Source organism: Aegilops tauschii, chromosome 1 (assembly GCF_002575655.3).
Source record: "Aegilops tauschii subsp. strangulata cultivar AL8/78 chromosome 1, Aet v6.0, whole genome shotgun sequence".
NCBI classification, from domain to species: domain Eukaryota; kingdom Viridiplantae; phylum Streptophyta; class Magnoliopsida; order Poales; family Poaceae; genus Aegilops; species Aegilops tauschii.
This window is the reverse complement of record NC_053035.3, coordinates 483,129,887-483,200,473: the sequence shown is the minus strand read 5'-3', so window position 1 is coordinate 483,200,473 and position 70,587 is coordinate 483,129,887. Positions and strand designations below refer to the sequence as shown.

Sequence of the window (70,587 nt, the reverse complement as noted above, 5' to 3'; positions counted from 1 at the left end):
GTTAATGGAAACACGGACGCTCCCTCCGTACCGAAGAGCACACCGCGGCCTTAGCAGCAGAAGTACAGAGTGGCCTTCTCAAGCGGAACCTTAATACGGCGGCCGAGCTCCCGGACACTGTCAAGAGAGTCCGGACTATTCTGCAGCAGGACAGCTCAGCTCATCAAGAGCTCGATTAGCAATTCGGCCTCCGCTCCAGTCCCGATCATGTGGCGGCATTTGTACCGCACGTACATAACTACGCACTCAAAATACCATGGGCACAGGCGGAGGCATAACCACTTTGTGTTCCATAATACGGCTCGACCGCTTCCGGACACAAATACTTTCACTATTTCCGTTTCCCCCTTTTTAGGTTTCTTTTCCACAGGCCTTCCTTGATGGCCCGATAGCAGGTCCCTTCGGAGGGACCCACACGCAGCTCTCCGTTGGTTGTGGCATGTTAAATAGCCTTTTTACTTATTGCACTATTTGTATGAATGCTCTTTGAAGTATTACCAAATTATAATGGAAACAGTTTGCGGCCCAAATTCTATGGCTCTAGCTTACTACCCTTTATTCTTTTCCCTTTTTGATAACTTTATCAAATTGCACCCGTATACTTTGGTACGTTTCAATTTGCCAGGGGCTTCATAGCGCCCCGCAATACGGCAGCAAAGTCCGAACACTTTTTACAGTATGGTTCGGCACCCCGAATTTAGCACTATATGCATTGGCTCCGAATCATGTCTTTGGTCAATAGTTGGGTTGCCCGGCTCCTGTGCTTGCTACCTTACGTTCCACTATATCGGCTAAGGTAGTAAAGGGAGAACTACTGCGATTGTGCCCTGGTTTACCCGGACGAGCACCTCAGTAGAGAAAGCCGAAAACTGACTGTCATGATGCAGCGAGAGCCGGTTAGCTCTTCGGAGGTTTCAAATCGTTAGAGATTTTTTCCGCATTATGCGAGGAATCGGTACTTACCCGATCAGGTGTTTACAGCATCCTAGTTCGGATACTAGGGGCTACGCCTAAATTTTTTATTGTCAAACTCCTATGGCTAAGTGAGGGTGTTCAAGCCGCATAGTCTGATTGCCTGGTTTGTTGCGCTAAACACCTCCTTCAAGGACCAAACAATTGGATCAAGAGTGTTTAGATTCCATCCCGAACACCCCCGTACTACCTACGTGGGGGCAGAAGCCGACGACTGGCCAACTCTTAGATTTCAAACTCTTAGATTTCATACAATACGGCCGCACAGGAGGTAAAAATCTTCTAAAACACGAACTTTATATTACATAACGACTTTGTTTTATCATACAAGGCAGAGACAACATGAATGTATTCATTCGAAAATAATGTCTTGCGCACATTGCGTCGCCACAATACGAGATCCCTCCAGGACGTCTTCAAAATACCGCTCGGGTGTGCGGTGCTCCTTGCCCTCCGGCGATCCCTCGGTCACAAGCTTGACGGCGTCCATCTTCGCCCACCACACCTTGACGCGGGCGAAGGCCATGCGCGCGCCCTCGATACAGACCGACCACTTGACGACGTCCAGCCGAGGACAGGCATCTACCAGCCGCTTCACGAGACCGAAGTAGCTGTCGGGTATAGCTTCGGCAGGCCACAGCCGGATTATAAAATCCTTCATGGCTAGCTCAGCCACCCTATGCAGCTCGACCAACTGTTTGAGCTGATCGCTAAAGGGCACTAGATGTTCTGGCGCAAGATATTGCGACCAGAACAGCTTCTCCGTTGAGCTCCCTTCTTTGGCTCGGAAGAACTCCGCAGCGTCGGACACACTGCGCGGCAGATCCCCAAACGCCCCTGGAGAACTCCGAATCCGGGTTAGTAAGAAATACTTCTTCTTCACATACTTTTTTTGCATACTAAACGCCTTACCCGCCGCGATCTTCTCGGCCTCCTGTATCTCCCGGAGGGCACCCTGGGCTTCAACCCGGGCCTCTTCCGCGCTTTGGCGAGCCTTGGCTAGTTCGGTCTCTCGAGCTGAAATATCGCACTCCAAGGTCTCGCATTTTTTCATAGCGTCTTGGAGCTCTTGCTGGACCTCGTTAAGCATGGCCTTGAGCTTCTTACGGGCGGCTTGTTCCTTGGCAGCCTTCTCCTCGGCTTCGGCCAGGGCCTTTTTAAGGACCTCGACCTCGGTCGCCGCTCCTACAAATACCATGACATTACGGTCATTACACACCATTTATTCTTTCTGAGTAAGCAGCTAGCCACAACATACCTTGCTTGTCCTCAAGCTGCCTTTTCACAAGGCCGAGCTCTTCTTCGGCCCGCTCAAGACTCTGCTTTAGTCCGGAGACCTCAGCGGCATGAGAGGTTGCGGCCAGCAACGACGCCTGCACATTCACACAAGACATATTTAGTTAGTTTCCTGCGAAAATGACTTGATCCTCTATCTGGCTTTTCTTTCCGAACACCGGACAGTGTCTCAGGGGCTACTGTCTATATGGGGATTTTCCTCTTTTGCGTCGCTTACCTCAAAGCCGGTCAGCAGACTGGTGCAGGCTTCGGTCAGTCCGCTCTTGACGGACTGAACCCTCTCGACCACCGTACCCATAAGGGCACGGTGTTCCTCACAATGGACGCGCCTCGTAGCGCTTCCAGCAGATTATCCGGTGCCTCTGGTTGGACAGAGGTCACCGGCGGGATAAGCACACCTCCTTCTCTCGAAGGAGGCTGCTCTCCGGATTCCGGATCTGTATAGGTCTCCGGAACCGTCTTCGGCTGGGGGCCGAACTGAACATGGCCCCCGTCGCCAGTCTCCATGGGGATCTGCCCCCCCCCCCCCCAATGTGTCCGGCGGTCGAGGTTTCGCCCTCTGGCGCCACCCTGACAGCCTCCTGAACCTCTCCCTGGCCTGGGAAGGTCCTTTGGGACAACACCTCGTCGTCGCCCTTGGCCTTGGGAGAGTGAGCGGTTGGCGGTGACTCGCTGGCCATCGCCTGGATCACGTGGACGAGCTTGATGGTTTTGTCCATCAGGCTTTGGATGCGCGTTTGCAGCGCTATCAGCTCGTCCAACGAAGACCAATTTGGGCCCTTCTTTATCCAGGAGTTGAGCCGCATTGGAGCTCCGGACTTGTACTCGGGAGCTGCGACCCAGGTGGCGTCGCGAGGCTCTGTGATATAGAACCACAGCTTCTGCCACTCCTTGACAGTCTCCACAAATTTTCCTTTGGGCCAGGTGACATTGGGCATCTTGCTCACCATGGCACCTCCGCACTCAACGTGCTGGCCATCCACCACCTTCGGCTTCACGTTGAACATCTTGAGCCATAGTCTGAAGTGGGGAGGAATGCGGAGGAAGGCCTCACACACGACAATGAATGCCGAGATGTTGAGGAAGGAGTTTGGGGCTAGATCATGGAAATCTAGCCCGTAATAGAACATGAGTCCGCGGATGAAAGGGTGGAGAGGAAACCCTAACCCGCGGACGAAATGGGGGATGAACACCACCCTCTCGTTGGGCTTCGGGGTGGGGACGATTTGCCCCTTGGCCGGAAGACGGTGGGCGATTTCCTTCGCCAGATACCCGGCCGCCCGAAGCTCAGTGATGTCCTTCTCCTTTACGGAGGAGGCCATCCACTTGCCTTGCCCTCCAGATCCGGACATGGTTGAGTGCTTGCTTGAGGTGGAAAAGATGAAGACTTGGGCGCTGGAGCTCGAGAATGGAAGGGCGGGGAGAGAGAAGGCGTGGATGAAGAAGGAGAATCCTTATCTCCTTATAAAGGCAGTGTATATCAAACGCCTCCCCACTCGCCTTAAAACTAGCCTATTCCCAAGGGCTGTGCGAACGGCACGGTTGGATTACCCACGCCCGTATTGATGAGAATCCCGCAATAAGGGACACGATCTCTGCTTCGACAAGACGTGCCAATGAAAACCGCGTCTCGAAACATGGAACGGCAGACGAAAGCGGTTCGACATAATGCCCGGGCAGATGTGATGTCACATTACAAAAAGTTGTCAGCGGATTGGACTCGTGAATATTATACTCTCTGCAGTTGTATGTGTGGTACTTGTGTTGCAGATCCGGACACTTTCGTCGCGTCCGAAGACTATCTTGGAGTATTCGAAAAGGGGAACGCGCCTTGCAATGCCGAAGACAATCTGCACGCCGGACACCTCGTCATTGAAGCCTGGTTCAGGGGCTACTGAGGGAATCCTGGACTAAGGGGTCCTCGGGCGTCCGGCCAATTGGACATGGGCCGGACTAATGGGCTGTGAAGATACAAGACCGAAGACTTTCTCCCGTGTCCGGATGGGACTCTCCTTGGCATGGAAGGCAAGCTTGGCGTCCGGATATGAAGATTCCTTTCCCTGTAACCGACTTTGTGTAACCCTAGTCCCCTCCAGTGTCTATATAAACCGAAGGGTCTAGTCCGGAAAGAGAGATACAATCATAGTCATACATGCTAGACTTTTAGGGTTTAGTCATTACGATCTCGTGGTAGATCAACTCTTGTAATACTCATATTCATCAAGATCAATCAAGCAGGAAGTAGGGTATTACCTCCATAGAGAGGGCCCGAACCTGGGTAAACATTGTGTCCCCTGTATCCTGTTACCATCAACCTCAGACGCACAGTTCGGGACCCCCTACCCGAGATCCGCCGGTTTTGACATCGACACTGAGTGTGACAAAGCTTTATATGATTTCTATGTGTCCCACGTAAGTGTGTTGTTGTATTTATAGTATTTTTATGCCATGTTCATTCTAGATTGAGCATTTTTTTCTTCATCTGACATATACTTGTGTGACCTAAAGACTATTTGTTATCACTTTTATAGATTCTTTTTGTTTCTTGCTACTAGCGTAAGTGCCTTCTAGTGTCAGTGCTTTTAGCCCAATCGTGTTACTCATTTTTTCTGTTAATTTCTATTTTCAGTGTTTATGTTAATGCTAATCAATATTCAGTGTTAACAAGTATCAGTTCATAGCAGTTTACACTTCCAAAGTTATTTATGTCCAGTCATTCAATCATAGCTATTTATGAACAGTGAGGAAGTGTCTAAACTATTAGATCAAAGTTTCTTAACAGTGTTCAGTTTTTCAGTTTCCAAAGTTTGTGGAAATAGTCATATATTCTCTCAACTGCAGTAATCCTCAACCTTGTATATTTTCAACTAGTTTTACCTAAATGGAATTGCTAGCCTAGTAGTGTGTTTTTGTCCCCTAAATGGAATTCCTAGCCTAGTGATCTTGAGCGTGTTTTTGTCCCCTGTATTATGTTCCTTTTCTGCAAATTCAGAAACCTATGATCTGAGCATCTAGTTTTTAGTATATAGTGGTCCTGTGATTATAGACTAGTTGTACATGTGACCATATCCTAGTTGTTCCTAGGATTTGTGCCGGTTCTTTCTTTTGTGTGCTTATATTTTTTTTCCATCTGTTCTTTCTTCCAGATTTCTTCAGGCGGGAGAGAGACGATAGGAGGTGGTGAATGCACAGGAGGGGGGTGAGGGATGTTTTCCTTGTGTTTTTCCTACTTCTCCAGCCATGTTGTTGACGTTTGTGTCCCAGATCTTGGAGGAATCGCCCTCTCTGGTGGCGCTTCTCCATGTTCGTCCTCCTATATGTGGCTGTACTTGTGCCAGTGCATTTTGCCAGTGTATTTAACTTTGTTTAGTGGATTTTACATTGTAAGACTGATAAAATTACAGTGTATTTATTAGTGGTTTTATAGTGTTTTTATATGTGGATTTACGCTGTAATTCGTCTATAGGTTTACAGTGTAATTCCGGCTGGTTTTACAGTGTAGTTCTTTGTCGATGTTGCAACTTTGATATGATTTACACTGTAAATCTTAGTTCAATTTCGGTGTACTTTTAGGTTATTTTACACTGTAATTCTTAGTGGATTACAGTGCATTTTTAAAGTGGATTTTACTCTATAATTCATTAGTGTATCTGTTAGTGTAATTTTAGTACTTTCTCAGTGGAATTCGTACTGTTATTTAAGCAGTATTTGCAGTGTAATTCCTTTTGTGTATTTCATGCGGAATTGTTAGTGTATTTTTGGTGGATTAACAGTGTAAATCCACTGAAGATTTACAGTGTACTTTTGGTGGATTTTACACTGTTTTTTGCAAGTTTCATCACTAGTGGAATTTCAGTGTTTTTTTAGTGGAATTACTATGCATTTTTAGTGGTTTCTGCACTGCCATTTTCAGTGGTATTGTTAGTGTATTTTTAGCCCTTTGTATAGTTAATTCACAGCAACAACGACTGTAATTATTCGGCTGTGTGGTTAGATGTCATCAGTTTTGGTCCTTGTGCGGGTTGGAAAAGTTTAGGGTGTGGACTCGTTTAAAGCCTGCTGCGCAGTCCTGTTTTACAAACGATTTGTGGGATGGAAAGAGCACGGGACAGGGGACACTTATCATCCTTTAGTTGGCTGAAAAATATGGATGAAAGCGAATTGGATTTCATCTGGATGTAGAATAGACAGTCCCAGGAACGGAGGGAGTATATCACAAAAGTATGGCACACGTACGTGCCGGCTTCTCCCATCCCCGATGGCCGTTTCAAAAAATCGTACGTGACGGCTAGGCGAGGCACGTCGATGGCCGTGATTTCCCACAAATATACTACTAGTACTTGTAATATGCACTGTGGCATATCCTAAAAAAAACAGGGTAGATTATGAAACTACCGGTTATGTAGAGACCTTATCAAACTCTGATTAATTTGTTATAATGATTGTGACCGATTTGTAAGTTATAAGTATATCCCTAGCTAGTAGGAAAGCAGCCGCACACTAATTGGAAAGAGCACGGCAAACACATCGTCGAGTGCTAGCCCTCAAGATCGGAAGAAGCATGTCGTTCGCCGGTGTATCCGTCGTTGCTGACGGCCAGCTGCTTAAGCCATCGTCCACGGCGCCGGCCATCTACTCCGGCAAGGCCAGCAGCGGCAGCTGGTGGTATCACCTGCTCGTGGTCGAAGGTTTCTCACGCGTCAAAAGATACGCCCACGGGAAAGCACATCATGGGTCGTTCCTTCTGTGCTGGAGGCTATCGATGGGCTCTCAAGTTGTGTCCCAATGGTGATCGCATGGAGACTGCTGGTTTTATCTCTGTTTTTCTTGTCCTTCACGAGGATGTTGCGCTGCCCCTAAATGCGCATTGGCAGTTTAGCTTCGTCGATCAGGTTGACCGGCACGAGCTTGCATGCATCCGCGCAACCAACATAGGTGATTTCTCTAAAAGTGGTCATGGCTGGGGTCACTATCGTTTCATCAAAAGAGAGGACCTCGAAAAGTCGGAGCATCTCAAGAATGATTGTTTCACCATCCGGTGCGACTTTATCATCACCCAAGCCGTTGATACTTTCATCGAGGTGCCGTCATCCAACATATGCGACCATCTGAACCATCTTTTAGTGACGAAGCTCGGTGCCGATGTGAAGTTCGAGGTTGGCAGCGAGACGTTCGACGCGCACCGGTGCGTGCTCGCGGCCCGTTCTGCCGTCTTCAGGGCTGAACTCTTCGGCCCCATGAAGGAGGGAACCACGGCTGATGCCATACAAATACAAGATATTGAACCCAATGTATTCAAGGCTTTGCTAGGTTTCATCTACACTGACTCAATGCCGAAGATGGATATGGGAGGAGTAGCAGGAGAAGCCGGAGCTGATGTTCTGTGGATGGAACAATTGCTTGTGGCGGCAGACAAGTATGATCTCCAACGACTAAAGTCGATGTGTGAAGACAGGCTGTTGAAACACATAAATTTGAGCTCGGTGTCGGCCATCCTTGGTGTAGCTGCGCAACACCATTGCCACGAACTGAAAGAGGCCTGCCTGGAGTTACTCAAACTCCAGTCGGCTGACGGCTTACGAGATGTCATGGCGACCAGTGACTGGCAGCACATATCTACGACCGATCCCTCCGTTCTGAACGAGCTGATTACCAAGCTTGCCTTGAAAGCTAATCCGTAGTAACGGGCTTACTTAATGGATTATTGCTCCCCCAATAGAGAGGTTGTGATCTACTTACGGTATACCTTTGGTATATGTGCAAAGAAAATGTCATATGTGCTCATGGCATGGATGCTTTATAAATTCAGTTAAGTGTGTGTCAATGTACATTTCATGCATTCATAAATATATCGTGGCCGGAGGAAATGCCACAACAAGAGCCTACATGTACACATCTGTTCAACTCAGAGCGTAATCAGGTTGCGCACACTTGAACTACTCCCTCTGTCTCATAATATAAGAGCGTTTAAATTTTTTAAACGCTTTTATATTATGAGACGGAGGGAGTAGATTAAGAGTGTGTCTTCTATCTATTTAATTCCAGCATGTGAAGTTCCTGTACAGATCATCATCAGACTTATGAGCTCGAGGCAGTCGCATAAGCATGTTTATATCAGCAGCTCACTCTCGTCGCCGATGTGCCAGTGAGCTCATTCTCATATCAGCCGCGAGAGCTTTTCATATGTATCGCTACCTTTTACATGCTCGTTGTGACAGAGTGTTTTATCATATTTAAAACTCTATGTATATTTTGTGTCTTAATAGTAATCTCGCGACATGTCTCACCTTATATTATTTCATTTTAACCCGTCAAGATGGGCCCATGTATCAAGATTATGTGTATCATCTAATTAGCATGAAACTTGGGTCCTATTCGTTACAGGTGTATTCAGCAAGGCGCAAGAGTAATGTGGTCCAGCTAGCCATACATGTTTGACAAAACTGACAAGATTTTGTAGAGCAAAACATAATTTGATGGAATTCGGAGGAAATTACACTTTTTAACTTGCCTAATAACAAATTTGCTTTTGAGTTCTCAATCCTTGGACATCTTTGACTCCAAGTGGGATTTTCTTTTAGTCAGAAGTGATTAGGGGATTAGTGTTCATTCAAGTGTGTGAATAGGAGTTTAGTTCCTGCAGAAATCTAAGAAAGATGATCAGAGACCCGTCGATACAAAAAGGAAAAAGAAGATAGTGTATTCAAACTTTATGTGCTCTTTGTATTCATTTCATTCATAGGAAAGATGTAGTATTGAGAGGGCGAGATGATGATCAATGAGTGAGGGTCATTGGGTCAATATCTAATGCACATCGCAAGCTACGCACTTTCCTTTAAAAATGGATTCTGATGAGTGAGTTTTATCCGTTGGTGGGGCGAGTAGCGTCTAGGCTGAACCTTGATGTGGGCAGTTCACCTCCAAGGGGAGTAAATCTGTCCTCGTTAGCTCTAACCTCGCGAGCCTCCCATGTATATGATGGGGGTGTATACCCTGCTGGAGGGCGTTCATGGCTCTTTGGACAAGGATCTGGCTAGGTTCTTCTGGCAGGGGGCTAACGGTCGACAGAAATATCATGCGGTAAAGTGGGCGGACATTTGCTTGCCTAAGGATTGGGGTGGATTAGGTATTATGTCCTCGCGCCGCATGAACGTCGCCCTAATGTTGCGTGGGTGTGGCGGATATTGCAGGGTGAGGGAGGCTTGTGGCTGCAGCTTCGCCAGGCAAAATACCTATGTGGCAAGCTTCTCCTGGCATGCTCATGCTCGGGGGGTTCCCAGTTCTGGAGATCCATCCAACGGAACAAGGAGGATATTCGTCTAGGTGTTTCCTTAACTATAGGAGTTGGGGAAGGAACCCAATTCTGGTTGGATCCTTAGGTGGGTGGCGAATCACTTCTGGTGGGTTTCCCTAGCCTGTATGCTATTTGCCCGGATCCGAGGCTCCTGGTTTCTGCGGCCGCCCAAAATGGGAAGTGGAACATCTTGCTTCGGCGCACATTTGACCAGGCGGAAATTGTTGAGTGGGCTAGACTACGGGCAGCCCTCCCGCTGGTGCTGCCGGAATATCGGTACACCGTTTCTTGGAGTCTCTCACCTTCGGGTGAGTTTTCTGTGAGCTCAGCATATCATGCACCATGTCGTTCAGCCACTATTCCCTGGCTTTATCCTTTTTGGAAGGCCCCATTGCCCCTGAAGATCAAAAAAATTGTGTGGCAACTATTAAGGAATCGCCTACCCTCGGGGGACAAACTGCTTAAGTGGCATGGGTCGGGTAATGGCGTATGCCCCCTCTGTGCTCTCCCGGAGACCAGGACCCACATCCTATTCTCCTGCACGGCGGCGCGGGCCCTCTGGACCTTCGTACACGAGGCACTGGGGCCTGATTGGGAGGCCCTGGACTTTGTGGAGTTCCTCGAGACCAAAGCTTGCCAGACGGGGTGGAATCATCGCTTATTCTAGCTAACCTTTGCGGCGATGTCGTGGACGTTATGGATGACACATAAAGAAAATGGTGATTGAGCGGATCTTTTCTGCGGCATGCTTCTGATTCGTTCTTTCAATTCCTTACTTTCTTGCAACATTGGCACATGCTCTCCCGGGTACATGCCCGTGATCGGCTTGGGGTTATGCTGGGTCTGCTTTTGGCTACCGTGCGTCACTTATCCTCTTCGTAGGGCCGCCCTGTCGCCCGATGGCCTTTTTTCCTATTTTTTTTATGTTTTCTTTGGGCGTGATCCTGCTGATCCCCCAGCCGTCATATTTGCTTTGAGACTGTAATCTTTGATGTGTGGATGTTTGTTTTATTTATAAAGCGGGACGAAAGCCTATTTCAAGAAAATGTACCCATGAAACCTAGTGTTACACTATTTGTGTGCTGGCCCCCAAAACTTCGTGTCGCTCAGACCAAAGAGATTGCTTTGCTCTATGTATGGTCCAGAAAATAGCCCGGAATGCCCATGAAGCTTCAGCTTGTTCACTGGAAAAGACAATGCTTTTAATATGGTCTGGAATATCACCCAGAATTGCTCGAGAGCTCAGGGAGCCCTGAGGCTTCCAGGTGCAGTCAGACTGTGTAGCACGCAAATTTGAGACGGGGGAGGGGGGTTCGTATACACTAGTGCAGAATCGGGCTTTAGCACCGGTTCGTAAGGCCCTTTAGTGGCGGTTAGTCCCCCCTTTAGTACTGGTTCAGCACGAACCGCCACTAAAGGGCCACCACGTGGCATGAGCCAGTGCCGGGGGCAGGGAGACCTTTAGTACCGGTTGGTAACACCAACCGATACTAAATGTTTGGGGGTTTGGTTTTATTATTTATTTTTCCTTTAATTTTGTGTTTTCCATTTAATTTAGAAATTGTTTTTACATTATAATGAGTTATTAAATCACTAGGTGAAAGTACCGCGGATTAGTTTTAAGTGGATGGATCCTAAGTGATCAAGTAGATTATCCATATTACTTGATCGCTTAGCTAGGATCCATCCAGTTGAAACTAATCCGCGGTTTCTTTCATAAATGACCGGGCCGAGCCTGGCTGTGGGCGGGACGGGGCAGCCGGATCCGTGACGAGGGGTGGCCGGCCGGGCAAGAGACGGTGGCGATCGGGCCGGGGCGGCCGGATCCGTGACGTGAAGGGCCGGATGGGGCAAATCGGGAGAGAAACTAGCACAGAGTTGCAGCGCGCGGGAGAGAGGGGAACCTAACATCTGATACCATGTTGGATAAACAGCAACTAGTATTCAGTGAGGGCCAAAGGCCATTACATATACATGTGTGATAAAGTGCAGGAAACCCTTTATACAATGGGGATGAACCGAAAAGGAACTATACACATCTAACACGCCAAATATCTCTTGCATTCACGCATTTGGAATCATCAATCATGGCAGCATATATATCCCTAAACTCGTCACCTTGGTTCATCGGCTGCAGGTGGCACGGTTTGCTGGCTATGTGATAGAACACTATACTGTCACGGTGACCGGAGTCTAGAAAGCACGATCATGGGAATGGCTCAAGATTTTGTCGGCAGCAACAATATCAGTCTACTGGATCCCCGCGGCTAGTTTGGTAGCAGAAATTTGGTGGGTTAATAAGTACCATATAATTAAACAAGAAGCCTGCTTGTAATGAGTTTTCTTGCTTCCTGGGTGTTTACATTTCATTTCAGGGGGGTAAAGATGCCGCTGATGCTTGCCATATCTACACCAGATTGCCGCCTATCACCCGTCTAATTTTTCCAAAGGATGATGATGCTGCTCTCAACTATTTGAACGAAGATGGACTGTCAATTGAACCCAGTTGGTAACATTAATATCATCTCTTCCAACATTATTTATCCTGCGCCCCCCGCAAAAAAAAATTTATCCTGCGCATGACATGGACTGATTTTTGTGTACCCAAAATATGCTGCCTTTTCTTCAGGTACATGCCGGTCATTCCCATGGTTTTGGTCAAGTTGGAGAGAATTATGTTTGCCTTGATTACATCAGTTACAGAGTACACCATTTATACATGGGAGAGGAGCACTCACGCCGTACAAAACAGGCACGCAGGCCCTGGCGTGGTGCGATCCATAATTACAGGAAGGTTACAACAGTAATCCTGTTACAGCGTATACAAATATCTAACACCCCCCCCCCCCTTCCCCCTCAGCCGAAACTCCGTGTGCAAGGACGTTGAGGCTGCTCCTGAAATCATGGAAGATTGGCGATGGCAGACCCTTGGTGAAGAGATCGGCAAACTGAGAGGAAGACGGGACATGCAGAACCCAGACTTCGCCAAGTGCCACGCGATCACGGACGAAGGTAGATCGATCTCAACATGTTTAGTGCGTTGATGCTGAACAGGATTGCACGCAAGATAAGAGGCACTGATGTTATCACAATATACCACTGTGGCACGCCAAGGAGGATGTTTGAGCTCATAGGAGTTGGCGGAGCCAACAAGCCTCGGCAACACAATTAGCAACGCCACGGTACTCAGCTTCGGCGTTGGAGCGAGAAACGGTAGGCTGTCTCTTGGAGGACCATGAAACGAGGTTGGACCCAAGAAATACACAGAACCCCGAGGTCGAGCGGCGCGTGTCCGGGCACCCGGCCCAATCGGCGTCGGTGTAAGAGACAAGATCATTGGAAGTAGCATAGGATCCTCTTGATGAGTTGCATGTGGGTATCCCGAGGCTCATGCATGAACAAACACACCTGCTGGATAGCATAAGCAATGTCCGGTCGTGTGAGTGTGAGATACTGAAGCGCGCCGGCGAGGCTACGATAGTGGGTAGGGTTGGAGAGGACAGCGTCGTCGGTGGAAGACACTTTGGAGCTAGTATCAATAGGGGTGGGCACCGGTTTGCAGTTTAACATCTTTGCTTGGTCTAGAATCTCCAAGGTATATTGTTGTTGGCAAAGAAAGAGACCAGAGGAGTTGGGGGTCACATTAATGCCAAGAAAGTGATGGAGAGCACCCAAGTCGGACATGAAGAATTCGGACTTGAGAGACCGAATGATGAGCTCTCAGGCGGTGGTGGAGTTGGCAATGAGAATAATGTCGTCGACATAAACCAACAAATAAGCAATGGTGGAACCACGGTGGAGAATGAAGAGTGAGGTGTCACTTTTGGAAGCGCAAAAACCAAGCGAGAGCAAATATGATTTGAAGCGGAGAAACCATGTACGAGGTGCTTGTTTGAGACCATAGAGTGACTTACGAAGAAGACAAACATGGTCAGGGAAGGATGGGTCGACAAAGCCCGCCGGTTGAGAGCAATACACCGTTTCATTGAGGTCACCATGCAAGAAGGCATTCTTGACATCAAGTTGATGGATAGGCCAAGCTTGGGAGGTGGCAATACTGAGAACAACACGGATGGTGGCTGGTTTGACCACCGGACTGAAAGTTTCGTCATAGTCCACACCCTCTCGTTGTGTGAAGCCACGCACCACCCAACATGCTTTATAGTGTGCCAAAGAGCCGTCCATGTTGAACTTGTGGCGAAAAATCCATTTCCCCGTGACCACATTGACACCTGCAGGTTTAGGCACCAAAGACCAAGTAGAGTTTTTCATTAAAGCGTTAAATTCATCTACCATAGCTTGTTGCCAATTGGGATCCTTGAGGGCAGATTTGTACGTAGGAGGTAGTGGTGAGATAGCAGGGGAGGTGGAGTCGACAAGGAAGAGGCGCTTGGGCATGCAAAAACCAGACTTGGCGCGAGTGGACATGGAATGGATATTTTTGGTGGGTGCAATGGGAACGGCACGAGGGGGAAGGCGTGGTAGCGGTGTAGTGGGCGGTGCGGAAGATGAGGAGGAGCTGGTGGGGCGCACAGGTGAGTGGGCCGAGCCGACAGGCGCGGAAGGCGAAGAGGATTCGTGGGAAGGTGCGGCGCTGCGGGAAGGTGCGGATTCGGAGGAAGATTGCGTCAGGAGGGGACCGGGCGGAGTGCGCGGGCCAGGGAAGGGGGTGGAATCGGTCGATTGGTTAGTTGGGGAACGCGTGGAGGCCACGGATTGGGCGGGCGAGTCGCAACGCGGCGTGTGGGGCGGGGAGGCGCGATCCGAGGGGATCAGGTGGGGCCTGGGCGCGGCGGGTGGAGGTGGATCGATGGCGTGATCCGAGGTGACAGGGCGGGCAGGTGAGATCCGCAGGCGAGGATTTTCTGTGGACATGGGGGTTTGTGACATGCATGTGGGGGGAGTATAAGGAAAGACCATTTCGTCGAAAATTACGTGTCTGGAAACTATAACGCGACGAGAGGCGAGATCATAACAACGGTATCCCTTGTGTTCCAGGGGGTATCCCAAGAAAATACAGCGAGACGAGCGTGGGGATAATTTGTGATTGGTGGTGGCATATAGATTAGGGAAACACAAACATCCAAAGACGCGGAGATGATCATACGATGGATGGGAGCCGTGGAGAAGATAATATGGGGTATAATTGTTGATGGCATGGGATGGCCTTCTATTGAGAAGGTATGTGGCGGTGTGTAAGGCTTCGACCCAAAATGGAGGTGTGAGATGTGCTTGGAAGAGAAGAGAGCGCACAATGTCATTGGTAGTGCGAATGAGGCGCTCGGCTTTTCCATTTTGGGGCGAAGTGTGGGGGCAGGAGAAGCGATAGACAATGCCGTTGGAGGAGAAGAAGGAACGGAGAGAGGAGTTGATGAATTCGCCGCCATTGTCACACTGCATGCTCTTGATCACCACGCCAAATTGGGTATGAACAAATGTAAAGAAGCGTTGTAAGACGGTGGACGTGTCGGATTTATTGCGTAAGGGAAAGGACCACGAGTAGTGAGTGTAATCATCGAGAACAACTAAGTAGTATTGAAAACCAGAAAAACTTACAACAAGCGAGGTCCACAAGTCACAATGAATTAAATCAAAGGGAGCGTAAGACTTATTATGGGAAGAAGGGAAGGGAAGCCGGGGCTGCCGACCCATTTGACAAGCACTACATGGAGTGTGTGGTGGCTTATTACAAGTGCTAAGAAAATATTTAGCTATGGAAGAAAAGGAGTGCGCGCCAGGGTGGCCAAGCCGACGATGCCAGATGTCCGACATGGAAGTGATGGCGGTGACCGCAGTCGGCCAAGGCGAGTTGCTGCCGAAGAGTGGGTAGAGGCCATCGAAGCTAGTGGAGATCAGGAGCACCTTCCGCGTTCGTAGATCCTTCACAAGGAAACCAAAGGGGTAAAATTCAATAGAGCAAAAATTGTCGCGAGTGAATTGCCTAACGGAGATAAGATTGGGAACGATGGAGGGAGAAACAAGCACATCATTCAATTTAAAGGGAGAGGGAGCGAGTGTAGTAGAACCAGAGGCAGTAATAGGGAGAGAGTGTCCATTGCCAACAAGCACAGAAGATGGAGTAGAACGCTTTAAAGAAGAACTGGACGAGGTCAAGATACCTTGGTTGCCGGTGATGTGGGAGGAGGCGCCACTGTCGAGGAACCATTCGTTGGAAGGGGCGGCGGCGTGGTGACCACCGTGGCTATAGGCAGCATTTAGCATGGCGAAATGGTCCCATGAGGGCGACGGAGGAGGGTAGTACAGGGCCGGCGGGTAGTGAGGAGCAGGAGTCGGTGGAGCCGTGTACTGGATGGGGTAGGCCTGCGCATGCGAGCCCGGGCGCAGACCGAGGATGCCCGCCGCGTTGGGGTGCACCCAGCCAGTGCGGGGAGTGGGGAGAGCCATCCCATAGGGCGCGAAGTAGCCGATGAAGGGCGCCATGGGAGGGGCCGCGGACTGCCCGCGCCCGCCAGAGTCGCCACGGCCACGTCCACCGCGGCCACGCCCACGCCCACGCCCACGGTCACCACCATCACCGTGGCGGTCGCCGCGTCCACGGGCAGGGGGGTGCGGCGAGGGGCCCGGGGTGCGCTCACCGGAGCGGTCCCAGCAAGGACCACCGGTGCTCGAGCTGCTGCCAGAAGAAGAGCCCCCGTTTTGGAGGGCAAACACCGATGCGCTTTCCTCAGCGAAGCGTTGCGCCATGGACTCCTCGGCCAAGGTGACGCGGGAGGGCACGACGTCGAACGGCAGCCCCTGATCACCGAGGACCACGCGGATGGTGTCGAGGCGGTGGAGGAATTGAGTGGTGAGATCGACCTCGGTGACGGCGTGCTCGATGTCGGCGAGACCATCGGTGAGGAGTTTCATGCGGCGGGCGTACTCCTGGACAGAGAGGTCGCCCTGCTTGAGGTTGCGATATTGCCTGTTGAGGATCATGAACCGGGCGGCGCGGTTCGAGAGAAAATAATCATGGATCTTCTTCCAGATGGCAAACGTGGTGGTGGCTCCGACGACATGATCCACCATGGCGTCAGAGAGAGTGGCGTAGATCCAAAGGGCAACATGGGCATCAAGTTCAAGATAGGCAGCATCGGCGTTGGGTGGCGGGGGGTGCTCGATGAGGTGAGTGACGCCGTAGCGAACAAGGACCATGATGAAGAAGGACTTCCACTTGTGGTAGTTGTGGTCAGCAGGGTTGAGGAGGAATTTTATGTGGTTGGTGATGTGGTCGCGGTAGATGGGGAGGAGAGATGCCGGAGTGGAAGCCGGAGGAGGCACCGGAGCAGTGGAGGAGAAGAGGGGGGCGAAACGCGATCCAAAAGATGCGGAGGTGCCGGAGGAGTCACTACTGGAATCAGCTAATTTGCCATCTACCAGCTCTTTGCCGTCTGCTAGCTGACGGCAAAGAAGCTCTTTGCCATCAGCTACCCAAAAGCAGACGGCAAAGAAAGGGCAGACGACAAAGAAGCTCTTCGCCATCTGCCAGCTCTTTGCCGTCTGCCAGCAGACGGCAAAGAATCTTTGCCGTCCGCTGGCGGACGGCAAAGAGTGAGGTGGCCCCCACCCCCCGCCCGTTTGGGAAAAACTTAACGGGCCACCTCTTTGCCGTCCGCTAGCACACGGGAAAGAGGCAAAAAAGCGGACGGCAAAGAGGGGCGGACGGCAAAGAGCTCACTACCTAACGGCCCGTACCCCCCGCCCGTTACTCACTTCTTCTCTCCCTCGCCGTTTCTCTCGTCCCACCCCGCCGCCGCCGCCCGCCGCGCGCCGCCGCCGCCCCTTCGCCCCCGCCGCCCCGGCCCCCCGCCGCCCCGCGCCCCACCGCCCGGGCCCGGCCCCCCGCCGCCCCGTCGCCCCCGCCGCCCCGGCTCGCCGCCGCCCCGGGGCCCCGTCGCCCCCACCGCCCCGTCGCCCCCCCCCCCCCGCCCCAGCCCCCCGCCGCCCCGCGCCCCACCGCCGGGGCCCGGCCCCCCGCCGCCCCAGGCCCGGCCCCCCGCCGCCCCAGGCCGCCTCCTCCACCGCCCGCCCCCTGCTCCACCGGCCTCCTCCACCCCCCAGGTGAGCCCTCCTTTTTTCTGTTTTTTTCTGTTTTTTTTCCTTTTTAGTTTTAGTTTTAGTTTAGATTTAGTTTTAGTTGTAGTTTTAGGTTTAGTTTTAGTTTTAGGTTTAGTTTTAGGTTTAGTTTAGTTTGAGGAAAGAAGAAGAAGAAGAAAAAAGAGGAGAGGAGGAGAAGAAGAAGAGGAAAAAGGAAAGGAAGAAGAAGAAGAGGAGGAGGAGAAGAAAAAAGAAGAAGAGGAAGAAGAGGAAGAAAAAAGAGGAGAGGAGGAGAAGAAGAAGAGGAAAAAGGAAAGGAAGAAGAAGAAGAGGAGGAGGAGAAGAAAAAAGAAGAAGAGGAAGAAAAGGAAGAATAGGAAGAAGAAGAAAAGGAAAAAAGAGGGAAAAAACCCGACCCGACACGGCACCCCGACCCCGACCCGGCACCCCGACCCCTAGACCCCGACCCCGAGACCCCGACCCCAACCCCGACCCCGACACCCCGACCACGGGTCCGGCACCCCGACCCGACACCCCGACCCCGAGACGGCACCCCGACCCGACACCCCGACCCGGCACCCCGACCCGACACCCCGACCCCGAGACCCCGACCCCGAGCCTGACCCGACACCCCGACCCTGACACCGACACGGCACCCCGACCCCGACCCGGCACCCCGACCCGACACCCCGACCCCGAGACCCCGACCCCGAGCCTGACCCGACACCCCGACCCCGACACCGACACGGCACCCCGACCCCGACCCGGCACCCCGACCCCGACCCCGACCCCGACACCCCGACCCCGAGCCTGACCCGACACCCCGACCCCGACACCGACACGGCACCCCGACCCCGACCCGGCACCCCGACCCCGACCCCGACCCCGACCCCGACACCCCGACCCCGAGCCTGACCCGACACCCCGACCCCGACACCGACACGGCACCCCGACCCCGACCCGGCACCCCGACCCGACACCCCGACCCCGAGACCCCGACCCCGACCCCGACACGGCACCCCGAGACCGACACGACACCCCGACCCCCGACACCTCCCGAAAAGGTGTTCTTTGGCCTTCCAGAAGCCGACGGGGTCATATATTTATGAATTATTAGTTAGGTCATATATCTTTCGATTTTGTTATGAAAAACATCATATATAATTGTGTTGATCGGGTAGTTTTAAATGTGCAGTTGTTTCATCGCTGCGAGGTTTGGTGTTCGACGACCTCGCCGTGCGTTTGACGAGCTCTGCCCCTTCGTTCGTGGGTGAGCACAAATGACATGTCCTCCTCCCCCATTAATTATTTGATCTATTCCGATGAAACTTGATAGCTAGCTACATATGTGTCTTGAATCATCAGTATGCGTAACCAATATGTGTCTCCCGTTCGAAAGCGTCATAGTTATAAATATGCATGCATTTGCATATTTATAACCTTGATTCTTTCAAATTGTCCAACGCTATCCATGGACAGCCCGAGTATGTTTAGATTGGGTTCGTTTTCCCATATGCTTTGCTCCGGATTCGACGCATAAATTTCGTCAGTGCCTCCCCTGTTGTTCTCCGTGTACACATCCTCTCTGTTTATTGCAGAGACGTGTATCAGGAGAACAGCGGGGAGGTGCTGCCGAAATTTTGCGTAGGATCCGGAGCATAGCATGGGAAAATGAACCCAATCTAAACATACTCGGGTGGGATTAGGACCTATCATTACCTATTAGAGTGTAGGTTGCATGGACGTAATAAAATTGACAAAGTAGATCAACTGATGAATATATACATGGTGAATTATATATATATATATATATTTGTTGTGTGTCTAGTAGCTCTGAAAGTCAAGATGAGTGATCGTGCGTGGATGTACACCGGTCACACTGGTCAGAACAAATGGAGCACTGAATGGTTCACAAAAACCAAGGGGTTTGTGCGAGCCGCATTTGCAAATGGCCAGAGGAAAACCTGGTGCCCCTGTTTACGGTGCGGCAATTGGGAAAAGAGGACAGAGGCTGAAATGGGCAAACACCTGCAGAAGAGTGGTTTTACGCCCGATTATACGGTGTGGACATTTCATGGTGAGTCTGCCCAACGTGACCGAGCTGAGGTGGATCGTCGTCGCACCGACGAGCATGGTACCGGGATGGAAAACATGGTGCAAGACTTTGATGATGCTCGGGATTCGGACGAGGAGATGGAGGAATCTGCAAAGGCCTTCAATGAAATGTTGGAGTCTTCAAAACGTCCGCTCCATGAGCACACTGAGCTTTGTCAGTTGGATGCCATCTCACAAGTAATGGCTCTGAAGGCTCAGTTCAACTTGGGCAGAGAATGCTACGATGCAATGATGACAGTATTTGGACGCTTTCTACCCAAAGGCCATGTAATGCCTGCAAACCTGTACCAGTCGGACAAAATCCTCCGTGCACTGAAGATGCCCTATGATAAAATACATGCCTGTGAGAAAGGATGTGTCTTGTTTAGGCTTGACTATGCGGACTTGAACTATTGTCCCATTTGCAAGTCTTCCAGGTATGTTGTGGTATACAACGGTATGGGTGAGAAGACACAGACCAAAATCCCCGTTAGTGTTCTTCGGTATATGCCAATCGTACCAAGACTTCAACGTCTTTTCATGGTCGAAGAGACAGGCAAACAGATGACATGGCACAAAACGGGCAAAAGAACCGAACTAGATGCAGATGGGAATCTGATGATTGTACACACATCGGATGGTGTTGCGTGGAAAAAGTTTGATGAATTACATGGTGACAAAGCGGCAGATCCGAGGCATCCTCGAGTCGGCATCAGCACGGATGGGTTCAGTGTGTTTGGTATGACGGCAGCCCAATACAGTTGTTGGCCCGTATTTGTCTTTCCACTCAATCTCCCCCCGGGCAGATTATGCAAAGAAAGAACATTTTCCTGACGTTGATAATTCCAGGGCCCAACTATCCGGGGAAAAATATGAATGTGTACATGCAACCGCTTAAGGACGAATTGCAAGAAGCCTGGGATAATGGGTTCAATACATACGATGCCTATAGCAAACGGAACTTCATAATGCGTGTCTGGTACATGTACTCGACGCATGACTTGCCGGCGTATGCGCTATTCATTGGCTGGTGTGTGCATGGAAGGTTCCCGTGCCCCACATGCAAGGGAGCTCTTGAGTTTCGTTGGCTTCAGGCCGGTCGCAAGTTTTCTTGCTTCGACATGCATAGACAGTTCCTGAATCCTCGCCATAAGTTCAGGAAAGACAAGAAGAACTTCATCAGAGGTAGAGTTGTCAAAAACTCTGCACCACCTGCATTGACAGGCCAACAGACCCTGGATCAGTTAAACACTCTCGAGCCAGATCCAGAGCGTCCAGGGTACTTCAAGGGGTATAATTCTAAGCACGCCTGGACTCACAAAACATGCTTATGGGATCTGCCTTACTTCAAAGACCTCCTTTGCCCACACAACATCGACGTGATGCACACTGAGAAGAATATCGCCGAGGCACTTTTTGGTACATTGTTCGGCATAGATGGGAAGTCAAAGGATAATACTAAGGCTAGAGTCGATCTGGAGGCGCTATGTGATAGGCCGTTACAAAACATGAAAGAACCGAAAGGAAAGCAGAACTGGACGAAGCCAAAGGCATGGTTCAATCTTGGAAGGCCAGCTATGAGGGAAATTATCTTGTGGGTGAAAATGCAGTTGATGTTCCCCGATGGGTATGCAGCGAATCTACAGAGGGGAGCCAGTCTTGATAAATTGAAGATATTTGGTCTCAAGAGTCATGATTGGCACATATGGATTGAGCGGGTAATGCCGGTGATGTTGCGTGGCTTCATCCCTGAGGATGAATGGCTAGTACTGGCAGAACTCACCTATTTCTTCCGTGTTCTTTGTGCGAAAGAACTATCGCCTGGCGTGCTAGAAGAAATGGAAGAGTTGGCGCCGGAGTTGATCTGCAAGTTAGAGAAGATCTTTCCACCGGGCTTCTTTAATCCAATGCAACATTTGATTTTGCATCTCCCGACCGAGGCAAGATTGGGGGGGCCCGTGCAAAATCGTTGGTGCTACCCAACTGAGAGGATGCAGAAGACGCTTCGACAAAAATGTAAAAATAAACGTAGAATTGAAGCATCGATGGCTGAGGCATTCATCACTGAGGAGGCGGCAAACTTCGTGACAGCACACTACGAAGCCAAAAATCGTCATTTGCATAATCCGAAGCCTCGGTACAATGCTGACGACCCTAAAAAGGGTGGATCCAACCTCAGCCTATTCAAAGGGAATCTCGCACCAGCCAGTGTTTCAAATCCAGTATCTTTGGATAACGAACAATGGCGGATCATTTCGTTGTATATCTTCAACAACCTGATAGAAGTGCGGCCGTACATCGAGTAAGTTCTCGGTACATAGTTTCGCAACTTCTATTTCCTTTGAACTGCTCTTATTCCTGGATATTTCATACAGTCGATACGTCGCCTTATTCTCGTATGGAGCGGTGATCCAAAAGGATTCTGTCGAAGAGTATGAGCTTCTCGCAAAGCAAGGAGGCGGCTATCCCGGTTTCATCTCTTGGTTCAAACAAACGGTAATTTCTATTAGACTTGTAGGCTAATTTGTAGGCGGCTATCCCGGTTTCATTTGCTAATTTGTGCGTAATGCAACAATCCTTTCATATTAAACTTGTAGGCTAATTCAGAGTCTATGGACGCCGAATTGAGACAAGTCGCTAATGGTTTTGACTATAAGGTCCGTTCATTTGACAAATACGACATCAACGGGTATCGCTTTCGTACCTATGGCAAAGAGCTATCTATGGCCGACCGAAAGTCTACAAATTGTTGTGTATCTGCTATCGGCGAAGGAGGTACCGAGTATTATGGGAGAGTTGAAGCAATTTATGAACTTCTATTCTATGGTGAAAACCCACCGAATGTCGTAGTCTTCAAATGTTATTGGTTTCAGCCGAAGGAGACTAGAAGGACTCATGAACATATAGGGCTAGTTGAAATCAACCAAAGCACTCATTTAGATGTTCTTGATGTCTATATTACGGCTCAACAGGCGACCCAAGTATTCTATCTACCGTGGGCCTGCCAAACTAATCCAAATCTGAAAGGTTGGGATGTCGTTTATGAAGTGCCGCCACGTGCTAGACTATCTCCCCCAAAGGAAGAGGATTATGAACCTCACATTAACCCAGACACATATGAAGGAGAATTCTTCCAAGAGACACGTCTTTCCAAAAAGCGTTTCAAGAACCGCTATACTTCACCCCAAAACATTGAAGTAGACAGCGACAGTGAATCCGACATCACCCCAGAGGAGGAACAAGAAGAGCCGGAACAAGAAGAGGTTACTGCTGCGGATGACCTGTCATTGCTTGACCGATTACGTCAAGGTGGCCTTGCACATGTTGATGCCACTGAACCCTATGAGCCCGTCATTGATTATAGTGATGATGATGATTATGCATTTATTGATGATACTGATCGAGATTATTAGTAGTGTCAGGTATTAAATTTTTTAATGTTGTACTTGATGATGATACACTTAAGTGATACACATATTATTATTCATGTCGACCTTTTTTTATGTTGTACTAATTTCGTTTACTGTTTGTCATGGCAGGTGTTGAAAGATGGTGGGCGCTGGTCGGGAGCGCGCCAAGGCCCCTTCTTCGTCGGCGCGTGGTCTGAGGTCTTCGATTCCAGACGTACCTCTCCGCCGAGCGTTGCTGGACAGTATGTCCACACCGCCGGGCCCTTCTTTGTCGACCGCGGTGCCCAGCAGGGGACGAGGTAGGAAGAGAGGAGGTGGGGCACGTGGTCGCGGGAGAGGAGGTAGGGTGACTGCTACGGCGCCTTCCTCGCCGCCACCCCCACCTGTTTCACCCGAGCACGTGACTGCTAGGGTGGACTCGTCCGAGGAGGAGGCTACACGGACTCCGGTCCACGGGTCTTGGGCCCACGAGCCTCGGGTCGACTGGCGTTCGGCCCACGAGACCCCGGAGGAGCACACGTCCGGATGGGGTACCTGGCCGGATCAGCCAGAGGAGCCGAGTGGCCATGCTGATGATGGCGGGGAGCCGACTGATCTTGAGGAGGAGGGTGGCACCGTCTACCAGCGTGGTGCTACACGGCTCCCGTCCGTGCCGGCGACCCGCGAGCAGAGGTGGTTGATTTTCCCTGATGGGGAGAGGTACGTACGTGCATTTAATATTTTTGTACCTTCTGCATTCACGTTTCTTCAAATAACTAATGCGTTGGCCTTGTCATGCTGCAGGGGTTGGGACCACCATCATAGTGTCCGCCGGCCCAACTCCGTCCTTGGAGTTCTTTGCCGGCAAAACTTCCCGGGGTTTGTCACGTTGCCTGGTGAGGGTCGGCTTCCAGAGCTTGGGTTGAGCTGGGAGCACTACGTGGCTGCCCCGGCCCCGCCGGATGTCATTATCGACGGTGTCGTGTGCGACACGAGGGCAGACATGGTGATCAGGACGTTCTGGGTAATTTCTCCTTTACACATTTCAAAATCTTCAACTAGCTAGTTATTAATTGTACTAATCAATATTGTCTCATTTGATTGCAGACATTCTACAGGTGTGAGGAGGGATACGAGGAGGACGCGGCAAATGTTATCCAGAACGTCTGCAAGCGCCTACTCCAGAACTTACGGCACGAGGCTCGGGTGCAGGCTGTTCGAGACTACTACGCCTTGCGTGGTATCAAGAAGACCAAGCCGGTGTGCCGCGATAAGTTCCTGAGTAAGGAGCAGTACATGAAGGTAATTTTTAAGGCCTTCTACTTAAGTTCCTTCATTTAGTAATTCTTAGCCGTAGCGCTCAAGTTTCTATTTGCTAACTTAGGCGCCTCCGAGATGGTGTGCGGATCGGATGGATTGTTGGGAGGTGTTGGTCGATGAGTGGTGCTCAAAAGAATGGCTAGCCCTCCACAACGAGGCCAAGGACAAACGTGCCCAAATGGAAGGTGTGCCACACCATCAAGGCAGCTCCAACTTATATCAGTTCGGGCGCAACTGGGCATGTGGTTTGCTTCATGATTCATGCAATTCATTCATCATGCTAGCTTGAGCCCTTTAATTACTAATTTTCATTGTTTCTCTCTTTCAGTCACGCTACAATAAGGCGGATAAGGTGCCAGAGGTGTACGACCTGTATGCCATGGCCCACACTGGCTCTTTCAAGAAAGTCAAGGCTTTCTCTCAGTCTGACCTCGATGATGCAAACAACTTCACCAACATCTCCTCCCACAACAAGCTCGTGAGATATAGAGATGAGGGGAAGGCGAGGAAAGGGGAGGACTTTAACCCGAGCCAGGGTCCCATTGATCCAGAGCTGGTGATGATATCTGGTGGCGGGAGGTCCCATGGCTCCATAGCCATTGGAGATGGACTTATCCGTTGTCCTAGCACTCTCCCGGAGATCAAGGCGCGCCAGTCGAGCTCCGCTCCTGAGATAAGGCCTCGTGAACGGCCAGTGCAACTCGCCATCAAGGTTAGTGATACGTACTCAGTTATCTTTCTCCATTACATTGTGTGCGCTTCCATCAATGATTACAAATGGTCATGTGAGTGGTGTTGCAGGCTGCTATACAGACTGAGAGAGATAGAACGGAGAAACTTCTGGCGGAGGCGGCGGAGAGGCAGCGGGAGATGGAGGAGAGGACGAGAAAGATGATGGAGGAGGAGAGGGCACGGAATGACATGCAGGCAAGGGCCATGTACGAGCTCCTTGTGGTAAGTTTCTTCTGCAGATTACTTGCTAGTCTTAACATTTGAGTCTCATTACTAACTAGTATGACTCTGTTGTGAAAACCAAATGTGCAGTCTGTGTGCGAGAAGTCCGGTCAGCCCGCTCCGCCGATGCCAGTGATTGCTCCTGGGAGCACGGCGAGTTTAATTTGAATGGACATTACTTGCTAGTCTTTAACATTTGAGTGTCATAATGCTAACGAGACATTGGAAATGATCTTTGGTGCAGCTTAACTCCAGAAACGCATCGCACGATCCTTCTCCAGGTAGCGGCACTAGCCACCCCGCTCCTACACCTCCCTGATCACGGTAAGTTTCTCTAGTGTTTTGCTTAACAAATGCATAAAGACCTAGACTTAGCTTTATTTCCTCCAATATGCTTACCATAATGACCTAGAGTTAGCTTCTTTTCCTCTAAAATGACTTAATAAGCTTACTGACCTCATAAACCATCCATTTTACCTAAGTTAGCTCTAAAACGATATGTACTTAGCTAACTTATGTCAAAAATTGCATAATTAGCTCATAAACGACCCATTTCACCTAGGTTAACTCATAAACGACCCATTTCACCTAGGTTAGCTCATAAACGACCCATTTCACCTAGGTTAGCTCATAAACGACCTATTTCACCTAGGTTAGCTCATAAACGACCCATTTCACCTAGGTTAGCTCATAAACGATCCATTTCACCTAGGTTAGCTCATAAACGATCCATTTCACCTAACTTAGCTCATAAACGATCCATTTCACCTAAGATAGCTCATAAACGATCCATTTCACCTAACTTAGCTAATAAATGGCATATACTTCTTCTTCTAGTCTTCTTCTTCTTCTTCTATTATTTTTCTTCTAGTCTAATTCTTCTTCTAGTCTTCTTTTTCTAACTTTCTTATTTGTCATTTTGCAGGTTTCGTTCACTTCACGGAAGCCAGCTTTCTATGATGGATTGCTTGTTTTTTCCTTTGATGCACTTCTTGTATTCTGCTCGCTTGCTATGATGAAACTAGATTGCTATGATGAAACTTTGCATATTGTAATATGTATGGATCGATGGAACTATGTGCAACCTACTATGTATGTATGGATATATATGTGCTGGATATTTATTATGTTGGATATATATGTGCTGGCTCCTGTGATATATTTGCTGTGATATATTTCCTGTGATAATTGTTGGATATAAGAAAAACAGAATAAAAAGAGGCAGTGCAGGCTCTTTGCCGTCCGCCGCGGACGGCAAAGACACCTTTGCCATCGGTGGCAGACGGCAAAGGGGGCACGTGGCCCCCACCTGTGCTTCCTGAGAGATGGGCCATTTGGCAAATTTGCCTACCGTGGCGGACGGCAAAGCTAAGCTGATGGCAAAGACTTTGCCTTTGCCGTCCGCCGTGGCAGACGGCAAAAAACAGCGGGCGGCTGACGCATTGCTGACGTCAACTGGCGGACGGCAAAGAGGCGCTCAAATTTGCCGTCCGCTGGCGGACGGCAAAGGCCGCCGTTAGCCGCCTAACGGACTAACGCTGGCGGACGTCCAGTATTTTTGCCGTCCCTCCTCTTTGCCGTCCGCCGCTGTAGGCAAAGGACTCTTTGCCGTCCGCCATAAAAAGCAGACGGCAAAGGACCTGTTTACCGTAGCCTACTTTGCCGGAGCCTTTTGCCGTCCGCGGCTGACGGCAAAGGCCTTTGCCGTCCGCGGCTAACGGCAAAGGCCTTTGCCGTCCGCGGCTGACGGCAAAGGCCTTTGCCGTCCGCCGTTCGAGCCTTTGCCGTCCGCCGTGACAGACGGCAAAATAGCTGTTTCCTGTAGTGAGTGCGTACCTAACACGAAGGAGGGAGAGGAGGCCGCTGAAGTGGCGGAGGTGGTGTCAGCGGCGGGCGCCGTGGAGGAGAGGGAGCCCGGCGACATGGCGGCGCTGGTGTCGGCGGAGGTGTGAGGCGCGGCTATGGAGAGTTCCTGATGTCTAATACCAAGTTGGAGAGAATTATGTTTGCCTTGATTACATCAGTTATCAGAGTACACCATTTATACATGGGAGAGGAGCACTCACGCCCTACAAAACAGGCATGCAGGCCCTGGCGTGGTGCGATCCATAATTACAGGAAGGTTACAATAGTAATCCCGTTACAGCATATACAAATATCTAACAGGTCAATGGGGCTGAAGGCAATGGTGCTGGATTGACCAGCTATAGTCCGAGAATCTGAAAAGGTTGCTAAATCAAGACTACGTTGTACCCATGGAACCTTGGTGCAAGGGGTTCAAGGTCCGTGAATTGATTTTACTATACTCCCTCTGATCCGATATTAGTTGTCGCTCTTAAATAGATGTATCTAAATGTATTTCAGTGCTAGATATATCTGTTTGAGAGTCAACTAATACGGATCTGAGGGAATAGCCTGGTTTTGACACGCATGGATGTAATTTTTGTGATTTTTGTGTTTTTTTCTGCAATGGCATGATGAATAGATTGAAAGTTTTCTAAAAAAAATTGACACAACTATTAAGCATACACCATGCATAGTTGCATTGTACATGCATGCTCTGATTATATCACAAAAGTATGTCACACGTACGTGCCGGCTTCTCCCATCCCCGGTGGCTGTTTCAAAAAATCGTACGTGACGGCTAAGGCGAGGCACGCCGTGATTTCCCACGAATATACTACTAGTACTTACAATATGCAATTAATCTACCGGTTATGTAGAGACCCTATCAAACTCTGATTGATTTGTTATAATGACTAGAAGAACGTCCGTGCGTTGTAACGGGGTCATATTAACTTTAAAAGTTCAATATCAATTATGTTAATATTACATTTAATATTCTCATACATATTAATTGACATTGACGACCTTTTTTACCATCAAATTCTCACACACACACCCTCTCCCTCCCTCTTCCTCACACTCTCTCCCCCCCTCTCCCTCACTCGGGAGGTGGGACGAAAATAAACCCGGAACGGAGACTACCAACTGAGACATTAGGAGTAGAGACCATTTAGTTGATAAGAATAAATAAAAAACGGTGTTAAAAAGAAGAAACAGATTAGAATACATTGAAAAACCAAAAGGACGATGTAAAAGGGGATTCGCCCTGCCCCCCGGGCCTTGCCGCCGAACCGGCTCAGCGGTCCAGTCCCCGCACGGTCGTCTTCTCCTGTTCCCCGAGCCGCGTCGCTACAGAGCCGGGCTCCCGCCCGACCACCTCGCTGGCATCGAAGGGGAATGGATAAGGGTGACGCCCTTCCTTCCCTGCCCCCATGGCCTCACTCCTCCTCGACGCCCCTCCCAAATCCACTTCTCCTCCTCGCTCGCTCGATCCCGTTGATCTGGACGAAGTTAGACGCCACGGCCACCATGACCGACCCCGTCCACATGGCCACTGCCCTCCCTGCGGGCTAGGAGCTTGTCGAGGAGCTCCGAACGCCTTCTCTACTTCGTCTGCGCCAACGAGATCAAGTCCAGCACCCCCGCATCGACGTCGCTGCCGTCTTCCTCAACCTTGGGCCACCGCGACATTGCCGTTCGATCCGCGCCGCCCCGAGCTCCCATGTCTTCCCCTAGGGCGCCATTGACACCGCCATGATCTCCTCTTGCCTTTCCCCTGTTTCCCCTCTCGTTTGTTCTCGTTAGGTATTTCGCCGTGGCCGAGAACCGCCGTCCGCCATGGCCATTGCAGGGGTAGCCACCGAGCTCCTCGGATTGACCCCGTGGCACATGCCCGCTCCTATGCACGCCCATGCCCGAGCCTACCGCTCTTCTTCCGCGCCCGCGGGGCCACTCCCTCTTCATGCCCACGCCCGTGCTACACCCCGTCGGTCGCGCCCGCCCCTGCCGTCGCGCTCGCCGCAGCCACCGCACCACTGTGCCCCGCGCGACACACCCTGGCCGCGCGCCACACTCTCGCTGGCTGCGCTCGCCCCGTCTGCTGCCGCCTATCCCTTCGCTCGCCCCGCTGTCGCGCCCCTGCCTCGCGCCGCCTCCAGTCGTGGCCATCTTCTGCCAGCCGCCCCCTCAGCCACGTCGGCCGCATCTCTGCCCTCCACCGTCGGCCGCTCGCCTCGCCTGCTGCATGTTACTTCCTGCTGCTATGCGCTGCTCTACCGCTGGTACGCTGCTGTGCCATGCCCTCGACACCGCCGTGGACAAATGTGGCGGAGGGATTGTTAATGGAGTACGGGAAGGAGGTGGCGGAGAAGGTGTGGAGAGGCAGGAGGTCTGGGGCGGTGTCACCTGGCTGTGGTGGAGGTGTTTATGCGAGAAGGAGCCGGAGTGGAAGGAGAGGTCACAATTGGAAAGAATCGCAAAAAAAAAAATCATAACCCGGAGATCTCAGTTCAAAAAATGCTAATATCGATGGATGGGTGATTTCTTTCAATAGGTGGAAAACTTAGTAAATATTGGTTGTTATCAAGGAAAGGTAAAAATTTAGGAAAGTTAGGATTTTTGAACTGATTTCTATGCAAATGGGGTTTTATTGTTTGGTAACGCGATATCAGTACCTGCCCGTTTGTGACGTGTCTAATTAGGATAGTTTGTAAATGTTAAGAAACTATTTATTGGGAGGAAAGTTGTGACGTGTCTATTATTTGTTTCCTAAAATAAATTTCACTAATAAAAGAAATCGATTGATTTAGATAAGTTAGGAAAGTTAGATTAAAATGTATTATTTGTTTCCTGAAAATCTGTTATTTGTTACCTAAGACAAATTGAACCAATAAAAGGAATCGATTGATTTGCATAATTTAAGGAAGTTAGATTAAAATATATTATTTGTTTTCTGAAAATCTGTTATTTGTTTTCTAAGACAAATTGAACCAATAAGAGGAATCGATTGATTTGCATAATTTAAGAAAGTTAGATCCGTGATTTGTTATACGTTAGGAAAGTTCTGGTTGTAATAAAGAGTGGAGAGTAAAATAAACTGATGGACCAGGGTAGGAGGGGGTGGTGGGAGGAGAGACGAAAAAAATCCAGTAAAAATAAACCGCGGAGACGATTCACCAACTCATCCATTAAAAGTAGAGATTATAACCGATTTGTAAGTTATCCCTAACTAGCTAGTAGGAAAGCAGCCGCACCCTAATTGGAAAGAGCACGGCAAACACATCCTCGAGTGCTAGCCCTCAAGATCAGAAGAAGCATGTCGTTCGCCGGTGTATCCGTCGTTGCTGACGGCCAGCTGCTTAAGCCATCGTCCACAGCGCCGACCATCTACTCCGGCGCGGCCAGCAGCGGCATTTGGTGGTATCACCTGCTCGTGGTCGAAGGTGAGGCACGCCGTGATTTTCTACTTATTACACATCTAAGCGAGTGAATCAAGCATAAAGAGGAAAAGAAAAAAGAAAAAAAATATCCACACAAATCTTAACGTAAGATCAATGATATAGGATTTAGCAAAACTGAATTGTATTCAATATTATGTACTCCCTCCATCCCAAAAGAAGTGTCGCTAATTTGGTACAACTTTGTATTAAATCAGCGACATTTATTTGGGACGGAGAGAGTATCTATCTATCTATGTACTCCAGAAAGATGTCCAGTTTGCACCTGAATTCATGAATTGGAGGGTAATTCAAGATTATGGGAATTGTAATCCCTTAAATCACTAAGCTACCTAGGGCAAAATCGCCTAGGAGCAATTCAGGCTATTGGATTGGCTTGTCTATCTGATTTTGACCTGGTCATATGTCTTGTGTGAGCTGGCTTTTTGTGGCGTCAGTGACAGGGTGGCATGGTCCTAAGCTGAGCTGTTGATGGCCGGGGAAAACCCGGTCTCTTCTGGTCGAAGGCGTCGTGGTGGCTGGGAGGGGTCGGAAGCACGTGGTGTTCGGGGGTGTGAGCGTGGTTGTCTACATAGGGGAGGACGCCTCTTGGGGAGGCATTTAGAGCATCTCCAGCCGCGCCCCCAACAGGCCCCCCGGCCACTTTTTCGGCGCCGGCGCCAGAAAAAAGCCCCAGTCGCGCCCCCAGGACGCCGAAAATCGCCGGTTCGGCCCTTTTTTCCGCCCGGCGGTCACAGGCCGAACCCGGCGCACTGGGGGGCAATTTGGGGCTCCGGCGCAAGGGAAAAGCGAGGCTGGCCCACACCGTCAGGGGAAAAGTCAAGGTTTTCTTTCCCGACTCGCCTCCCACCCCCCGCGCCCTCGGCCGCCACTAGCTATATCCCGGCGCCGCCCGCCGCCCTTCACCGCTAGATAGCCATTCCCCGCCGGAAAAATAGCAGAGCTTCGCCGCGGCAGCCCCTCCAACAGCAGCTGGGCGTTTTCGGCCGCGGAGGGGCAGTTTAGCGGCGGGTACACGCCCACCGGGCGCAAGGTGTTCGGCGATTTGCCTGCCTCGGCGATGGACTCGGATGACGAGGAAGCGTTCGCCGCGCTGCTGGAGGAGGAAGCCGAGGCCGACGTCCAGGAAGAAGAGCATCTCATGGTGCTCGCCGCCCTCGCCCAGCTGCTGGCGAGCAATGAAAAGCCGCGGCGAGGGGGCTCGGCGCCGGGGCGTGTGAAAGCAAAGAACCGGCAACGTCTCGAAGGCTACTGCATGCTCTACTCCGACTACTTCGCCGATGCTCCACTTCACGGCGAGAAAACATTTCGGCGCCGTCATCGGATGAGCCGAAAGCTCTTCCTCGGGATTGTGAATTCCATCCGGGAGTTCGACAACTACTTCAAGTGCAAGATGGATTACACCGGCGTCCTTGGACGCCGTGTGATGAAATATGAGTTTTTATTTGTTGAACTATATAATTTGTATTGAACTATTTGTTGTTGTACTATTTTGTTGAAGTATTTGATTTTACTGTGATAAAATATGTGATAAGAAAAAATTGTGTTGATAATTGAACGCCGAGACACGGCGAACCACGCTGAATATGTGCCTATTCTCGTCCACATGGGCCCTTTATTCGCCGAAATGAGGCTGAAAAGTGGGCCAATTTCGGCGCGAGCTGGGGGCGACGACTGGACGCAAAACCGCCCCAGCACCCATTGTATCGCCGGCTCGCCCTAGGGGGGCTTTTTATACGTCCTGGAGGGGCCAACGGCTGGAGATGCTCTTAGTCCGCCGTCCGCTGCCATTGGGTGTTGGGGTTTGCTGCAGATTACTGGAGCGGACCGGTGAGTGCGAGTGTTGCTGGCGGGCCTCCTCCATCCGGGCGTTCGTCATCACTGCTGGCTGTGTCTGTTGGACCTGCCGGCAGCTGCATTCGAAGGGATTTGGTGGCTGTTTTGGGCGGCTTTCTTCGCCGTGTCTTTCTGCTGTTTGCGGCTGTCCCATTGGAGGGCTTCGGCTCTGCGTCAAGCCCTTTTCTTCCTCCTCCATTATCTTGGTTTCCGTCAGCATCTTGTATGGCCCTACGACACTCAGTTGTTGAGAAGGATGCGTGGGCTCATGGCTAGCGACCAACGGAGCAAAAGGAGGCGTGGACACGCGGTGGCCGACAATTGCGGATTGTGGCATCCGGTGACCACCCAGCGGACACACAACACTAGTGCAACATTCGTGCGAGGTATCCGTGCACGAGCATGTGCCATGCACCCAAGGAGGTAACGGCTTATCTGACATGTTATTGTGATTCTCATTTGTGTGGACGCCCTACAGCCCATGAATGAAGCTATGAATATGAATAAGTCTTCAATAAAGTTAAGTTTATTGGCTTCCTAAGTATGTGGCTGCAAGCAATTCTTGTATCTTTAGGATTTAGGCATGCATGTGGTTGTACTGTACACAAAAAACATAAAATTGGTGAGCTGATTTTCGCACACATGGACGAAGTGTTGTTACATCTTTGACTGTTCCTAGCAAGGCGGTTAAAATAGTGGCCGTGGTTGGTTTGTGATCACTGCTAATGTGCAGGGAACATATTTATACGGTTAATTGTTGCTTTTTACCTTGAATCTGTAACGATAGAAATTCCATTGATTTCCATATTGACGGCAAGATGCCTTGAATTTAGCAAGGTTCAAAAGGAAAGAGTTAAATACACTGCGGGTGCCTAAACTTGTCTTGTGCGTTCGGTTTGGTGTCTAAAGTTGTAAAATACATGAAAATAATGCTCAAACTTGTCCTGCCGTGCAAATACGGTGCCTCCTACCGTATCGGGGTATGAAGACTGCCCATGTGGCGTGCCAGCATGGCGGCGACCCGCATGTAAGTGACTAGGAGCATTTTTTTACAGCCAACGCCTTCAGATTTTATTTAACTACACATAATTGTATAGCATACGGATGTGGGTCTCGCATGTCAGCGCAGGCGAGTGGATGAAAAGATAAGAAATAAAAAGTGCATGCCTACAGGGATTGGAGCACAGGACCTCACGAGCACACACGCAACATATTTACCACTACATCAACGACGGTCGTATGTATAAATAACAGATACAACTCATTTTATAATAATAATACTGTGTGAAATAATAAAGAGATAATAATAAGAAAGAAGAAGGAAATTAGAAGTTCGTACCAGGAGCTCATGTGCCAGCCTTGTAAGCTGGCCAGTAAACCAACCAAGGTGTTTTTGTCAAATTTAGAGAAACGTCATTCTGTATACAGTATGAATTACCAATTTTTTTGGTGTTGTATCTAATCATTTGTACTATTGTTTTTCTCAATACTGGATCTCGTGTGTCTGGTATGCATCCGTGCATACATCAATGACACTTTATTTGTTTGGTGCACCTAAATTCTTCACTTGTTACCGCAAAAAATATATTTAACCCGTAAAAAAGTATGTAACAATCTCATTAAGGTATAAACCATATTTATCCCATTAGGGCATCTGTAGTTGGAATTTTCCTATGGTTTTTTTACCGTTGATGTTTCCCCTTAGGTTTGTCCAGGTGAGACCTTGGAAGGTCGTGGTTCGAACAATACTTTAGATAATTTAATGAAGGAGATTTAGGAAATATGCCATTGCATCTGAAAAAAATGTTTCACATGTATTATAAATTTGTAAACATGTTTTTGAAAGACGTTTGACATGCATTCAAAAAATTGACAACAGAAAAGTTCAACGTGTATTAAAAATTTATTGTGTAAAACTATTCTTACATTTCTACAAACACTTTTAGCATGTTATAGTACATTTCTAGAATTACTATTATTACACAATAATTTTTAATACACGTTGAACAATTACGTTGTCAATTTTTTGTGATTGTGTATTTTGAAAATACAATGAAGATAGGCAATAATTGTCCGTGCTTGTGGTCTTGCATGAAGATAAATAAATCAACACAAAAAATTAATATACATTGAACAGTCTAAATCCACATAAATTTTAGAAAAATTCATGTTTACCCCTTCAAAGTACACAATAATGAAAATACAATAGATTATCAAAAAAAGATATAGAATAAATAATTATTTTTTAATATAGAATAGAAAATATAGAATAATGAATTAAAATACACAATATATGCCTGCTGATAATTATTGTATTTTTTATATGATGAAATTTACACATCGCGAAAACTAAGCAGGAACTTAAAAAGAACATGAAGAAAATGTGTCCAGGAACATGAAGAAAACGCCGATTCCAGTAAAATATGAGGAATTGGTCTATATATGTTTCTGGCTAATACTATGATGCATTATTTAGATCGGCCTGGTGGCCATCTCGTGCTTACATTATGCACTAATCAATAGTTCCAGGACCCCCGTCCCTGCAATTTATTTTAGTGATTTTCACTCTTTCATATTGACACATGGAACCCGCATTTCTAATTTGAGAAGCCTTTCTACGTACTCAAATAAAACATGAGGTGTTTTCTGCAAAAAGAAAAACAATCGTCTACTTGCATACGGCAGTCCATACGGCCGCATACGGGCGGAGGCACCAATATGCACAGAGGGACAAGTTACAACACCATTTTTGTGTATTTTGCAAGTTTAGATACCAAACTGACCGTGACGGACAAGTTAAGACACCTGCGGTGTATTTAACTCAAAAGGAAATAATCTTGGTTTGCTTGCTCCCTGGCAACACCTTTTTATGGTATTCATAACATTCTACTTTGTCTGTGTCCGGAATTATGATTCACTTATGCTTGTGCAGACACTTATGTGTTCCATTGTTCATACCAGACATTGTGCAGGTGTGTGGATGAGTTGACTGTTGAATTGGAGGAAGCGAAGAAATGTGACCATGAGAACAAGGAAACCTAGGTTATACAGCTGCAGGAACAATTGTCATGCTTGATGCTCAGACGGAACTCAAGACATTAGTTGATGCGATAGATACTTCAAAGTCAAAGAGAAGCAGAAGCTCATGAAATTGCATTGGATTGCCAAAGGGGGATGAGGAATTGAGAACAGAGCTCAACATCAAGGTTAACATGAGATTGATTGCTTTATGAACAAGCTATTGTCTATACCAAGGTGAAACAAGACGCAAATTACCCTTCCATACCTCAAAATGAAGACGTGAATGACCAGCAAAACATACATCATTCTTATGGAGGGAATATAATTAATGATGTCCTGCTGGATGACCAACCAGAGGTTATCCTACAGATGGTTCATCCTGTGATCTGGACAAAAAATGCAGCCACAAGGATGACCTTTTGAGATCAGAATTTTCTGAACCACAACTTCAGTTGGAAGTGATGCATCAAGAAAATATAGTGAACTTATGAGTTCGTAGGAGAAAGCTATGAATTTAAAAGTCAATTTTCTGAGGAAGGCAATCCTGAAACTACAGAAAACATCCAGTTCAGAGATGTTGGAATGTATGAAGCAATAGATACCGAGGGTTTCCGAGGAAAACATGTCCATGACTCTCCAATTGTAGCTTTTAAACATGTGTTGCAGCTTGTTTTGGGTAGCTGGAGCAGTCCAAAAAAAAGCTTCTGAATATTAGGGTCCAAAAAAAGCTTCTGAATACACGGGTAGCTGGAGCAGCTATCATCTTGGGACTTGGATTTGAAAACCAAAGCCCTTGATGGGTCGAAGTTTTACTTGGTGTCGCAAGGATGAAATTTCTGCTGCGTGTATAAATAAAACCACGTAGGTCTGAAACTGAGTCGAGAAACAGAACTGATGGTGTTAAATAGAAAATGTGTTCTTTTGAAGCTCAAAGGAAGGGATCTCTTTGCTATTGATAACTGGAGGCTGGGTCTCCTGCTACTCCATTTCAGGAGTATCTATCTACTCCATTTCTGTGGCTATGTACTACTCCTGAAAGCTGTCCAATTTGCACCTGAATTAATTACTTGGAGGATAATTCTAAGATTACGTCTAAAGCAAATCACAGACCTTCCCTCCCCTCCTGCGACGCGCCCGCGGGTGCCGGGGGGAAAACCCTAGCCGCCCCTCCGCTTCGACCCCGCCCCCCTCCCCTCTTCCCCGCCACCGCCGGCGAGCATTGTCGGGCAAAGCCCGATGCGCGGCGGCGGCGGCGAGACCCTTCTCCCCCCCTTTGCTCGTGGGGCGCCGACGCAGACGGCTCCCTCGAGTGGCGGCGTTGGGTGACCGCGAGACTCAGCGGCGCGGCGGCGGGGTGGCCGTCTGGTGGCGGCGCGCTGGCGTCCTGGATCCCGCGCGCGGCGAGCCGGCCGTGACGCTCCCGTCTCGGGAGGTGGCGCGCGGACGGCTTCCTGTCTCGCGCACGGTGCAGCAGGACTGACCTCATCCCCCTCACGGTGTTGCAGGACCAAGCTCGTCTCGCGCTCGGGGTTGTAGGACGGGTCGATGGATGCCAGTGTTGGCCGGCCTATTGGGTCTCGACGTTGGGGGTCGCCCAGGGGTGCCATAAATGAGACCTTTCCGCTCGTCTCTTTGGTTGGGGTAGCGGCGGGTCTCGGGTGAGGTGGTGTCAAGGTCTTGGATGCCGGGGCGGCGGCCCTGGTGGCGGTAGCCCGGTGCTCTTGGGCAGAGACCATGGCTTGGTGCTGCCCGGTGGCCATGGCCATGTGGGCGGCGTTGTAGCCGGGGTGTGGCGTCCGGTGGCGGTGAGTGTTGGCCGGGGTGAAAACCTGTTCTATCTATGTGGGCCTCCACACGTGGTGTTGCTGCGCTCAGCGCCTATGTATCTTGCCTTGGGTGTGTGTGGTCGTGGCGTGCGTTTGTACTGGGTGACGTTGATCTTTGCTTTATGCTTTATATAAAACGGGGCGGAAGCCTTTTTGGTAATTCTAAGATTGTGGAAACTGTAGAGATCATCGGCGCCTGCCTCCTCCAAGTCGATGAGCTTGAATCGATCGGTCGCTCTCGTGGTTATTGGCGGGGTATTTCAAGATTATGGTGACTCCTCCTTGGGCCGACCTCTTCCTCTTGCAGACGAAGGTGGAGTGGGCAGACAAGCGCCATGGCGGTGGCGGAGACGTCGCCACGTGTGGAGGCCCACGTAGACATCGGCTATCCCCAGCAGCCAGTGCGCCAGGTAGCACACGCTCTATTCTCTTCGTTCGAAATTACTTGTCACGAAAATTGATGTATCTAGACGTATTTTAATTCTAGATACATTCATTTCCGAGACAAATAATTCGAAACGGAGAAAGTATATGCCAAGAAACAATAGAAGAAAACACGAAGTTTGATAGAAATATCAAATATCAAACTTGTTAATCTTGTTCATATACTATTGCTAGTGTACTTATACATATAGTGGAAAATGCCAACGGGAGCTCATTTTCAAAATCCAAATTTCATGCGGGTTTTTTTTTAATTTTTCTGCGAACACACATAGTACACATGTATACTATGTATGTGTAAAATTTCACAACATTATACTTTCACGGGTGGACCTTTTTTCTTTGTTGTTGGGCCGGAATTTTGTTTTTTTGTACAGCCTACAAATCGCAATATTTTTAAACAAAATTTCACACGTTCGTGCTGAACACATATAAATTTTCATGGATTTTTTTTGCAACTTTTAAATGTGCCTTTTTATGTTTGGAAAATAACATCCTCCCTGGTGCTCGAGCACCAATAGCTCGCACTCTACATAGAGGGTCTATCACATATAATTGTGTTTTATAGGACCTTTATATCTCCACAATTTCCCTAAATTCAACAAAAAATGCTTTTTTTTTTGGAAAACACCATCCTTCAGCCGGCTAATGCACGCGCAGAATCCGATGCCTGCGTAGCCATCGGATCAGTCCTACTCGAGTGCTCGCACACGCAAACGTTATCATAAGGTTTCTGCAATAGGGTCTTGTTTCAGAAGATTTCTACAATGAAGATCTTATTTCAGAAAAAAAATGGTTCAGTGATGAAGTTTTTTTTTCTGCAACACATGTCTTGTTTCAGAAGGTTTTTGCAATAAAGGTTTTGTTTCAGAAAGCACAAAAAAAGGTTCGGTGTGAATTGGTTTTGTAACAAGGGTCTTGTTTCAAAAAGAAAAAAAAAAGGTTCGGTGGTGTTTTGCAACAAGGCTTCTGTTGCAGCGGAATGAACGCGATGCTAGCCTTGTTGCATAGGCTTACGATCCTGTGGCGGTCCATTAGATGACTATTACGGGCTCCATCAAACGAGCCGGTGAGGCGGTCGATCTTTTTAGATCATCACCTAGCCGACCCGCAGCGCTCCCCAAAATGTGATTCGCATATTCCCTCCCCTCCCCTCACCCCCTATCGACATCAATGACCCTTTACCATCCATCAGCTCTCGCATCATCCTAGCAAGTAATCTAGTTTGTTAGTTTGCGGACTATAAAAAGGAGCAAACAAATGTCACACTAAAGGGTAAAAAATACGAAAAAAAGAATACTATAAAAACTACCATAAGATGGCAACTATATGATACGTATAAAAAGAAAGTAGAAATTTATCTACATTTACTTTGTTTTATTTTGTTCACGTTAACTATTTCGAGATGAATTTCCTTTTCTTTATCGGTCACATTGTTTCGGTTGGTTATGTCCCTAAAGTAAATTGTTCAGCCAAAATTTTCCTTTCATTATGCGGTTATTATGTTCTATGAGCATGTAATCGAGCAGCAAATTGTTTTGTTTTCACTTCTTTGTACCACCAATGTCTGTTTTCTACTAGTTGCAAAATGTATCGGATATAAAATTGATTTATATGCTTGTAATGTTTCTAGAGTCTAAAGTTTTGTATCTATTTCATCTATTCACACATTTTATAGTTTATAAATTTCAAATTGGCCCATAATTTACAATCTTGTAACACTAAATGCTAACCTTAAGAGATGATCCAGTCGGCCAGAGTAGGTGCTCGCCTCCCTTTGAGGCAGCTTGCAAAAGCCTAGCAAAAAAAATGTAAGCCAATCTTATTTTTAGTTGACTTGAATGTAAGCAGTCTTTTAGCGGTGGTTGTCATATAGGTGATTTTCACTAAAAACTATAACTATTAGACGCGGCTTCGACTCTTGAAATCTAATTATGAAGCAAGCGAACCATCAGCCCGCCCGTCGCCCATGTTCCGGGTTAGAGTGATGAAAAGAATTAGGGATGGTCTATCGACTAGTATTTGGATTGATAAGTGACTATCGAGAGATTTTAGTTTGAGACCATTTTGTGCAAAATCAGAGAACCCACCTGGATTAGTCTGTGATTTAATTTAATTTGCTCCGCATCAAGGACATGTGATGTTCAAGCGTTGGAGATGCACATGGTACCTATGGATGTCGATGTTATCAGTCGGCCGATGCGCACCTATTTATCAGCCGGTTTTTTTAGAAGAATTTATCAGTCCTTTTTTTTTTGAGGTGAGAAGAATTTATCAGTCGGTTGAGTGTGAGCGTTCTTCAAAAAATAAATGGGCGGCGGCCATATTTCGCGTAAAAGCCCTAACAATTGGGCCAGCCAGCGGGACCTTTTCAGCCCACCGCGCGGAATTTTCATGGGCCGCTTCCCCCGTTTCTAACCTAGCTCTCTCTCCTGCTTTGCTGGCCAGTCGCCATTCTCGCACCGCCGCCGTCCCCAACGCCAAATCCCTCGCCTCGCCGCCGCCGCCCTCAGCGCCGCCTCGCCGCCGACCACTTCCCAGAGCCGCCTCGCCGCAGATCACTGCCCTGCGCCGCCTCGCCGTCGACCACTCCCTGCGCCTGCCGAAACCCCTCCCCCGTGCGGCCGTTCCCCCAAGCCGCCTCTCCCTCCGCCCTCCCCTGTCGCCGGCTCGACGCTCGGCCAGCGACCCCTGCTGCTCCACATCGTCAAAGCGCTAGCCCACAAGATCGCAGGAACCATGTCGTTCGCCGGCGTATCCGTCGTCGCCGGCGGTGGCGGCAGGCTGCCGCGGCCGTCCGCGGAGTCGGACACGATCTACTCCGGCTCCAGCGCGGCCAGCAGAGGCAGCTCCTACTATCACCTGCTTGTGGTGGAAGGTTACTCCCGCATCAAGGACCTGCCCAATGGAGGCACAATCATGGGCCGCACTTTCAAAGCTGGAGGCTATCGATGGGTTCTGAGGTTCCATCCCAATGGTTATTCCCCGGAGGATGTCGGTTTCATCTCTGTTTATCTCGTGCTTGACCAGGATGTTGCACGGCCTTTGAAGGTGCATCTCCAGTTTAGTTTGGTTGATGAGGTTAGCAAGCAAGATCAGGCATTCATCCGTGCAATCAAAGCATGCGACTTCTCTGGCAGTGGCTCTACTTGGGGCCGCAGTTGTTTCATAAAAGGCGAGGACCTTGAGAATTCGGAGCATCTCAAGGATGATTGTTTCACCATCCGGTGCGATTTCATCATCGCCCAAGCTGCTGCTGCTGCTCCCTTGGTAAAGGTGCCGTCATCTAACATAAGCGAGCATCTGAGCCATCTCTTAATGACCAAGGTGGGCGCCGATGTGACGTTCGAGGTCGGCCATGAGACGTTCGCCGCCCACCGGTGTGTGCTCGCGTCCCGTTCCGCTGTATTCATGGCACAGCTCTTTGGCCCCATGAAGGAGGGGACCACGGCGGCCGCCATACGAATACAAGACATGGAACCGGACATCTTCAAGGCACTGCTTGGTTTCATCTACACTGACTTGATGCCGGAGATGGAGGCGGAAAGAGAAGCAGAAGTAGAAGAAGGTGGAGCTGAGGAGGTTACATGGCTGCGTCACTTGCTTGCCGCGGCGGATAGGTTTGATCTCCAGAGGCTCAAGTCGATGTGTGAAGAGAGGTTGCTGGAGCACATAGATTTGAGCTCGGTGTCGGCCATCCTTGCGGTGGCAGCGCAGCTCCAATGCTGTGGACTCAAGGAGGCGTGCCTGGAGTTCCTCAAAGTTCAGTCAGCTGCAGACTTGGGACAAGTCATGGCGACCAGCGACTGGGAGCACATAGGTGCAACCGATCATTCCGTTCTGAACCAGCTCATCGCCAAGCTTGCTTCCAAAGTTTAGTTTGTCTGCTGTAACAGTGTCCTCATGGGGTTTCTGGTATGCATAAGAGGATCAAACATATGTGCGCATGGCATGGATGGTTTATAGATTCAGTTAAGCAAACATCAATGTTGATCTATTGTCATGCATTCCTTTCATGCAGTGTGAATCTGAGTACATACTCCGTACCTTGGCTTAAGCAATCTCCTTGTTGATCGATCATGCGATCCTGAAAAATGGCCAGGCCTGGTGAAAATGAAACAGTGTGAACGTGTTTCTGTCTATCTAGCTATGTGATCCTGAAAGCTGTCCAATCTTCAGCTTGAATTAACGAATCGGAGGGAACTGTACAGATCGTCGGTGCCATTCCTCCAAGCTCCCTCCCGTCGGCATACTATTGTTATGGCATGACGGCCACCCCCTTGTGGTCGTTGGTGGGGTACGACGGCTTCTCCATTGTCGTTGAACATGTTGATTGCTTGTTGGTGGCCGCCTCTTGCCGCACGAGTGGTTCCACCTGTCCTGCAGGAGGTAGATGAGCACCATGTTGGAGATCTTGGAGGTGAGGAGCACCGTCTAGAACCTGATTCTCCTGCGGGTCCTCTCCCTGTATGTGTGGAGGTCGATGTAGACGGTGGCTACTCCCACCACACACACCACTACTCCCATCAGCCAGTGCGTCAGGTACCACATGCTCTGCGCCTTTACGCCCATGGATATATATGCCAACAAACATCAGAGGAACACAAATTCTGATAGAAACATCAAACTTGTTAATCTTGTTCGTGTATTTGCTTGTGTACTACATGCAGGGTTTATCTCATGTAGTTGCATTTTACACGACCTTCATATCTCCACAATATTCCTAAAATCAATGAAAAAAATGTTAGTCGCCTATTCACTCCCCTCGACTCACCCCCTTGGTCGACATCAATGATCTTTCACATCCATCGGTTGTCACATCCTCCTAGTCCTAGCAATTACATCTAGCTTGTTAGTTTTGGGACTATAAAAAGAGCAAAAAATTGTCACGACATCGTAACTAAGGGGTAAAGTATGGGAAAAAGTAATACTATAAAAGCTATCACAAGATGACAACTGTGAGGTACAAAAAGAAGTAGAATTTACATACTTTTACTTTCTTTTGCTCATGTTTGTTATTTTGAAATGCACTTTCCTTTATTGCACATTGTTTTGGTTCATTATGTCACTAGAATAAATTGTTAAACCATTTTTTTCTTCTATTATGTTGTTATTATTTTTTATGACAATGGACTCGAGCCGCAAATTGTTTTGTGATCAGTTTTTGTACCACAAATGTCTGTTTTCTACTAATTTATGTATCAGATAGAAAATCAATTTATGCATGTAATACCGTTTCTGAAGCCTAGAGTTTTATTTATTTTTCATGTATTCACACATTTTTCTAGTTTAATTTTAAATTGGCTCATAATTTAGGATCTGATAACACTAAATCCTATAGATAACCGTTCAAGATAATCCAGTCGGCCCAGAGTAGGTGGCCACACTCTCTTTGAGCCCGCTTGCAAAAGCCCAGCAAAGAAAGCAATGTAAGTCAATTTGTTAGTAGCAGGTGTCACACTGGCGATTTCCACTAAAAACACTTCAACAATTAAACACCAGGTGAAATAGTTCTCCTTAGACTCTTGGATGCCGCTTCAACCCCTACAATTTAATTAGGAAGCAAGCAAACCGTCGGGCCGGCCACTGCCTATGTTTCGGATTGGACTGATGAAAAGAACCGGGGATGGTCTGTCGACTAGTATTTGGAACAAGAACTCGCCCAGGAGATTTTAGTTTGAGATCAATCTGTGCCAAATCTAAGAACCCACATGCATTAGCCGGAATTTTAATTAGGAAGCAAGCAAACCGTCGGGCCGGCCATTACCTATGTTTTGGGCTGGACTGATGAAAAGAATCGGGGATGGCTGTCGACTAGTATTTGGAACAAGAACTGGCCCGGGAGATTTTAGTTGACTTTGTTAGTTGACAAGCAAACCGTCAGGCCGGGAACAATGTCATGAGGATGGTCTGTCTAATCTGCCGGATCATCTGTGTCCCCATGACATTGTTAGTTGAACGGGAAATCCTAGTAGCAGTGACCACATTTTTTGGGAACGCACACATAATATACTCCAGTTTACGTCGTTCATGGCCTGGCAGTAGTAGACACTGAAATACACTGTTTTGATTAGAATAAGTAGAAACATACTAGGCATGACAGAGGTGAATTATTGTGCTGGATCAGCCTCAGCCTGCCTTGATCTTGTTTTTGAAGCTGCAGAAACTGAAGCAGCATACCTCCAGAATACTTGTACTCCAACTGATGCATCAGCCTTAACCTGTCGTGGCCAGTTGACCCTTCCCGTTCTCCTTCCTCTGCTACAGTCCCATAATTTTCCCCTTCGTGACAACGACTATGGGATTATGGGGGTGTAAGTGGAACGGCCACCAGATCTCTCCTGCTCCTTGTCGTCCAGAAACTGCTTAGATTCCTCGACGAGGCAGGCAAAAGTATTGACAGGATCATGCCTTGTCCCTCACGTGTTCGTTTTGGCGCAAATTGATGAGCCAGATGTGGATACGCACTGATCAGCGTATCGCGTATGGTCACACAGAGAAACAATTAGTGTGGCTGAGAGCTCACTTTCCTGTACACAGATCACCCTTGAACATCTCGCGGATCAGGACCTTCTAAATCTGCATTTATTTCCCTCAAGATCTGCAACTAGTCCCGGTTCGTGCGGCTAAGGCATTAGTCCCGGTTCACCTGGGCCCTTTAGTCCCGGTTGGTGCCACGAAGCGGGACTAAAGGGTGCGATGCCCATTAGTACCGGTTGGTGGCACCAACCGGGACTAAAGGTTCCTTTAGTCCCGGTTGGTGGCACCAACCGGTACTAATGGGCTTTGAGGCATTAGTATCGGTTCATGGCACGAACCGGTACTAAAGGTCCCATTTTCAAACTCTACACACACACCCCCCTCCCTTGACCGCCTTTTCAGTTTTAGAAAAAACAAAAGAAAATGATGGAAATGTCAAAAAAATAAAATAAAATAAGTTTCCCATGTGATATGTGGTCTAGTTATTGGGAAAATTAACAAATATGAATTTCGACTTTATTTGCAAAATCTCTCTGAAATTTGTAAAATGGTCATAACTTTTGCATACGAACTCGGATGAAAAAGTTTTTTATATGAAAAATCATCTACTCGAAAAGTTACATCCGAACCCCGTTAAACATTTTCAAAATCCTCAAAAACCTAACAGAAAAAAAGTTACGGGGCTTTTAAGATCTAGAGTGGAAAAAATCGAAATTTTTTCAAACTGTGGTCAAACAATGGTCAAACTAATTATTCTAGAATATTAGTGTTACTAAATAATTATTTCAGTTATTTTGAATTTTGGTCAAATCTGGTCAAACTGTGGTCAAATAATGGTCAAACTAATTATTCAAGAAATATTAGTGTTACTAAATAATTATTGTTTTTTAAAACAATAGTTTCAAACTCAAACAGTGAAATGTGTCACTTCATGCTTAAGCAAAATTCCTGAGGGTTAATAGGATTTGACATCTTATTATTGTTAGGAAAACAACAAGTGCAGACTTGGAAACGAGGGAGAATAGAACCCGGAAGTTAAGCGTGGTCAGGCTGGGGGGAGGATGGGTGACCGTTCGGGAAGTTAGATGATTTGGAATGATGAGGGATGATTAGAGATTAGAGGATAAATTGAGCAGTGATGATGGGGGATGATTAGAGATTAGAGGTTAAAATAATTCAGAAATTTGAAAATCAAAAAAAATTCAAAAAAAATAAAATAAAATTTCCTTACCAACCGGGACTAAAGGTGGAGCTCCACGTGGCCGTGGCCTTTAGTCCCGGTTCATGTAAGAACCGGGACTAAAGGGGAGAGGCATTAGTAACGACCCATTAGTCCCGGTTCAAAAACCGGGACTAAAGGGCCTTACCAACCGGGACAAAAGCCCCTTTTTCTACTAGTGTATTGTATCTATCTACACTTGAAAAGCTGTGCAATCTGCAGCTTCAGTCTCTGATCTTCCTCTTCCAACTATTTTAATTCCAGCTCATGAACTGTATAGATCGGTGTTGCATTTGCCCAAGTAGAAGAGGACCCTGATGGCCTTGGTGCTCTTCACGTTGCTCAAGAACCTGATCAACAGCACGCCGACCCACATCAGGAAGCCAACCAACGACCAGAGGAGGAAGGCGTGGAGCTTGAGCTGCAGCGACAGCTTGGGCGTCAGCTGCAAAACCCAAAATTCAAGTGTTCAATTCAACCAAGGTGTAAGTTTGCAGTCTGTTACAAAGACAGAGAACAAACTTAAAACTAGCTTCAGACGTAAAGTCCTCAGGATTTGAGCAAGGAATTCCCAGGAGGATGACAACAAGGGAGAAACATGGTACATATAACGAAAGAAAAGAACATTGTCAGGTAGCTCAGAAGATGGCTTCATTAGACATGACCCCTTGATAGACTTCCATTCTTCCTTCAGCCACCGTCAATCTGAAGAATTCGAGGTAAACAGAAAGTATAGCAGAACTGCCAACAAAAGGCATCATTTTTTCCTCTTTCCCATATTGAGACGGCCAAGAGGTAAACAGAATGGCCACATATCAGGTGGATGTTTCATATCAATATTTTTTGAAAACTACATGAATATTTTCTACATTGTACAAACATTTTTTTAATGTCACAAACATATTTTTAAAATGAGTGAACAATTATTAATTGTAACATACATTGTTAATGGTACGAAACATATTTTTTAATACAGTAACATTCTTTAACGTTGTATAAACCCTTTTTTTAAATGTCACAAGCATTTTTTAATGCTATCGACTTTTTTTTTCAAATTACACTAGCCAAATTTTATACTATATTAATAATTTAATAATTTCATACTAAAGGTTTGAAAATTTGAAGTAAATTTATTTTTAAAATATAAAAAATGTGATAAAAGGAAAAAAGATGAACGAAGGAACGACGAATAGAAAGAAATGAATGAGAGGCTACGCTCGGTTCTCTAATGAGACGGCCCACTAGTGCGTCCTTGACGACACCAGGCTATACTAGTGCCCCCTGCTCTGCTCGCTATTCTCGCACCGCCACCGACCCCAACCTCAAGTCCCTGTCTCGCACCCCCCTGCAGCAATGATTTTTTGTCATGACAGATGTGGGAGGAAGAAGACTTCGACACCTCAGGTACTTATATTTTTTTTCAAATTCTATTATGGAGTTTTTAATGATTTGTGCTACTTCTCCTGTAAAAAAAGGATTTGTGCTACTTAGCATACGACCATCTGTCTTTTAAAAAAACATGAACATAAAAAGGGAAATTCCACATTGGATTTTCATGGGTCGTGCCCCGTTTCTAATCACTATTGCTTTGCTTTGCCGCCAGGGCTATGTATCGCCCCTACTAATTTGTAATAGGTCTCGCCAAAATGTTTTGCCCTCGTGTAGTAACCGGCCCGACCCACTTGGTTGTTTTTCTTTTCATTGCTAGCTCGCTCGGGTTTCGTTACTCACTCAGTCACTTAGAGTTTTGATGGTCTTTCTTTTCTTCATTATGTCTATTGATTGGACCGGTCCCATTTTCATTGTTTTTTTTGTTTTTCTTTACGGTTTTCATTGTTTTACTTTCCTTTTTTTTGCGCGTTTTCCTTATGGGTTTCTCTGCTTTCCATTGCCTTTTTTCTTTCTTTTTGTGTGTGTTTTCCTTTACGGGTTTCATTGGTTTTCAATAGTTATTTCTTTTCTTTCTTTTTCTGAATGCTTTCTTTATGGTTTTTTTTGTTTTCTTTCTTTCTTTTTCTTTACAGTATACTATGTTTTTCTTCCATTCTCTTGTTTCTTTCAACGGTTTTCACTGGTTTTCTTCGGTTTTGCTTATTTTTCCTCTTCTTCTTTTTTTGGTTTTTATTGATTTTCATGTTTTTTATGTTTCCTGCTAGGCTTTTTTCTTTTCTTCTTTTTTTGGTTTGCACCAGTTTTCTTCATTTTTTTATGTTTCTCCATGGTGTTTCTTCGGTTTTGGTTTTTTATTTGCTTTTTTCTTCTTTTTTCAACACGTGACTACTTTCTTTCATACAAAATAGTATACTTTTAGTATAAATCATGAACATATTTTATAAACATTCAAAAATTATAACAAATGATTAACATTTTTAGTAATGTATTAACATTTTTTAAATATATGTTTCTATGCCCCCTTTGTTCATTCACATTGTAAAATTTCCGTGTACAACAGAAACTTTTTTATACATGTTTAAAATAATCTCGATACATTATTAACATTTTTAATACATGTTTTAAACATTTTTTGTCATGTGTTAAACACTTTTCAAATAAATGTTGAACCATATTTTTAGGTACATTTTTAAAAATAGATGAAGATATTTTTACATTGTATAAACACTTTGTTTTTAAAATTTCATGGACATATTTTCGTAATGCTTGAACATTTTATTCAATGTAAGGTACATATTTTTTGAATGGGTCAAAACATTATTTTCGAATTAGATGAACATTTTCTTACATTGTACTATAAACATACATTTTTCGAACATGTAAGCAGTTTTAAAACGTCACAAGCATATTTGTAATGCTATCAACATTTTTTATAAATGGCACTAACATATTTTTGAACTGTAGTAATATTTTTCAAATTAAAAGCATACAAAATTGAAGCAAAGTTAATTTTTTTAATAAGTATTTATAAAATTGTCGAAAATATAAGAAAATGTAATAAAAAAAGACAAAGGAAGGAAAGGCGAATTGAAAGAAACGAATGAGAGGCTACGCTCGGTTCGCTGGCCCACCTCTCCGTCCATGCGTCCCTGCTCTGCACGCTATTCTCGCACCGCCCTACGCCACCAAATCCCTAGTCTAGGTCCCAGTCTCACGCCCGCCGCAGCGCTGCCGCCCCGCCGTCGATCACTTCCCAGCGCCGCCTGCCGAAACCTGCTGCTCCACATCGCCAAAGTGCTAGCCCACTAGATCGCGGGAACCATGTCGTTCGCCGGCGTTTCCGTCGTTGCTGACCGCCGGCTGCTTAATCGACCGTCCATGGCGTCGGTCATCTACTCCGGCAAGGCCAGCAGCGGCAGCTGGTGGTATCACCTGCTTGTGGTACAAGGTTATTCCTGCACCAAAGACCTGCCCAATGGAGGGAGAATCAAGGGAAGGTCCTTCCGAGCTGGAGGATATCGATGGGTTCTGGAATTCTATCCCAACGGTGATGTCAGGGATACTGCCGGTTTCATGTCCGTTTATCTCGTCCTCGATCAGCATGTTGCACGATCTGTGAAGGTGCATTGTCAGTTTAGTTTCATTGATGAGCTTGACAAGCAAGTAAATAGATGCATCCGTGCAAGCAGAGCACGTGACTTCTGTGCAAACAACCGTGCCTGGGGTCGAAGCCAATTCATAAAACAAGAGGACCTTGAGAAGTCAGTGCATCTCAAGGATGATTGTTTCACCATCTGGTGCGACTTCATCATCGCCGAAGCCGCTGCTACTACCTTCATTGAGGTGCCGCCATCTAACGTGTGCGAGCATCTGAACCATCTCTTTGCGACGAAGGTTGGCGCCGATGTGACGTTCAAGGTCGGCCATGAGACCTTCAGTGCTCACCGGAACATTCTCGCGGCCCGTTCCGCCGTCTTCGGCCCCATGAAGGAGGGGACCACGACGGGTGCCATACAGATACAAGACATGGAACCGAACGCGTTCAACGCTTTGCTTGGTTTCATATACACCGATTTGATGCCGAAGGTGATGAAAGTGGGAGGAGAAGCAGAAGAAGTTGGAGCCGATGAGGTTACGTGGCTGCGACACTTGCTTGCTGCGGCAGATCGGTTTGATCTCCAACGGCTCAAGTTAATGTGTGAAGGGAGGTTGTCGGAGCACATAAATTTGAGCTCCGTGACGGTCATCCTTGGTCTGGCAGCACAGCACCATTGTCGCGGACTTAAGGAGGCCTGCTTGGAGTTCCTCAAAGTACAATCTGCTGCAATCCTGGGAGGAGCTCATCGCCAAGCTTGCCTCAAAATCATAGTTCGCTGGTTGTAATGGGTGTACTTTCACTTAGGGTAAAATGCCTCGGTCGGTAAACTTTTGTGCGGAATTCACTTTGGTCACTAGGTCACTGTATTTTGGGAAGTGCAAACTATGGTTTCCTGGAATGTCTCACTATATTGGCATTGCTTATAAATCTCCCGTTAATTGATCATGCGATTCCCGGCCAGGGAAAATGCAGCACCGAGAGTTGTTCTCTATCTACTCTGACTTAAAAGCTGTTCAATCTGCAGCTTCAGCTAACAAGTTATCAAGACGCAATCCCAAGCACATGAACTGTACAGAATAGGTGTTGCATTTTAGAGCCCGGTCCCCTGGTGGGCGTTGTTGAACGCGTTTTCGAAGTTGGTGATCGACAGCGCAGCGCCGGCGATGACCAGGGCCACGCCGGTGATCTGCATGGCAATGTGGCAGTAAAACAGGACCCTGAAGGCCTTGCGCTCTTCACGCCGCTCGAGAACCTGATCAGCAACACCCCGACCGGTATCCGGAAGCTGACAGACGACCAGACGAAGAAGGCGTGGAGTTTGCAGTCAGTCAGTGATAGCAGTTCTACCATGACACATTCAGAGTTCAACCAAGTGTAAGTTCAAGAGTTCAAGAGTTCAACCAAGTGCAAGTTTGCATTCAGTCACTGATAGCAGTTCTACCATGACACATTCAGATTATTGCATTAAAAGTTACTCCAATGGGACATGGAAAGAATCTCTGAAATTTATTGACACGAGAGAAAAGGAAAACGTCACAACTATTTTTTTACCTCCAATGGCGGAACGCTGTTGTAGCTTTGGTTCAGATCCTCCAGGCTATCTGAAGCGCTATGGATTGAGTTTGCAAGCGAGAGAATCAAAAACCCTGACACTCCAGGGAGCAGGCTTTTTCTTCCAAACTGTAGGAACAAACACCTCCAAGGAGATCGAAAAGAGCAAGCAACTGAACTGAACCAAACTGGACCTTTTGAACAGCAAAAGGTCAAACTGAAAAAAGATCGATCGACGCCAGCAATGGCAGAAGGAGAAGACGAATGGACAGGGCAAGCTTCGAGTCTCTGCTCTCCCAACACACTACTGAGAACAAAGATCTGTCATCCACTTTAAAAAAATCTTTATCTAGATGATGAACAACCAGAAGAATAATTGTAGCCTTTGTAATTTTCTTTTCCGAATAGGTAGCTTTGTACTCTTTTTTCTTGTCAGGGTTTTATCTCCAAGGGGAGTTTACCTAGACGGTTTTAGGGAGGCAGCAACTAATAAAGATCAATATTTATCAATATGACACTGCCTCATTTTTCTATATTTTTCCTTCAATTTTTAAACCTGCCTGTATTTTTTAAATAAATCAAGATTTTCTGACTATTTACAAACTTTGTATTTCTAAAATGTAGAAGGTCTGAAAGGCCTAGACGGACCGGAAGGTCTAAAAAGCCTAGTCAGAAGGCCGGGCCACAAGCGTGTTAGACCGTGCCTGCCTTTTTAGTTGGCGTGCTTGGCAGATCCCTAAGCCGAGGCCTTCGGCCCGCATTGGGTTGTGCCAGGTCTTTATGTATGTGTACCGTGCGATGCCGACCCATATGGCCAGGTTTGGGTGTGACCTGGCCATATGGGTCGGCATGACGCGGCCTGGGCTAAACCATGCTTGAAGAGCCCCGTCCGTGGCTGGCCCATCTCGTGTTTTACTCCTGTGTTTCAATCGGTAAAAACAAGCGTGCTCTATACGAATCGAACCAACAATCATCATGATCGGTGTAACCATCCCGCCACCAGCGAGATCTGATAACTTTCCACTTTTCTTTCTTTTATCTTTCTTTTTCTTTTTTCCTTTTTTCTTTTACTATTTTTTATCTTTTCTTCTTCCTGATTAGATGAATTTGTTTACAAATACATGAACCTTTTCATAGAATTGTGAACTTTTTCCGAAATTCAATGAACTTTTTTTAAAAATTTGATGAATCTTTTTCAGATAAATCACTGAATTTTTTTCTCTTTTCATGAACAATTTTCAAAATCAATGAACCTATTTTCAAATCCAATGAACTTTTTTTGAAATTTGATGATTTTTTTTAAATTCAATGAACTTTTTTATTGAAAATCGAAAAACCTTATTTCGTTTTGGATGAACTTTTTCTGATTCGATGAACTTTTATTCGAATTCGATGATTTTTTTTTCAAAATCATGTGCCTGCTTTTAAAATTGGTGAACAATTTTTAATTCATGATTTTTATGATTTTTTTCGTTCTCTTTTTCATATGCGATCGAGGGAACCCAGGGGAAATAAATGCAATCGATCTCTCCTGCATGGGCCGGCCCACCAGGGTTGGCACGTGGGCGCCACGGAGCTTCCCTAGCGCCTGATGCGCGCAATGAGAGCTCCCGCGCTAGCTACAGGATGTGTCGTGCGTCACGCATGTCATGCGCCCCAGCCCAGGCACGCCCGTCGTTACACGGGCGGCCCATCGGCACATTAGGCATTGTGGGCACACGTAGGCTCAAATAGCCCAAACATTGCAGGGAAATTAATAAAATTAGAAAAATTCAAAAATTCAAAAATGAGAAATGAGAAAAAAATACAGGAAAATAAAAAATTAGGCAAAGTGCCACGTGTGATAAATCTTGAGCTTTACTAGTGGTTGCCTCATTAAAACCTTCCATCTTTTAGGAAGTTAAAGAGTACAAATCCACGTTCGAGATTACAAAAGGAAAACAAAATTACAAAAGGATAAGAAAATTACAAAATAAAAGGAAAAATTACAAAGACTACAACTACAAATTCTTTCTCTTCTTCGATGGCAAGGTTTGCGAACATGGTTACCAGTTCTTTGTTGTCTGCAGTGTGTTGCGCTCTCCTTCTGGCTAGTTCCCCATCTTTCACAACCATTATTGTGCTGACCATATCCAGGGTGAGACCGGTTTCTTTTCTCTAGTATTCTTCCAGTTAGGTTGAACGAGTTCTCCGATGATGTCGTTCAGACGGGTAATGAACACATACTGTGCTAATATGAAAAGCACCACATATGTAACCTTGTGGTCATGCCACCACTGCAGTATGTCAAAGTCCTTGTCGTCATCTTTATTGAAGCTGACTTTGTCGTTGTTGAGATAATTCGCTAACTCCCCGCCACATGAAAGCACAAGCGTTGTTGCTGTTGTGGAAAAGCTCAGTGAAGAGGAGGAAGAACCAAATAACTTGCTCCGTGCTTCTTTCTTTTTTCTGCAACTGGTGCTAGTGGTGGTTGTTTCATACCCCGGCATACTTTTGTTCATACTTATGGTAAACTTGAGAAAATTTATCACAAACATCAGTGAAATAAGCACAATAATTTAACTATAGGGACCCAACTAGTACAGCGAGTGCATTGCCAAACAAAACAAGTTTAGCCATAGGATCCAAGATAAATGCAAATGCATACGACATAGGAATTTTTCCTAATATTTCAAATATTTAAGTTTCATGTTTAGCTGTTGTGGATGGCAATCCTTTTTTGTCTATTTTGATGACAAGTATTTTCGGATGGAGGGAGTACCTATGAACATTCTGATTCAGTAATAAAGCTTTGTGAGATTTAAAAAAAAAAGCTGATGTGCTTGCCAGATTCTCAAAAAGAAAAAAAAAAAGGCTGCTGTACTTGCCACTCTCGCACAGCCGCCGTCCCCAACGCCAAATCCCTAGTCTCACGCCTCCCCCCGCCGCCGCCGTCCCCAATGCTGCCTCGCCGTCGATCATTTCCCACCGCCGCCTCGCCGTAGACCATTCCCATTCTCAGCTCTCCCCAGGGCCGCCTCGCCGTCGACCAGTCCACCGTGCGGCCGTTCCCCCAAGTCGCGTCACCCTCCGTCAATCTCCCCTCGCCCATTCAACGCCGCTCGCCCATCGACCCCTGCTGCTCCACATTGCCAAAGTGCCTGCCCAGCAACCCCTGTTTCCTACCCTGCCGGCTGCCGCTCGCAGGAATCATGCCGTTCGCCGGCGTATCTGTCGTTGCCGACGGCCGACTGGTGCAGCCATCGTCCGCGGAGTCGGCCATGGTCTACTACGGCTCCAGCGCAGCCAGCAGAGGCAGCTGCTACTATCACCTGCTTGTGGTGGAAGGTTACTCCCGCATCAAAGACCTGCCCAATGGAGAGGGAATCAAGGGTAGCTCTTTCCAAGCTGGAGGCTATCAATGGGCTTTGAGGTTCCATCCCAATGGTAGCCGATCCGAGAATGTCGGTTTCATCTGTGTTTATCTTGTCCTTGACCAGGATGTGGCACGGCCTGTGAAGCTGCACCTCCAGTTTAGTTTCATTCATGAGGTTGATAAGCAAGAGATTGCATCCATCCGTGCAATCAAAACATGTGACTTCTCTAGAAGTGGCTCTGCTTGGGGTCGTCCTAGTTTCATAAAAGGAGAGGGACCTTCACAAGTCAAAGCATCTTCTCAAGGACGATTGTTTCACCATCCGGTGTGATTTCATCATTGCCGAAGCTGCTGCTGCTGCTCCCTTGATCGAGGTGCCACCATCTAGCATTAGTGAGCATCTGAACCATCTCTTTGTGACCAAGGTGGGCGCCGACGTGACGTTCGAGGTCGGCCATGAGACATTCGCCGCGCACCGTTGTCTGCTCGCGTCCCGTTCCCCTGTCTTCATGGCAGAGCTCTTCGGGCCCATGAAGGAGGGGGTTGCTACAGCCGGTGCCATTCAGATACAAGACATGGAACCGAATGTGTTCAAGGCCTTGCTCAGTTTCCTGAAATTATCTCACTGTATGCATTGGTACCAAACTATCACTTGTAAGTTGTATTGTATTGTACCGCCAGCTGAATGGTTGCCTACTTGGCATATATAAGAAGGAAGTTAACCAGAGTGTAGTGTTGTATGATATAAATCTCTTGTTGATCATGCAATCTGCGTAGTGCTGTAGTGTTGATCTATGTTTGAAAAGCTGTCCAGTCTGCAGTTTCAGTTAACAGGAGTCTCTGATCTTCCTCTTCTAACTATTTTTATTCGAGCTCACGAACTGTACAGATCGGTGTTGCATTTGCCCAAGCGAGCTCCCATCGACAATCATGCTACGACACGACGTATCCGTCTCCGACTGCTGCTCGTCACCGGCGACCACGTCTTCTTGCTGCACGACGTGGTTCCACCTGCCCTGGAGGAGGTAGACGAGCGCCACAGCGGAGACCTCCTGGCGGTGAGGAGGTCGATGTCGATGTTGACTGACCACGCACACCGCCACCCCCGTCAGCCAGTGCACCAGGTACCACACGCTCCTCGCCTTCATCACATACTTTCATCTCAAGAACAAGAGATCACAAACCATCACACACTTTCATCAGGAACATTTACAGGAAATCAATGCGTTTGTTGCTTTCATCAGTAACATTTACAGGAAATCAATGTGTTTGTTGACGTGTCTAACTAACCTGAGGGGTCTAAGGAATCCGATGAGCGGCTGGAGCCAGACGAGGCCATAGAGGGCGAGCCCGATCCGCTGGTGGGTGTTGTTGAACGCGTTGTCGAAGTTGGTGATCGACAGCGCCGCTGCAGCTGACCTGTGTGGCGACGTGGACCCTGACGGCCTTGGCGCTCTTCAGTTGCTCGAGAACCTGATCAGCAGCACACTCACCGGCAACAGGAAGCCGACCCACGACCAGACGAGGAAGGTGTGAAGCTTGAGCTGCAGCGACAACAGTTCCAGTGTTCAACCGAGTGTCAATGATAGCAGTTCAGCAATGACACATTCAGATTCTTGCATCCAAAGTTGGATAGGGACATGGAAAGGATCTCTGAAACTTATCTACAGGGGAGAAAAGGAAAACTTCACAACCATTTTACCTCCAATGGCTGAACGCTCTCGTAGCTTTGGTTCAATCTTTCCAGGCTATCTGAAGAACCATAGGTTGAGTTTGCAAGCAAGAGAATCACACAGCCTCACACTGCAGGGAGCAGTCCTTTTCTTCCAAACAGTAGCATTGATGCTGCGGATTCAGTCTCACTCGGACCTCAGCAGGAACAAACACCTCCAAGAAGATAGTCAATATGAGGGTGTGCAAGCGGTAAGTTTGGCCAAACATTGCCATGTGATCTGATAATGCACGGTGTTGTTTCTACTTGAACATGCAGTTTCGGGTCTTCAGTATGTGGCATGATGAATATTTGCAACCTGTCCACCTGGATAATGTAGCAATACTGTCTGCTTTCTTATGTGATGTCTTAAATAATTTGTTGATGATTCTTGCAGTTTAATAGAAGAATCTGGTCATGTAGTCAAAGATGATGAGAAAAAAGAACACTTTTGTGATCAACAAGCAGCTCAAAGCAAGAAACGATTTATCATTGGTATTTACTTTTGTTGTTGTACTCTGTTAGGACATGGATAGTCAACCTCTACACAAAACACACGCACCTCCAACATATTGTGAGATTTTTTCCCCAGTTTTGTTGTGTTGCATTATATACTAATCCCAACCTTTTTTTTTTACATATTCTTTGACCTTGGGGCTTGCTTAAAAACGAGATGACCTTGGGGTTTGGGGGCTTGCTTAAAAACGAGAGAATTGCAAATCTAATAACATGGTTCGGTATATAGATCATGTTGAAGCACAATTACAGTTTACAAGGTTATTAGATGGCAATCTAATAACCTTGTGCCATCTCGTTTTACCCATGGGTATTGAAGTGGGTCATACCCTACCCATTGCCATCTAATAACCTTGTGCCATCTCGTTTTTAAGCAAGCCCCAAGGTCAAAGAATATGTAAAAAAAAAAGGTTGGGATTAGTATATAATGCAACACAACAAAACTGGGAAAAAAATCTTTATGCCCATGGGTATTGAAGTGGGTCAATCCCTCATTCACAAGGTTATTAGATGGCAATGGGTAGGGTATGGGCGGGTACAACCTTCTTTTACCCAAACCCATACCCACAAAAACATTCTATACCCACCCACTTCAATACCCATGGGCATAAAGTGGCACCCATGCCCATACCCATCGGGTATCGTATATCCAATGGGTATCCAACGGGTACACCATATAGCATCTAAAATTTTAAAAGGTAGAGAAATGAGTTTAAAATTCAATCGATGATGGGACAACAGTATAGAACTAACGTGGCATTCTCCGGTGGGTGGCCACTTGGAGGCATCAAGGGAGTATGATCAACGGTTGGTGAAATCCCAACCTAGTGGGAGGCGGTGTTGGGAATGAGGGATCACTGAATCGAGAGTTGGATAAGAGTCCGGTAGTGAATATTCGAGATTTCATCTTTTCGAGGAGTCACATAGGACACAGGAGGAGTGGCGAGAAAGTGATTACATGCCTATGAGCTATGTGCGGTTTAAGGAATACTAGATTTAGGGTGGGTCATAGGAGTTGGATGTTGACCCCACGTGTCATAGGAGTTACTTTCATTACTTATATTTTTCTGGGTATCCATTGGGTCACCCATGGGCACAATTTTATAGCCGTACCCTACCCATATATTTTGCGGGTATGGATACCCATTACCCGTGGGTACAAAATCTCTCCAATGCTTGCCCATGCCCATTGTTTTTGGAAAGGGTACCCACGGGTACCCATACCCATGGGCAAAACTGCCATCCCCCTATTGCCATCTTTTTGTACTCATCGGATATTTCTTATACTTTTGTCATTTTATTACTTTCTTTTTCATATTTCTTATAATTTTTTCACTGTTTATATATTATTACTATGATTTATATATTGAACAATGTTATTACTTTTTTCATTTTATTTTTGATCTTCTTTTTTTCTTGTACTTTTGAATTTTATATGTTCTTTATGTTTCTTATTGGATAGTCCTCTAGTCTTTGTTTTATTTTACTTAATGTTTTTGTTAAGACTAAAACATACAATTATTTGAAATTATATTAATAAAATAATAAAATACTTCCTTATCAATATTTTATTTTGATAGTAAATATTTATTATTTATATAAGATAATGGGTTTTATGGATGTGGAACATATTTCTTTTATATGTCGAATATTTTTATTTGTGTAGTTTTTACTAGTAGAATAATGCATTTGTTCATGTATGTCAAACAAACTATTCACATAACTCCTATAAATATTTCCAATAGATAAACATGGTTCGTACAATTTTTTAAAATGTGTTCCATAATCGATGATATCAGTTCATTATGTAATGAAAATGTTCATGTAACTCGTTAAAGTATAATTCCTCATTCCATGGTTTACTGTCCATTCTTATTATTTTAATTTGTTATCTTCGTGAGACCAAGCGACACTGAGATATGGTCTCGAGCTTACACCAGTATAATCAGTATTGGAGTTTAAACAAAAACTTTTGAAAACAATCTTTGCTTTTCTTGCTAGGTCCACGTAAAAACTTCGAATCAAATTGGATATAAATAAACACATTATTTTGACTTGTTTGTTAACTTTCGTTAGGGTGAAGACGTCCATGCGGTCATGCCTAGTATAGATTTTGAATCAAAAGGGAATAAATGATTGCAAATTGTTCCTTTGAATTATTCTTTCACTTCATGAAGTATACAAGTTCGAACTTAGTCACACCAAACTGCAACTATGCTCTCTATTTTTGCGAAAAGGCCCCAACTCTGATATAAAGATTCACCATAAGTACAAAGCACCTCAAACATAATAAAAATCACATCGATGTCTATGGGCCACCGCCGCCACACGAACAAGCAGCCAACGCGTTGATGTCACTGCTCCCATACAAGAGTCGGCCTGACCTCGTCGAGGAAAGCGTGAAGTCTTCATGCACATGCCCGTAAAGACTAGCACTCTCGGGCCACAGTCGTCGCACATTGAACCCTTGAATCGATTTGAAGAACCTGGTACCAAATCTTTTCGTCGTGTATGCACGAAGAGAAATCCTAACCTCGTCGCCCCGAGGAGCTGACAGAAATCTTCGCTGGACTCTATCTAAACCATCATGGCGGATGAACTTGAGGAGGATCGGAGCCCACAAGATTGAATCGAAGAAAAAGCGTCGACATCCATCTGAGCATCGTCTCTACGAGGACTAAAATAACCTATCTACTACCCAGAGTCGAGGCACTAGGATTCCCTCTATGACACCGGTAGTCAGAGAGGCAGGCAGAGGGAAGGCGAATCCACGGGCTCGCCGGCGAAGATCGAGAGGGACAACTACCACTCATGGATGGTTCTAGATGATTTGGTGTGGTCATCATCTCCAGCAGGATTAAGCATGTCGCCTCACCTCCGACCATTACTCTAGAGCTGCTGGCAAGGCTTCCTACTGTCACTTGTGGTGTTTTTTTATTACTTGTTCTCCTTGTTAAGGTGTCCTACCAGCGCATCATCGAGACGTAGTCATATGGAAATGAGCCGTCGGGGCCTCCTGAGAACATATCCTATGCACCAGGCAAATCTGTGCACCCAATGCACCAGTAGGTTTTGGGCCAATAGATGAAAAAGGAATGACCCAGATTTGGTCACCAATTAGACTATACCATTTTTGCTGAGGCCACCCTCCACTTTATAAAAAATCAACCCGCACTCCACATCTCTCACTTCTATAAACATGTACGTTCAGATTTTTTTGGCTCAAACACAAAAAGGGTGATATATTTTAAACCGAATGTCTGATTCTGGATCGGTTTTGACTGTGGTATTTGTCTTGACAAGACCTTTGAAACAATATCAATGTTGAATATATTTTGAAAACATATTTTTTGTTGCTTTTTAAACTGTACTCAAACTTGATGTATGTCAAAACATCTCAATTAAACATAGATGTCAGTCCAAACAGTTCGAAATCAGACATCTGATTCAAAATATATGACCCATTTTTATTTGGACAGAAAATAAATAAGCAAACAGTTTTATTATGGAAGACTGAGAATGTGAGATATGGAGTGCGGGTTAATTTCTAAATAATAGAAGGACTATTTTGCAAATGTACCAACCATCCATCTCCCTAGCCAGCTCATCTCCCTCTATTTTGTATCCAATGGCTTATCTAGCATCGGTGCATTGGGTGCATGAATTAGGCCGGTGCACTGGATACATCCTCGGGGCCTCCATGTCTCGACGACGTCTTCTTTCGGTGTGAGGCATGCCCACTGTGAGTATGTTCTCATGGGTCTCGTTTACTTGATATCGCGGGTTATAACATCTAAAATCTCACCATCTGATTGTTTGATATTATTCACCTTACTTATTAATTTTAGATACATTTTTAAAGCAATTTTGTTTGTTTCTCAAAAGCATGTTCTTTTGCGGGAAAAACCTCGTTTGAAGATTCCTTTGCTTTTGGCATATATAAATACCTGGCAAAATGTTTACTCTGATTTTTTCAGATTATTAGTTCCTTACTCTGATTTTTCTTTTACCGAGTTCCATTGCTTGTTCGAGGTATTGGGCTATGTTTGGAGGTTTGGATTTAAAGAAAAATCAGCGAAGAAGCAGGTGGACACTACTGACTGAGTGTGTGGGTGGGCCTGGGCTCAGTAGCACTGACTTGGTCACACGGGCAAGCCACTCCACGCTCCACTCCACTCCCGCCCGCACGAGAGCAGCAGCAGGAGCGGCGGCCTACTCACCGGCGCGGACGCCGGACGGAAAATCGATCCCGGCGCGGTCTGTCTGGTACCCTCCTCTTGCTTCTTCCCTCACCTTTCCCCGTCCGTTTTTGCTCGCTCAGGCCATTTCCTCCCCTGCTCCCGCCGTGTCCGTTGGCTATGCACGCTAAGTGTTCGACGCAATGCTTGCCGCGTTTGGGGTTGGTTGCGATGTTCGAGGAACGAGAGCATTCGATGATGATTTTGCTTCTCTGCAGGACTGATGGCAGAAGAGAAGAAACCACACCCGCAGCCACCACCGTCATGGTCAGCCCTCCGGCTGGACCTAGCAGGATTGGTGCTCAGCCTGCTCCCCGTGTACGCCGACTGCGCCTGCTTTGCCGCGGTGTGCCCGCAGTGGCGTGCCGCCGCGAGGCAGCTCCAGCTGCCACCGCTGCCGCTGCTGGCACTCCCCGACGGCACCTTCTACAGCCTCATGTACGACAAGCCCTTCCACTTCCCTGGTTGTGGCTTCTCAGGGTACGAGAATGTGTGTGGCAGCTGGCTCATCTTCTCACGCGATGACGGTTGCTTCATGGTCAACCCCTTCTCCAGGGCCACCGTGACGCTCCCTGCTCTCTCAAGTGTACGACTCCGGCCTCCGAATGCGTCTGCTAAATCTAAATGGGCAGAGGGCGGAAGCGTAGAATCTGCTAACCTCTACATCACATGGATGCGTATCAATGAAGCAGACAACCTGCGCATAAGTAAGCTAATCCTGTGCTCGCCAAATCTCGTTGCTGCACTAGTTGGCATTGGACCCATCAGTCAGATTCTAATGTGCCAGCCAGGGGCCTTGTCGTGGTCAGTGCGTGCGTATGATCGGATCGAGGATTTCCAAGACATGTCATTCTACCAGGGCAAGCTGTACGCCATTGCCAAGGACGAGAACCTCCTTGTGGTGAACATCAGCCAGGACCATAGCACCGGCGATCCACAGGTTTCTCGGATTGGACGAGTCATCGAGGGTGATTGTCCTACATGGTATGATGCTGTATTCGAGGACAACAGTTCGGCCTGCAAGAAGCTCTACCTGGTTGAATCGCGTGGGATGTTGCTGATGGTACGCAGGACGATTTGGTGTCAGTTTCCTGAACCTGGAGGGGACGGTAAAATTATGGGCGGACAGAATGAGTTTGAGGTTTTTGAGGCTGACTTTGAGCATTCACGGTGGGTCAAGGTGTCGACCGTGGGGGATGACCAAGTGCTGTTTCTGGGGCGAAGGTGCTCGAGGTCCATGTCCGTGTCGCAGTACGGGTTGCCGGGCGATCGCATCTTCTTCTTGGATGATGATGAGGATAATCGCCTAGACTATGCCTATGATGAGGAGAAGACTTCTTTCGGCGTCTATTCCATGAGATTCCGCAGCATCGGTTCCGGTGATCCAAATATTTCCTGGAAGCGGTGCGCTGAGATGTATCTGGCAGCATGGCTCTTCCCTCAGGACCGTTGAGAGGTTGTTATACTGTTAGCCGCCCGTTATCGCTATGCAAGCTGCTCCCTGTAGGTTATCTGACCATGCTATGGTTGTTGTTGTTGTAGTTCTGTGGTTATTCTGCAAGCCGGGAATGCGTTAGTATAAATTATCTGAACTTGGTTACTCTGTGTAAGTGGAGTGCATCAGTACCTGTATGAACTTATTGTGGTCGTCACTACTACTACTATGGAAGCTAGCTGTTATCTGCACAAGAGGATTGCTGCTACTGTGGATGAATGATCTCAAAACCATGTTGCTGCTTATCTGCCTACTATCTTTGGCATGTTGGTCTCTTTCTTGGTCTGCATTGTCATCCTGTAGCTAGCAAATAAGTAGCCCTTGAACGTCAGGTTGTTTCATGCTCAAGTTGCCAACTTGCGATGAACCTCCCTCTTTGGTCCCATGAAGGAGGGGATTGCTACAGCCAGTGCCATACAGATACAAGACATGGAGCCGAATGTGTTCAACGCCTTGCTCGATTTCGTCTACACCGACTCGATGCCCAAGATGGAGGTGGCAGGGGAAGTCGGCGCTGAGGTTACGTGGCTGCGACACTTGCTTGCCGCGGCGGATAGGTTTGATACTGTGACTGTTGTTCCTGGAATGTCTCACTGTATTGGTACTGTGTGTACGTAAATCTCATGTTAATTGATCATGCAATCCCCGGCCAGGGAAAATGCAACACCGAGAGTTGTATTGTATCTACTCTCACTGAAAAGCTGTTCAATCTGCAGCTTCAGCTAACAAGTTACCAAGACGCAATCCCAAGCACACATGAACTGTACAGAATCGGTGTTGCGTTTGCCCAAGCGAGCGAGCTCCCATGGTCATGCTACGGCATCACGGCCACCTCCTTGTGGTCGTTGGCCGGGTACGACGGCTCCTCCGACGTCTCCGTCTCCGACCGCCGCTCGTCGCCAGCGGCCGCCTCTTCTTGCCGGATGACGTGGTTCCACCTGTCCTGGAGGAGGTAGACGAGCGCCACGGCGGAGACCTCGGCGGTGAGGAGCGCCGTCCAGAGCCCGACGCTCCTGCCGGTCCTCTCCCGGTACGTGTGGAGGCCGATGTAGACGTTGGCCACCCCGACGACGCACACCACCACCCCCAGCAGCCAGTGCGCCAGGTACCACACGCTCCTCGCCTTCACGCCCCTGAAGTACAACAAGAGATCAGTCAGCAAACATCACGAATTCATGAGGAAATTCAAGGTGTTCGTCCATGTATCCGCCATACCTGTCGGGTCTGAGGAAGCCGATGAGCGGCTGGAGCCAGACGAGGCCGTAGAGGGCGACCCCGATCCGCTGGTGGGTGTTGTTGAAGGCGTTCTGGAAGTTGGTGATCGACAGCGCCGCGGCGGCGGTGGCCAGGGCCACGCCGGCGACCTGCGCGGCGACGTGGCAGTAGAAGAGGACCCTGACGGCCTTGGCGCTCTTCACGTTGCTCGAGAACCTGATCAGCAGCACGCCGATCGGCATGAGGAAGCCGACGGAGGACCAGAGGAGGAAGGCGTGGAGCTTGAGCTGCAGCGACAGCTTGGGCGTCAGCTGCAAAAACAACAGTTCATCCAAGTGTAAGTTTTATGTTAGTCAGTGATAGCAGTTGTGCAATGACACATTCAGATTCTTGCATCCAAAGTTTCATAGGAGCATGGAAAGAGTCTCTGAAACTTATTTACAGGGGAGAGAAAACTTGACAGCTTTTTGTTTACCTCCAATGGCTGAACGCTCTTGTAGCTTTGGTTCAGACCCTCCAGGCTATCTGAAGCGCCATGGATCGAGCTTGCAAGCAAGAGAATCACACAGCCTGACACTGCAGGAAGCAGTCCTTTTCTTCCAAACAGTAGCATTGATGCTTTTTTATTTATCAAATCTGCCCTTAGCAGGAACAGAGCAAGCAACTCCAAGAAGATCGAAAATGGCAAGCAACTGAACTGAACCAAAGTGGACTTCTTGAGCAGCAAAAGATCAAACCAAAGCAAGATGGATCGACGCGCCTACACCAGCCAGCAATGGCTGAAGGAGAAGGTGATGAATGAACAGGGCAAGCTTCTGGGCTCTGCTCTCTCCCGCTACCACCTCATGCTACTAAACCCATCCAAGCCATTCCTTTCTTGCAAAGCTCCCCCTCACCTTAAATACCAGGGCATTTGAACAAGAGAAAAAGAAACCTGGCTGAGCTTAAACAATGTGCAGAGACCAATCAACGCCGGCGAACCGCGCCAACCCTCGGCGCGATGCGGCGACCGAAGAAGCTTGCGGGGGAATGCAAGAATCTGGCTTTGCAAGTTCAGGAACGCAAGATTTAGCCGGTCCAAGAGGATAACTTGGGAGGGGCGTCCTATGCTAGCTACCACCTATCCCCCTCCTTTAGCAAGCCGGATGAAATGATTTGGGCATCAGAGGCCGCTTTTGCCGCTTAGCATGGTGGACTTCTGGGGAATGGGATGGAATAAGATGGGATGTGAGCAGGGTTGGGCGTGCTTTTGAGCACATTTTTGGCTCGGTTGTGCTTTTACAGCTCCGAGGGTATGGAGTGGAAGGGTGGCTTTTGTGGTGGTGGTGGTGGTGGTGGAGCTGCAGGAAGCACCCAAGCAGCGAGATATTGTTGGATGCTGCATCGGCATCTAGCGAGGGATTTTATCCTTTTTTTTCTTTGCGGAAAGAAAGAAAGCGGTCTCGGAGAAAGCTGGGCGTTGTTCAACTGCGCCATTGAGGTTGTTTGGCAAAGTTGATCGTGTCTTTTGATCAAGATCAGCACAACTCAGAGCAAAGGCATCTGCTGCTTTTGTTTGTGCCATTGCATTTTTCTTTTGCTTTAGTTTTGTGTTCATTTTGATTTTTGTGAATAGACGACGTCATGGCTTTGCTTCTTGACACCATTCATACACACATGTCCACAGATTCTACATCAACTTGACAACAAGAAACATGTATCTCCTACTGTTTTGGTTGTTCCTAGAAAAACACAAAGTTCACTGATTGTGTTCAGATATGAACTTGCGGATGGAACCATTTCATCCTTGCCTTGATCAGATTAAGAGCGCACGCCGTGAAGTTCGATCGCCCAGATCATGACGGACCTTGAACTTGAGAGAACAAGTGCATTCGAGATCATTTGCAGCCCATTTGCTTCCGACGTCGCGACAAAAAAAATTGGATCCAGATCTTGGCAGTGGAGCAGTTCTTCAGGTTGCTTAAACATCGGGCTAATGTTCATGCTAGCTAACCTACCTAGCTCCCTCTCGACATCCATCCATCCGTCCATGGCGATCCATGCATCCATCCGTGCAAGATGCCCGGCTGTCTGATGAAGAGGAGCCATCGTACGCGGATCACCTTTGGCTTTAGGCAGGTCGATCATGTGACCGATTTTGCATGGAGATTAGATTAAAGAAGGATTAAAGCAAAAGCTCTGCTCAGGAGGGGTTGAAAAGGATTTGCTGACAATGGAAGCTGCTGCATGGCCAAAAGGTTCGTAGTAGTTGCTAATGGAAGGATCTGTTAGTGAGTCATTGTCACTTTGTCAGACACAGACAGGCGTATATACGTGGTCCTGCTAAATCAGTGTGGTCAAGACGGAGAATTTCGCTGCCCTAACCAAGCGGAAAGCGGCGACGTACGTACTCTTGCACCATCCTAAACCTATCGGTACCGGATATCAGATCCACTGATAGCCGAATGATGGGGTTTACGTGCACTTTGTGTGAGAGATAAGAGCAAGCAGCTGAGTATCCCTTAAAGGAGTATTTTTACTACTCTAAATTTTGATTGTTTCTACCCGATTTCATAAACTTAGCGGAGTAAAATTTTGTTTTTACCAACAAAAGAAAACAATTCTAGTTCACACAGTACTAGTGCATTTCAACAATATATTAATTTGCACACATATTAAATCCGAACATAATAATTAAAGTTCACACAATTTATGAATATTACAAATTCATAGTTTACAAACCGAATTATTCAAATTCAAACACACCAAAGTAATAGCATGATAAAAGCACAACTACAAAGTGTTATGTAGATATCAATGCTGCTCAACAAGATCATCTTGAAGCTGGGTACTCTCTGCGGTCCTTTTTACTCTACATATAAGAATTTTCTGAAGTCAAACTTCATAAAGTTTGACCATGTTTATATGAAAAAATATCAACACCTACCATGATAAAGTTATACTATATGAAAATTTAAGTCGTGACGCACCTACTGATATTGATTTCACATTGTGAATATTGGTATTTTTTTCTATAAAGTTGGTCATACTTTACGGGGCTTGACTTCAGACAAATCTTATATGCGAACTAAAAAGGACCGGAGGGAGTACGAACTTCTCAATTCTTAGTCTGCGATGCGCTTCGAGGAATTTTGGTATCCTATCTGCATCGTGCTCTGACTCAACGGGACTCATATTGGCAATGTACCGATAGTTATCAAGCATGCCTATCATCTTCAGTGATCATGTTATGATAGATTATGCAACATGTCATGATTTGCCATAGAACCTTGTGGTTCCAATACTTGGCAGGGCCACGGTCGATGGCAAAGCGCTTCTGAAGCACGCCGAAAGCTCTCTCCGCATCTTTTGTTAAATTTTGGACGCGGAATTGTTTTGACAAATGGGCCATGAAAAATAGATACCATCTGCAAGGTAGTAACTCATCGTGTACTCATGGCCATTGATCATATAGTTGCAAGGAGGAGCCTCTCTGGCAACAAACCTAGAAAATAGTGATGATCTCGACAAAAAAAAACTCACCTAGGCAAGTCGTCGATCACTTGCAAGGCGGCATAGGTATAACGGCCGTTCGGCCGCGTTGAGCTGATACTAGTGGTCTGCGAGGCATGGAGATGACAAGTAAAGCACAGTTAGGTGCCGGTGAGGCTACGAGGAAGAAGATCAGAGCCGTTTTCCGGTGACGGGGTAGATGCGGCGGTGTTTCAGCTCGACTCCGACGACTGCGACGGCCGAAGACCAGCTCGAACTAAGGCAGAAGGGCGACGAGGGCGAAGGGAAGCAACGGGGAAGCGACTGAGGCGGTGGGTAGTCGTTGGCGACGAGGCAGCGGGGTTGAGGGCGTGAAAAAGAGACCGCAATTTTTACTTGACCAGGTGGAGGCCGAGCATATTTAGGTGCCGGGAAGTATAATTTTTTTTCTCTTTTAACGGTTATAAGAGTTCGGCCAAGAGCCATTTAGAGGAGCAAACCGGGTTTTTATTTTTACTTACAGGGCTGTCTGTTGATGGATCTTTCTTAGCTCATGATGGCAAGGCAGGTGCTGGTATGATCTTACGTCGTGATGATGGCTCTATTATCTTTGCTGCTTACCGTGTTATATTTAATTGCAATGAAGCGCTCGAGGCGGAGATACATGCAATAATGCAAGGGATGGCCTTGCTTTACAACATACTGATCTACCAGTTAAGGTGCAATCTGATTCCTGTAATGCACTTTCGATACTCTCTAGTGAAAGTATGTTCCGATCGGCCTATGGTCATCTAGTAGCAGAGATTAAATTTTGTATGGATGAGAGGGAGTTTGTTCCACAAAAAATTAGTAGGAATCAAAATAGGGTAGCAGATTGTATGGCCAATTATAGCCGTACCGAGTCTTGTACTGCGGTATGGATAAACAGATGTCCTTCATGTTGTGAGGACTTATTGCCTCTCGACTGTAACCCTGTGACTTTGGAATAAAATTTCCGTATTATTCGCAAAAAAAAAAAACCAGAATACAGGGTCGGCTAGAGTTGCTCTAACGGGAGCACTCAGGGTGTGTTTGGTTCGGGGACAAAGTGTAACGGAATGTCACGGTTCCATTCCACTAGAATGGGTCGGTTCGGTCACTGTGTTTGGTAGTGGCAATTTGAAGGAATGGAATGGTTACATTTTGATGTTTAGTTTGAGAGATGGAATGGGATGAGTTTATTTATCTCATCATGAATTGGAGTGGATTCCGGTCATTAAAAATGCAGATAAATATTGAATTGTGCAGCAGTGTGAGCATCAAGATTCAACAAATCGCAGCTGATCTGATTGGATTTCAGTCAAACAAAGGCCACCCAAATACCAAAGTCTGCATCTGATCTGTGTGCTACAAGCAAAAAATGCAGCTTGCTCGTCCAGCCTTGCTCCTCCAGTCCACAAGATCGATAGCAGCGACCCAAATACAAAATTTCTGGATCAACAGCAGCCACCCAAACGCAGCCTTGCTCCTTCAGTTCTTTTTCAATCATCTGGCCGACGGGGTGAATTGCACGTTGCTCTTGCACCGAGGCCGTCCAGCCGCTCGAGCTCGAGCTCGGCAGCCATGGTTGCGAGCTAGGCTGGCCTTCCAGTCGCACCACGCCACACACACACACACATGCGCCTCCTCACGTACACACAGACGCACCTCACCCCGAACTCCTTCCGCTAGATCCTTGGTCGAGGGGGAGATAGGAGGGGCAGGAGACGCCGGCGAGGCTGCACTTCCGATTAGGGGCAGAGGTCAGCGACGTAGCGGGCGCGATGCAGGCTGCGTCTTCGATGAGCCAGACCTCGGCTGCGCGTCCGCCGCGGCCGCGCACAAGGGGACGCTGTCGATGATGGGGTGCAGCGGAGGAAGGGAAGGTGCTCCGGCCGACGGCCGCCGCCATGGCCATCGAGGGAGAGAGGGCAGAGGTCGTGGGTGGCTGGGCCGCGGGCCGCGAGGTGGGTGAGAGATGAGGAGAAGAGACGCGAGCAAGGTGTTCCGCGTGGTCCGACCGATTTGGAGGAACGCCTAGGTTCGGCATAACAGGGAATACGCCGTTCCCTGGAACCGCTGAGTTCTGGTTCCTTCCACAATCCAAACACTGGAACGGGTCCTCGGGATGGAACCGACCCGTGCCGTTCCACTTGATGACACAAACCAAACACATCCTCAATGTTTTATTAAAATCAACATTGTGAGCAAATTAATGGATGTCTTGATCCTTCGTACTGAAATGAATAATGAGCAACCGACCGACCATCTTGGCCTTCTTTTCAGCCTTTTCTCCAAAGTAGAAGCACATCATTACATTAGTCCTCAAAGCAAATGGTACCTTAGCTAGATAGCTTAGGCTGCTAAGAATCCAGCAGGCAACCAACGGTGCACGTAACCTGCCACGGTTCGTTCAGTCTGACGACAAGAAAAATTCAGAAAGGACAGGAACATGATGGAGAGGCCATGTACGAGTTCGATGTTTTTTCTGCGAGCGCACTCATGAGACCATGGGCCAGCGCCCGCACACACACAAAGTCCATGCCACACACACTGTTCTTGACAAAACCGTGGTGGCTTGGGCCATGGGGAGCAGCCTTGCATCCTCCATGCCACCGAGCTTACTACTCCCTCGGTTCCTAAATACAGAGTGTAAGTCTTTTTAGAGATTCCTATATGAACTATATATGGATGTATATAGACGTATTTTAGAGTATAGATTCACTCATTTTGCTCCGTATACAGTCCATATTAGAATCTCTACAAAGACTTATATTTAGGAATAGAGGAAGTAGTATAAAATTATAATGGCGACTACTCGGACATTACCAGCTTATGGTTGTTTGGAAGAATTGGGTCCCGCCAAAATGCAAATTCTGTGCTTATTATCTTTTTCAGTATGAACTTTGCTTCGGTACACCGTAAACCCCCCTAGAAAAGTTTACGGATTCCAATGCAAATTACAGGTGAAAATTTGACTGTACCCCTTCAATCCAAAAGGATAATATAGCTTTTTGTATCCAACAGTGTAATATGGAGATAGTCTTTTAAGTAACTTTAAGATCCATGCAAACTTTTAAGCGGGAGGGGGGGGGGGGGGGGGGGGGGGATATGTACCGATCGACTCCAAGTAAGAGATTGGCCAAGATGTGGCTGTTGTCAGCTATTTAGGAGGGAACCGGAGGCCACCGCTCACATTCTCTTCAAGAGTCGCTTCTCCATCCGTATATGGTCTATGACCTGAGATTGGCTAGGTCTCACAAGTTTGAGCATTCACACTTGGGAAAAACACAACTCCGTCTCAGAATGGTGGTTTCCCATGACTTACCCCCACGACCAGCAGGGCAAAGCCATGACATCCTTGGTCATGCTAGTCTCTTGTAGAATTAGAATGAAAGAAATGTGTAGGTGGGGAATAACTCTGCAATGTCGTTGCCTATCATTATTACCAAGATCAAAAAGAAATCGGAGAAACACCCCCCCCCCCTCTCCCCGCACCGTGTCATTCCGAGTGAGAGTCCTAGGGGCGAACCACCCGAGTCCTAGTCCTCCCTACCGTCACCTCCCCTCTGCCGCCGCCAGCGGCCGAGCCCTGCCCTCCCAAAGTGCTGGGTGGATCGCTCCCTTCTTTTTCCCTGGAGGCGTGGTGTTCCTGCGTTGGCGGTGTATTGCAGGGGTAGACAAGATCCACTCGCTTTTCTCCTACAACGCTCGTTGATGGAGTTTGACTGGTCGCCTGTATGGGTCTCGACGCCTACTGCGGCGAGAGCTTCTTTGGTGGTTGATGATGGTGGAGTCGGAATCGTTGACTCGCGGAGGAGTGATTACGATGGCACCGGATGACAACCTCGATGGCGCTTTTCTCCTACAGGGCATGTGTATTCATGTGGATAACTAGATCGGTCATGCGTCTTGCCTTTGCGGGTGTGTTGTTACGGTTTTCGCCTGGTTTTTAACCTAACAATTCTCTTCTTCCTTTTTTTAGTGAATCAAGATCCTCCATGAGCTTGGGGCCGACTTCATCAAAAGAGAAAAGAAGGTCGGA

The 70,587-nt window shown here is 47.4% G+C and overlaps 5 protein-coding genes and 2 pseudogenes across 5 annotated transcripts; 5 read left to right on the top strand and 2 right to left on the bottom strand.

The window, feature by feature from the left end:
• Positions 1 to 6,829: 6,829 nt before the first annotated feature.
• LOC109746482 (BTB/POZ and MATH domain-containing protein 2-like) lies at positions 6,830 to 7,949 on the top strand. Its single transcript, XM_020305607.2, has 2 exons — positions 6,830 to 6,956; positions 7,024 to 7,949. The coding sequence occupies exons 1-2, from the start codon at positions 6,830 to 6,832 to the stop codon at positions 7,947 to 7,949; spliced, it is 1,053 nt and encodes a 350-aa protein (XP_020161196.2).
• A 32,264-nt stretch (positions 7,950 to 40,213) lies between these two features.
• LOC109746484 (BTB/POZ and MATH domain-containing protein 3) lies at positions 40,214 to 41,793 on the top strand. The gene has a single exon (XM_020305609.4). The coding sequence runs from the start codon at positions 40,523 to 40,525 to the stop codon at positions 41,660 to 41,662; it is 1,140 nt and encodes a 379-aa protein (XP_020161198.1). The 5' UTR covers positions 40,214 to 40,522; the 3' UTR covers positions 41,663 to 41,793.
• Positions 41,794 to 48,695: 6,902 nt separating this feature from the next.
• LOC141026034 (BTB/POZ and MATH domain-containing protein 3-like) lies at positions 48,696 to 51,187 on the top strand. Its single transcript, XM_073501983.1, has 4 exons — positions 48,696 to 49,685; positions 50,123 to 50,346; positions 50,560 to 50,734; positions 50,960 to 51,187. Exons 1-4 carry the CDS (start codon positions 48,696 to 48,698, stop codon positions 50,996 to 50,998), a joined length of 1,428 nt encoding a protein of 475 aa, XP_073358084.1. The 3' UTR covers positions 50,999 to 51,187.
• Positions 51,188 to 53,714: 2,527 nt separating this feature from the next.
• On the top strand, positions 53,715 to 62,521 carry LOC141026025 (BTB/POZ and MATH domain-containing protein 3-like; annotated as a pseudogene).
• LOC109746486 (cytochrome b561 domain-containing protein At2g30890-like) lies at positions 54,733 to 55,718 on the bottom strand (annotated as a pseudogene).
• On the top strand, positions 60,198 to 62,032 carry LOC109746478 (uncharacterized). Its single transcript, XM_020305603.4, has 2 exons — positions 60,198 to 60,371; positions 60,562 to 62,032. Exon 2 carries the CDS (start codon positions 60,567 to 60,569, stop codon positions 61,794 to 61,796), a length of 1,230 nt encoding a protein of 409 aa, XP_020161192.1. The 5' UTR covers positions 60,198 to 60,371; positions 60,562 to 60,566; the 3' UTR covers positions 61,797 to 62,032.
• LOC109746481 (cytochrome b561 domain-containing protein At2g30890) lies at positions 62,450 to 64,374 on the bottom strand. The gene is made up of 3 exons (XM_020305606.4): positions 63,529 to 64,374; positions 63,054 to 63,364; positions 62,450 to 62,971 (listed from the first exon to the last, which is right to left on the bottom strand). The coding sequence occupies exons 1-3, from the start codon at positions 63,664 to 63,666 to the stop codon at positions 62,653 to 62,655; spliced, it is 768 nt and encodes a 255-aa protein (XP_020161195.1). The 5' UTR covers positions 63,667 to 64,374; the 3' UTR covers positions 62,450 to 62,652.
• Positions 64,375 to 70,587: the final 6,213 nt, after the last annotated feature.

Coding starts and splice junctions, on each gene's coding strand:
- LOC141026034 (XM_073501983.1), top strand. CDS start 48,696: ATGTCGTTCGCCGGCGTTTCCGTCGTTGCTGACCGCCGGCTGCTTAAT. Junction 49,686..50,122: donor CCTGCTTGGAGTTCCTCAAA/GTACAATCTGCT, acceptor GGTGATCGACAG/CGCAGCGCCGGCGATGACCA. Junction 50,347..50,559: donor CATTCAGAGTTCAACCAAGT/GTAAGTTCAAGA, acceptor GCTTTGGTTCAG/ATCCTCCAGGCTATCTGAAG.
- LOC109746478 (XM_020305603.4), top strand. CDS start 60,567: ATGGCAGAAGAGAAGAAACCACACCCGCAGCCACCACCGTCATGGTCA.
- LOC109746484 (XM_020305609.4), top strand. CDS start 40,523: ATGTCGTTCGCCGGCGTATCCGTCGTCGCCGGCGGTGGCGGCAGGCTG.
- LOC109746482 (XM_020305607.2), top strand. CDS start 6,830: ATGTCGTTCGCCGGTGTATCCGTCGTTGCTGACGGCCAGCTGCTTAAG. Junction 6,957..7,023: donor TCACCTGCTCGTGGTCGAAG/GTTTCTCACGCG, acceptor TCTGTGCTGGAG/GCTATCGATGGGCTCTCAAG.
- LOC109746481 (XM_020305606.4), bottom strand. CDS start 63,666: ATGCTACTGTTTGGAAGAAAAGGACTGCTTCCTGCAGTGTCAGGCTGT. Junction 63,365..63,528: donor AGAGCGTTCAGCCATTGGAG/GTAAACAAAAAG, acceptor TTGTTTTTGCAG/CTGACGCCCAAGCTGTCGCT. Junction 62,972..63,053: donor GGCTTCCTCAGACCCGACAG/GTATGGCGGATA, acceptor GTTGTACTTCAG/GGGCGTGAAGGCGAGGAGCG.